The sequence below is a fragment of the Coregonus clupeaformis genome, chromosome 8 (assembly GCF_020615455.1).
Source record: "Coregonus clupeaformis isolate EN_2021a chromosome 8, ASM2061545v1, whole genome shotgun sequence".
NCBI classification, from domain to species: domain Eukaryota; kingdom Metazoa; phylum Chordata; class Actinopteri; order Salmoniformes; family Salmonidae; genus Coregonus; species Coregonus clupeaformis.
The window spans coordinates 13,995,475-14,067,563 of record NC_059199.1 but is presented as its reverse complement, the minus strand read 5'-3'; the positions used below and the strand labels follow the sequence as shown (position 1 = coordinate 14,067,563).

General features: G+C 43.2%; 2 pseudogenes; one reads left to right on the top strand and one right to left on the bottom strand.

Moving 5' to 3' along the window:
- Positions 1 to 16,158: 16,158 nt before the first annotated feature.
- Positions 16,159 to 50,113, bottom strand: LOC121571026 (annotated as a pseudogene).
- Positions 50,114 to 60,271: 10,158 nt separating this feature from the next.
- On the top strand, positions 60,272 to 60,827 carry LOC121571025 (annotated as a pseudogene).
- The last annotated feature ends 11,262 nt before the right edge of the window (positions 60,828 to 72,089 follow it).

The following is a 72,089-nucleotide window of genomic DNA, read 5'->3' as shown; positions in this document are numbered from 1 at the left end:
CGCCTTAAAAAAGCCTGACTACGGTTTGCAACTGCACATGGGGACAAAGATTGTACTTTTTTGAGAAATATCCTCTGGTCTGATGAAACAAAAATAGAACTGTTTGGCCATTATGACCATCGTTATGTTTGAAGGAAAAATGGGAAAGCTTGCAAGCCGAAGAACACCATCCCAACCGTGAAGCACGGGAGTGGCAGCATCATGCTGTGGGGGTGCTTTGCTGCAGGAGGGACTGGTGCACTTCACAAAATAGATGGCATCATGAGGAAGGAAAACTATGTGGATATATTGAAGCAACATCTCAAGACATCAGTCAGGAAGTTAAAGCTTGGTCGCAAATGGGTCATCCAAATGGACAATGACCCCAAGCATACTTCCAAAGTTGTGGCAAAATGGCTTAAGGACAACATAGTCAAGGTATTGGAGTGGCCATCACAAAGCCCTGACCTCAATCCTATAGAAAATGTGTGGGCAGAACTGAAAAAGCGTGTGCGAGCAAGGAGGCCTACAAACCTGACCCAGTTACACCAGCTCTGTCAGGAGGAATGGGCCAAAATTCACCCAACTTATTGTGGGAAGCTTGTGGAAGGCTACCCGGCACGTTTGACCCAAGTGAAACAATTTAAAGGCAATGCTACCAAATACTAATTGAGTGTATGTAAACTTCTGACCCACTGGTAATGTGATGAAAGAAATAAAAGCTGAAATAAATCATTCTCTCTACTATTATTCTGACATTTCACATTCTTAAAATAAAGTGGTGATCCTAACTGACCTAAGACAGGGATTTTTACTATGATTAAATGTCAGGAATTGTGAAAAACTGAGTTGAAATGTATTTGGCTAAGGTGTATGTAAACTTCCGACTTCAACTGTATATGTCCAAGAGAAGAGACATAACAACAAGACATCACATTGTCTCTGAACTGATCACAGATCAGATTCCATTTGTTGTACATTCCTTATTGTACAGGGTAAGGTAGGCTACAGCACAGAAAGCGAGAGGAAAATTCATTTGCATATACTGTAGAGATGGAAAAGAAAATAGACCCTATGTGGACACAAATGTTGGATACAAAACATTGTGTAGCGACACTGATTGAATAGTGATCTGGGCCTGTATTCATTAAGCGTCTCAGAGTTGGAGTGCTGATCTAGGATCAGTTTTGCCTTTTAGATCATGAATATGATTACATGGACAGGGAGGACCTGATCCTAGATCAGCACTCCTACTCTGAGATGCTTAATGAATACGAGCCCTGATCATCTTGATTGATGAACAAAATGTAACAGGTACAGTGGGGAGAACAAGTATTTGATACACTGCCGATTTTGCAGGTTTTCCTACTTACAAAGCATGTAGAGGTCTGTAATTTTTATCATAGGTACACTTCAACTGTGAGAGAAAACAAAAATCCAGAAAATCACATTGTATGATTTTTAAGTAATTAATTTAGCATTTTATTGCATGACATAAGTATTTGATACATCAGAAAAGCAGAACTTAATATTTGGTACAGAAACCTTTGTTTGCAATTACAGAGATCATACGTTTCCTGTAGGTCTTGACCAGGTTTGCACACACTGCAGCAGGGATTTTGGCCCACTCCTCCATACAGACCTTCTCCAGATCCTTCAGGTTTCGGGGCTGTCGCTGGGCAATACGGACTTTCAGCTCCCTCCAATGATTTTCTATTGGGTTCAGGTCTGAGACTGGCTAGGCCACTCCAGGACCTTGAGATTCTTCTTACGGAGCCACTCCTTAGTTGCCCTGGCTGTGTGTTTCGGGTCGTTGTCATGCTGGAAGACCCAGCCACGACCCATCTTCAATGCTCTTACTGAGGGAAGGAGGTTGTTGGCCAAGATCTCGCGATACATGGCCCCATCCATCCTCCCCTCAATACGGTGCAGTCGTCCTGTCCCCTTTGCAGAAAAGCATCCCCAAAGAATGATGTTTCCACCTCCATGCTTCACGGTTGGGATGGTGTTCTTGGGGTTGTACTCATCCTTCTTCTTCCTCCAAACACGGCGAGTGGAGTTTAGACCAAAAAGCTCTATTTTTGTCTCATCAGACCACATGACCTTCTCCCATTCCTCCTCTGGATCATCCAGATGGTCATTGGCAAACTTCAGACGGGCCTGGACATGCGCTGGCTTGAGCAGGGGGACCTTGCGTGCGCTGCAGGATTTTAATCCATGACGGCGTAGTGTGTTACTAATGGTTTTCTTTGAGACTGTGGTCCCAGCCCTCTTCAGGTCATTGACCAGGTCATGCCGTGTAGTTCTGGGCTGATCCCTCACCTTCCTCATGATCATTGATGCCCCACGAGGTGAGATCTTGCATGGAGCCCCAGACCGAGGGTGATTGACCGTCATCTTGAACTTCTTCCATTTTCTAATAATTGCACCAACAGTTGTTGCCTTCTCACCAAGCTGCTTGCCTATTGTCCTGTAGCCCATCCCAGCCTTGTGCAGGTGTACAATGTAATCGCTGATGTCCTTACAGAGCTCTCTGGTCTTGGCCATTGTGGAGAGGTTGGAGTCTGTTTGATTGAGTGTGTGGACAGGTGTCTTTTATACAGGTAACGAGTTCAAACAGGTGCAGTTAATACAGGTAATGAGTGGAGAACAGGAGGGCTTCTTAAAGAAAAACTAACAGGTCTGTGAGAGCCGGAATTCTTACTGGTTGGTAGGTGATCAAATACTTATGTCATGCAATAAAATGCAAATTAATTACTTAAAAATCATACAATGTGATTTTAGATTCCGTCTCTCACAGTTGAAGTGTACCTATGATAAAAATTACAGACCTCTACATGCTTTGTAAGTAGGAAAACCTGCAAAATCGGCAGTGTATCAAATACTTGTTCTCCCCACTGTATAAAATTTGGAATTGTTCGTGCATATATTATGACAACATTTTTCTGACGTTTTGGACTTAGGCAAGGGTTTTTTCGGCTGTTCGGGCACAAATTGTTTTCTCGAGGCAAGCTGAAGTCGGTAGCCGAAGTCTACGCCCCCTCATCGGCGATTGGTCAACAGTATGGCTTCTTCAATGAAGTGCCTGTTGTCGTTCAACGAGAGACGACTCGTCCTCATGCACATTTTTTCATTTTAGAAATACTGCACCAAACATCCTAGACAGATGCAAAATTACACGACTAAGATCTCCTCGGCAAAAATGTCAATTAATGACAGATTTCTTGATTTATCTATTAATTCTGACTATTTTTGAGAAAGTGTATACTGGCTGCGGTGTCTCAAAATGGACAAACAGTACTATTGCCATAATTTTTCAAGTGAAGGTCTTTTAAGGGAGTATGCGAGCACACTCGTTCGGTTTAGCTAGCCAAGCTCAGCTAGGCGCGGGCTAAACTGAAGCATGCTGACGCCTTTGAGCAACAACTCTACTGGTGAGCTGGTTTTTGTGTCCTTGAAACATTTTTACATCACCTGGCATTTTTAAAATTTTGGAGTTGAGTCATTTTGGCCGATAGACTTGGCCCAGAAAATGTCAGAGGAGCGGATGTGGACTTGTCTACTACCAAAGAGGATCCGCCCTGGTTCCGGCAATCGCACTAGGCCAAACATGTCAACCTTCCCCCCCAGAACCAAATCATGTATCTTGCCGGATGCCAGTGTTCACATAAGATTTGATTTTGGATTGCCGAGATTAAAGGATATCCAATGTTGCTCATCAAACAAGGGTGATTCTTCTGCCTTCATTCTCGACTCACTTCAACAAGAGCTTGTTTGTAGGGCTGTCTTTCGCCTGTTATCATGACGTGTTGCTGAGGACAACAAAGCAGCCAAAGCCTTTCATTCTCTCTCCGTTTCTCTCTTTGCTCTCCTCTTTGTTTGATCTGACGTGTGTTCGCCACGCATCAGCTGTAACCTTTAGAATGTTGGTTGAGTGGCTCAATGTTGTGCGTTTTCATTCGCACAAATTGTGAGAGAATCACTTCACTGACTAGAGTAATGGAAAGGTGAAATTGACACTGATTGTTCTTTCCTCCCTCATTTTAATAGCATGTTCACTGTAAAAGGCTTTTCAAACAGCATACAGATTTCAGCATGGTCACTTGGTTTGGAGTATATTTTTTTAAAGGTCATGAACAGTGAAAATCATGTTTTTCATGAAATTGGATGATATTTGAAGGAAATAAGATCAAAGTATGAGGACCAAAGTATGAAAAACTACTGTTGCTTCTACATTGATACAAATTTATCATAAAGTTACTCCCCCATGTCAAACACTTGGATTCATTATTAAGGGGACAAGGTGAAATCACCTTAACTCTCATTTTAATATACCAATGGGAACATGCTATTCTCTTACCTAATTTAAATAAGTACCACCTTGTAACCAACATCGGAGAAGACGTTTGAAGAGGGTGTGGTTTATATAGCTAGATAGCTACTGTAATGCTGCCGAAATTTGACTGTAGGGTGTTAGCAAATATAATTAAAAGTTTACCCTATTCATCTATTGCAAAGATACATATGTTTCCCCTTTCATCTGTGTCTGGAGTTAGCTAGTTACTGGCACAAAGGGGGGTCGTTCAAAACGCTGACGCAGTTGTCAAGTCAACACATCTGTCAGTGCTGCTGTGAACCGCATCACAAGAGACATGCCAAACAGGAGATGTATAAAACATATAAATAAAATGGACATCATTGATGCAATTTCAATGTTGTTTGAGTTGCTTTGTGTATCACCAGATTTGCTTAAGATCACCACTGCAACACTGCTCATTGCATCCAAGTTGTCTGACATACAGTGCCTTTGGAAAGTATTCAGATCCCTTGACTTTTTCTACATTTTGTTATGTTACAGCCTTATTCTAAAATTGATTAAATAAAACATTTCCTCAGCAATCTACACATAATACCCCATTATGACAACGCGAAAAGTTTTTTTTTTTTTTAAATGTTTGCAAATTTATAAAAAATAAAAACGGAAATACCTTATTTACATAAGAATTCAGACCCTTTGCTATGAGACTTGAAATTGAGCTCAGGTGCATCCTGTTTCCAGTGATCATCGTTGAGATGTTTCTACAACTTGATTGGAGTCCACCTGTGGTAAATTCAATTGATTAGACATGATTTGGAAAGGCACACACCTGTCTATATAAGGTCCCACAGTTGACAATGCATGTCAGAGCAAAAACCGAGCCATGGGTTCGAAGGAATTGTCCGTAGAGCGCCAAGACAGGATTGTGCCAAGGCACAGATCTGGGGAAGGGTACCAAAAAAATTCTGCTGCATTGAAGGTCCCCAAGAACACTCTTAAATGGAAGAAGTTTGGAACCACCAAGACTCTTCCTAGAGCAGGCTGCCGCCCAAACTGAGCAATCGGTGGAGAAGGGCCTTGGTCAGGGAGTTTACCAAGAACCTGATGGTCACTCTGACAGAGCTCTAGAGTTCCTCGGTAGAGATGGGAGAACCTTCCAGAAGGACAACCATCTCTGCAGCACTCCACCAATCAGGCCTTTATGGTAGAGTGGCCAGACGGAAGCCACTCCTCAGTAAAAGGCACATGACAGCCCACTTGGAGTTTGTCAAAAGGCACCTAAAGGACTCTCAGACAATGAGAAACAATATTCTCTGGTCTGATGAAACTAAAATGATTGAACTCTTTGGCCTGAATGCCAAGCGTCACCTCTAGAGGAAACCTGGCACCATCCCTACGGTGAAGCATGGTGGTGGCAGCATCATGCTGAGGGGATGATTTTCAGCAGCAGGGACTGGGAAATTAGTCAGGATCGAGGCAAAGATGAACGGAGCAAAGTACAGAGAGATCCTTGATGAAAACCTGCTCCAGAGTGCTCAGGACCTCAGACTGTGGCGAAGGTTCACCTTCCAACAGGACAACGACCCTTCCAGCCAAGACAACGCAGGAGTGGCTTCGGGACAAGTCTCTGAATGTCCTTGAATAGCTGTACAGGAACGCTCCCCATCCAACCTGACAGAGCTTGAGAGGATCTGCAGAGAAGAATGGGAGAAACTCGCCAAATACAGGTGTGCCAAGCTTGTAGCGTCATACCCAAGTAGACTCGATGCTGTAATAGCTGCCAAAGGTGTTTCAACAAAGTACTGAGTAAAGGGTCTGAATACTTATGTAAATGTCATATTTCTACAAACCTGTTTTTGCTTTGTCATTATGGGATATTGATGAGGGGAGGGGGGGAATATGTAATACATTTTAGAATAAGGCTGTAACGTAACAAAGTGGAAAAGTAAAGGGGTCTGAATACTTTCCAACGGCACTGTAGGCGTTTCAAAGAGCTGTCAGTCAAGGCGAGCTCATGAATGTATGTTCCCCGCCCACTCAGCCTGTCCTTTCAAACTTCCTGGTAGTTGGCCATGAGAGGAAAAGTACTTTTCAGAATGACTGTTCAGGACCTTTAATGTGTCACATTTAATGTGGCCAATAGGGAATGTGTGTATCATGCAAATTTCACATCAACATGCATACTGTGACTGTATTTAATTTGTCAAACTAAAAATATGATAAAATTGTCTTAATTGGGATTTTTCACGAAGGGTTATTAGTCATGTTTCCCCTATAATTTCTCCTACACATTCCTTTCATATTTTTCCTGACTAGTAATTGTATGTTACCTTTCCTATTTAGGTCATTATTTAGAATTCCAGTGTGGCCTTATAGAATGTGACACAAACCTAAACCTTGTTTGTATGGGTAGAGAAAATATAAACGCAACATGCAACAACTTCAAAGATTTTACTGAGTTACAGTTCATATAAGGATATCAGTCAATTGAAATACATTCATTAGGCCCTAATCTATGGATTTCACATGACTGGGAATACAGATATGCATCTGTTGGTCACAGATACCTTAAAAAAAGGGAGGGGCGTGGATAAGAAAACCAGTCAGTATCTGGTGTGACCACCATTTGCCTCATGCAGCGCGACACATGTTCTTTGCATAGAGTTGATCAGGCTGTTGATTGTGGCCTGTGGAATGTTGTCCCACTCCTCTTCAGTGGCTATGCGAAGTTGCTGGATATTGGCGGGAACTGGAACACGCTGTCGTACACGTCGATCCAGAGCATCACAAACATGCTCAATGGATGTCTGGTGAGTAGGCAGGCCCTGGAAGAACTGGGACATTTTCAGCTTCCAGGAATTGTGTATAGATCCTTGCAACATGGGGCCGTGCATTATCATGCTGAAACATGAGGTGATGGCGGCGGATGAATGGCACGACAACGGTCCTCAGGATCTCGTCACGGTATCTCTGTGCATTCAAATTGCCATCGATAAAATGCAATTGTGTTCGTTGTCCGTAGCTTATGCCTGCCCATACCATAACCCTCCACCACCATGGGGCCCTCTGTTCACAACGTTGACATCAGCAAACCGCTCACTCACATGACGCCATACACGTGGTCTGTGGGTGTGAGGCTGGTTGAACGTACTGTCAAATTCTCTAAAATGATTTTGGAGGTGGATTTTGGTAGAGAAAGGAACATTCAATTCTCTGGCAACAACTTAGTGGACATTCCTGCAGTCAGCATGCCAATTGCACGGTCCCTCAACACTTGAGACATCAGTGGCATTATGTTGTGACAAAACTGCAAATTTTAGAGTGGCCTTTTATTGTCCCCAGCACAAGGTGCACCTGTGTAGTGATCGTGCTGTTTAATCAGCTTCTTGATATGCCACACCTGTCAGGTGGATGGATTATTGTAGCAAAGGAGAAATGCTCACTAACAGGGATGTAAATCAATTTGTGCACAACATTTGAGAGAAATAAGCTTTTTGTACATATGAAAAAATATTGTATTTTTGTTCAGTGTAGTTTGTTTACCAATTCAGTGGGAAAAGGCTATACGTACACTCCTGCAAACCAATATTTAATTTCATTACTGGTTAAAATTAGGTTATGGTAAGGGTCAGTTTCAGATTTTGGTTAGTCGTTTTGCAGGTCAGCAGTGTCCTTGTCTCTCCCAATTCAGTGTCTTAAAGTAAAGAGGCCTGGATGAGGGGGGGTAAAAAGAGTGATGCAAGCAAAATTAACACAGGGGTGGAGAGTGGTTTGTTCTTCAGCTTTAGCTCTCTGTCCCAATCTACCATGATCTGTCCTCTACTGTAGATTAATTTAAAGATTGCGGAGCACCATGCATTTGCACGGCACAGGGGAGCTGCACAGTGTGAGAAAAATCACGATAGTCTGAGCAAGCTTTTTCAAAACAAATTGTGCACTACACCACTCGCTACCTTCCCTTCAGGGTCCATTGCTATACTGAATATTTGCTTTCTGTGATCTGTCTAATTCTAGGGGCATATCAGTTTTTCAGAGAAACGCATTGACTGGTAGTAATAATCCACTGTGACAATGTAGCAATCATGTGCGTTTTCAATATTGGTATATTTCAATAATTCCCATGGTTTTTCATGAGTGGATCACACCTGTGAACAAGCGTAGGTGATATCAGGATATCTATCTACTGAGGAAATAAATAATACAATATTTTCCTTCCAGCACAGATCTTTCTGCACAGATCCCTCTAGTTGGGGGCAAGATACATTTCCAACTGGCAGGCCAATTTTTATTTATTTTTTACTGAATTTAAAGTGGATTAATATGACATTTTGTGTCAAAGTGGAATTATGTTATTAGAAATGTTTACAAATTAATAGAAAATGAAAAGCTGAAATGTCTTGAGTCTAAGTATTCAACCCTTTTTTGTTATGGAAAGCATAAGTTCAGGAGTAAAAATGTGCTTAACAAGTCACATAATAAATAAGTTGTATGGACTTGCTCTGTGTGCAATAAGTGTTTTTAACATGATTTTTAAATGATTACCCCATCTCTGTACCCCACACATACAATTATCTGTAAAATCCCTCAGTCGAGCAGTGAATTTCCAGCACAGATTCAACCACAAAGACCAGGGAGGTTTTCCAATGGTTTGCAAAGAAGGGCACCTCTTGGTAAATGCTAAAAAAAAAAAGCAGACATTGAATATCCATTTGAGCATGGTGAAGTTATTAATTACACTTTGGGTGGTGTATCAATACACCCAGTCACTACAAAGATACATGCGTCCTTCCTAACTCAGTTGCCAGAGAGGAAGGAAACCTCTCAGGGATTTCACCATGAAGCCAGTGGTGATTTTAAAACAGAGTTTAATGGCTGTGATAGGAGAACTGAGGATGGATCAACAACATTGTAGTTAATGCACAATACTAACATACCTGTGAAAAGAAGGAAGCCTGTACAGAATAAAAATATTCCAAAACATGCATCCTGTTTGCAATAAGGCACTAAAGTAATACTGCAACAAATGTGACAAAGAAATACACTTTTTGTCCTGAATACAAAGCGTTATGTTTGGGGCAAATCCAACAACACATTGAGTACCACTCTTCAAATTTTCAAGCATGGTGGTGGCTGCATCATGTTATGGGTATGCTTGTCATCGGCAATGACTAGGTAGTTTTTTAGGATAAAAAGAAATGGAATAGAGCTAAGCATAAGCAAAATCCTAGAGGAAAACTTGGTTCAGTCTGCTTTCCAACAGACACTGGGAGACAAATTCACCTTTCAGCAGGACAATTATCTAAAACACAAGGCCAAATATATGCTGGAGTTGCTTACCAAGACGACATTGAATGTTCCTGAGTGGCCTAGTTACAGTTTTGACTTAAATCGGCTTGAAAATCTATGACTTGAAAATGTCTGTCTAGCAATGATCAACAATAAAAATACATAAAAGTTTGATTTTTTTTTCTCTCACTTTGACAGAGTATTTTGTGTAGATCATTGACAAAAAATGACAAATCCATTTCAAATCCCACTTTGTAACACAACAAAATTTGGAAAAAGTCAAGAGGTGTGAATACTTTCGATCAGGCCTCCTAACCCAGTGGTTTATGCATATATACCATATCACAGAAAAGGCTGGCAAGCGACTGTCAGAGATGGCATGATTGAATTGTTCCGTCGCACTGCCACTAGAGAGGCAATTACTTCAAATTAGCATACACATTCAAACCAGAACAGATGGATTTGTCACATTCTAGTCGCCATCTTCCTGTGAGATTGGCTGCTCTTGTGCTGCGTGATGGAGATAAGACACCTGTCTGGGCTCGGATCGGGAGGAAAGGCTGGTGGAAAATCCCCCCGCCCAACTCCCAAACTGATGAGGCCTCCATCCAGCGCCCCATGGGAGGTCCAGAGATGCAGTCGTTCCCATCCAAAGTGGTGATTTGTGTGCCGGTTGGCTAGTGGCGAACAAAGCCATTACATCGTACGTTTGTCTCAGAGTTTGTGGTTTTGGTAAGTTATGTTTGAAGACAGCTCTTGAACGGTGCCTGTCCTCTGTCACATTCAAAAGGGGGCACATCAGCAAAGGCTGAGAATGACTGTGTCAGCAGGTGAGGGTTGGGTGAACAGTGATGCCCAGGCAATCTCCTTCCTCTACATAATAATGCATCCATGGCTTCTTATCACTCAGGACTCAAGGTTAAGCTTCTAAAAAATAATACATTTGCTGAAATTATACAACTCCTTTATATTGAAATATGAGATTACTAAACTTCGATCATGACTGCTTAGGCATAAATGAATGTGATTTAAAATGGTGAAAATATCAGCTAGTATGTGGACGGGCCATGTTGTAATGCAAACCATGCAATTACAATTCAGACACAATCATAGAAAACAAATGTGTTTACATGACACACATTTCACCATTGGATTAAACTGTACACACCATTGTCTTCCGACTGATGGCGTCATTCTAACGCTACAAACGTCTGACTGACGTAAGACAATGCTGTACACATTAGAAAAAGGAGATATGGTGGATGGGTCTAAAAAGGAAATGTGTTAAATATACACTACCAGTCAAAAGTTTTAGAACACCAACTCATTCAAGGGTTTTTCTTTATTTTTACTATTATAATAGTGAAGACATCAAAACTATGAAATAACACATATGGAATCATGTAGTAACCAAAAAAGTGTTAAACAAATCAAAATATATTTATATTTGAGATTCTTCAAATAGCCACCCCCTGCGTTGATGACAGCTTTGCACACTCTTGGCATTCTCTCAACCAGCTTCACCAGGAATGCATTTCAATTAACAGGTGTGCCTTCTTAAAAATAATGTATTTCCTTCTTAATGCATTTGAGCCAATCAGTTGTGTTGTGACAAGGTATGGGGGTATACAGAAGATAGCCCTATTTGGTAAAAGACCAAGTCCATATTATGGCAAGAACAGCTCAAATAAGCAAAGAGAAACAACAGTCCATCATTACTTTAAGACATGAAGGTCAGTCAATACAGAACATTTCAAGAACTTTGCAGTCGCAAAAACCATCAAGCGCTATGATGAAACTGGCTCTCATGAGGACCGCCACAGGAATGGAAGACCCAGAGTTACCTCTGCTGCAGAGGATAAATTCATTAGTTACCAGCCTCAGAAATTGTAGCCCAAATAAATGCTTCACATAGTTCAAGTAACAGACACATCTCATCAACTACTGTTCAGAGGAGACTGTGTGAATCAGGCCTTCATGGTCGAATTGCTGCAAAGAAACCACTACTAAAGGACACCAATAAGAAGAAGAGACCTGCTTGGGCCAAGAAACGAGCAATGGATATTAGACCGGTGGAAATGTGTCCTTTGGTCTGGAGTCCAAATTTGAGATTTTTGGTTCCAAGTGCCGTGTCTTTGTGAGACGCGGTGTGGGTGAACGGATGATCTCCGCATGTCAATTTCCCACCGTAAAGCATGGAGGAGGAGGTGTTATGGTGTGGGGGTGCTTTGCTGGTGACACGGTCTGTGATTTATTTAGAATTCAAGGCACACTTAACCAGCATGGCTACCACAGCATTCTGCAGCGATACGCCATCCCATCTGGTTTGGGCTTAGTGGGACTATAATTTGTTTTTCAACAGGACAATGACCCAACACACCTCCAGGCTGTGTAAGGGCTATTTTACCAAGAAGGAGAGTGATGGATGGCTGCATCAGATGACCTGGCCTCCACAATCCCCCGACCTCAACCAAGTTGAGATAGTTTGGGATGAGTCGGACCGCAGAGTGAAGGTAAAGCAGCCAACAAGTGCCCAGCATATGTGGGAACTCCTTTAAGACTTTTGGAAAAGCATTCCAGGTGAAGATGGTTGAGAGAATGCCAAGAGTGTGCAAAGCTGTCATCAAGGCAAAGGGTGGCTATTTGAAGAATCTCAAATGTAAAATATATTTTGATTTGTTTAACACTTTTTTGGTTACTACATGATTCCATATGTGTTATTTCATAGTTTTGATGTCTTCACTATTATTCCACAATGTAGAAAATATAAAAAATAAAGAAAAACCCTTGAATGAGTAGGTGTTCTAAAACTTTTGACCGGTAGTGTATGTTATGCTTTCACTGTGATTCATTTGCCACTCAATAATAAAATGCTTTTTAGATTTTTATTTTGTAATTATGTATGACAGAATGGATCAATTGGAAATATTGAGAATGAAAAATGCTCTTAGCTACCCCAGGATCAATACCATATAATTTCCATATCAGCTCAAACTAATGGGTTTTCTATTGGCTTCTGTTAGGGGTGCTAATCTCCCTGGCACCATTTTAATGGTTACATTTACGTTTCTGTGCAAAAAGCAGTCTATTTAAAAACTGAACCGCTTGCCTCCCAACAGTCTGAAAATATAAAAAAACATGCTAATCTCCTGCCATGCATATTGCGCAAGCCGTAGCAACTCCCTCAGTAGTATAGGAAGCCATATTCCCCTCCTCTCGCTAATAAAGACAGCTTGGAGAACACTTCAACTGCCCCTCCCCTCTTAGTTGACTGGCTTTGAAACGTCAATTAGGGGGCAAATGCTAAGCTAAGGGCCACTTATGAAGTTCCCATGCCTTTCTCAGTCATGTCTCTTCGCACAAGACTCATTCCTTCTCGGGCACGCACGACTGAGATATATTATGCCATAGGTGGAGAAAAAATTGATTTGGTCCTCATCTACGACTAATGGAGCAACACGGAACTAAAACAAAAAGACCCCCTGGGTGCCGTGGCAAACCGTGATCTCGTACAGTCCGCTGCATAAACATCAACTGTGATGCTGCAAACGCTTCCGTTTTGGCCCAGCAACACAAGACACAAAGGCAGACATTTTTTTTTTTATGGACAAAGTAACTAAAATGGCAGAGGTGAGCCGGACACAGGCTGCCATTCAGGCAAAATGAATGTTCGGTGGAAACTAGACCACCTACGCAGACCCACTGAGAATATGCAATGAGGGAGAGAAAGAGAAATGGCACCAGAAAAATGTCCCGCAACGGCCAGAGTGCATAAAGCACCATATATTTGGAAATAAGCATTACATTTCAAAGACCATATCCACAACTATTGACATTTTTGTTAAAGCATAATCCACCATGGGGGGACTAAAACGCTAAAGTTCATATAACTGTCAGGAGGCTTTAACTCTGAATAATACTGAGATTTTATGGAAGTGAACGAGCTCAGACAGAGCCAGTCGAAGCTGCCTTGGACACACGCTGTGAAACGCCCCAACCCAAAGCAGCCATGAGGGAGCCTTCAGGGGTGAAAGGACCCAAGATGCTCTCCCAGTTGGGCTAGCCTTATTTAAGACCTGGGATGACCTCAGCCTGGGGGACTGCCCCATCTTCAAGGCTGTCTTCTCTGAGGAGTCCTCCTGACGCCCAATTCCTTGTGGCTTTACGCTCTGCCTCACACTGCGGCGTGCTTCATTTGGGCTGCTGACCCATAGGATGACAGGGGAGCTCTCAAAGAAACTTCTCCAGGGCTCATCCAACTTTCTTGGATAGAGAAGTAAAGAAATGTTCGGTTCATTTCTGTTCAAAGATTGATCATAAGAACTAGTTGTTCAACCCTGATGACGAATTAGGAAGTGTACTGAAGAATGTTTAGGGAATGTTTATGGGTCCTGTTTAAAATGATTATGCAGCCTCGTCAGTGGCTTGCCAAAAACGTGAAAAATGTTATGCATCCTATGATCCTACCACTCCAAGAGAAGAAAAAAAAAAATCACCCTCAAACATTTGTAATTAACCTGTCTCTGATTTACTTTCAAACTAACGACAATATCTGGAATTATCCTGAAATGGGTGGACTTTGAAAGTTCTTATTGGCTGATATATACTACAAATTATATATAAAAATAAACTCAGACATTGACTTCTAGGGCTGGCGCAATTACCGTATAACCGACAGTTATGGATGAAGACCGTCATGGGGGGAGACGAACAGCTGACAGACGGGACGGTCGGGCATTCGTATAGTTGAGTCCCTTTCTATGGTAACATCGAATCTTAACGTGATGAAACTTAGTTGCTCCTTGGTGAAAGGGAGAGGCTATACGGACACGCCTGGTGCCAAAATTGATGTCGTATGTCGCGCAGTTGAGAGTCCAGTGGAGACAAATGGATTCGGTTTAGTCAGTTGTCAGTCGTCCTGATGAGCCTAGTTTATGCTGGCTAGCTGGCAACAACAGCAGCATGGCGCTAATTAAAACATGTAAAATAAATGTATATTTATTTCGATGGGAGAGGGAGAAATAACTTGTATTGGTCACCATCTGGATGTCACCGTGACATGCCAATTAGCTAACGTAACGACAAGCCAGTGTGGATGACCAGTGCAACGGTGTTGTAATTCCCAATGGGCAGCAGTTGCTTCACCGGGCAGCTGTATCACATGTCGCTGGCGGTAGCTACGTGGCCAATTTGTTCCATCCCACTTGATTATATTTAGAGTATGAGAACATCCTACACGAGAAATAATGTATAATGTTGGTAGTAACCATCTGGATGTCACTGTGATACGGTCTACTGCTCAATGGGAAGAGTTTGCGCTGCAAGCCGGCAACACACAACAACATGGGGCATGGTTTCCTTCTCTCCTGCTTGCCAAACACTGCTGTCTTGCAATAGGGAGAGGGAAGTACCTAGGTAGTGTCGCCAATATCAGGCCAGTGTGACAGCTAAAGCACATTTATTGTATTGATTTACATCTAATGTACAACTATGGCCAAGTCTACAGTTTTGTAAAATAAAAAACTAACAAGAATTACTCAGATAAAAACTGAATGATTCTGAACACTCCCAAGTCCCAACTTCGGCAGACAAGTTTCAAATTCTCGCTGATGTTCCTAGCCACAAGCAAACTAGCTAGCTGGGGAGGGGTTTTGTCTAGAAGGGATACCGCTTTTATCAAAATATACTTTTCGTAGCAGGTTTAGGAGAACTTACGCAGCAGGTTAGGAGAATTAACGTATCAGGTTAGGATAATTAGGTTAAGGTTAGGAAAAGGGTGAGGTTTAGCTAAAATCCCCCCCAAAAATGTACTTTTGATGTCAATTTGACAAAAGCTGTATTTACCTAGACATTACCCTGGGGAGGGCTGAACTGAATACGTTCGTCCACTCAACTCTCGCTGTGCGACTTCCGTCATAAATTTTGGGCACCAGGCTTGTCCGTATAGCCTCTCCCTTGCGGAAACAAGCAAGGTGTTGTAGCGAACAAGTCTTTGGTTGCCTAGGCAACGCCTCCCACAATCCAGCAGCAGAAGAATACATTGAAATAGAATGAATAGAATGGCTTGGAACCTCTACCCCTGGCAATTTGACTGGTAAACTCATGGGTACACTCGCAATGGCTGTCTGGTGTTGTGATGCAATCTTTCCAGGGTAATGTAGAATGTTCATTTAAATTATGCTAAATGATGCAGCTCATGCAATGCAATGTATTTTTTGTAATGTCAGTTGAGTTGAATGATACAATCACAGCCCATATTGATGGGTACACTTTTACTTCCTGCTTTGCTCCTATGGGTACACTTGCAATGGCTGCCAGTCCACCCATCCTGCCATCATTGACTTGAATGGGGACACCCGTTCCATTAAGTCTATTTCTATGGCAGCGGAGGAGAGGAGAAAATGTATGGAGAAAAAAATTTATTGGTACAGTTATTACGGAAACCGCTGCCATTTGGATGGCTAATTACCGTTATCCAAAATTCCATGACCGTCACAGCCCTATTGACTTCCAATGCCAAGCTTGAAAAACAAAAATGCAGAGGCCTTCATTACGAATTCTTATAGTTTATTAATCTATACGGGTGACCAGAAAATGTATCAATCCGCACACCCCTATAATGCCTCACATTGGTCAAGTTAGTTTTGCATGGCCCGGGTGGGATGAGTTTGCTAATCTTTGACCATTCCATTGGTCCTTAAGTTAAATGTCTACCCACTCGGGGCACCAGGCCATGCAAAACGAACTCCACCATTGGTTCACACAATGGGAGCGCCCTTGTGTTCATTCACATTAAAATACATTAATATTTCAACCTTCTGAGCTCATCCCCCCCCAATACTAAAGTTTGGTAGCTGTCTAAACAAGCAAGACGGTGGGTGCTAAACCGTCAAAGCTGAGATGTATTTTTCCTTTAATTGAAGTCAAAGTTTGTTCAATGAATTAGCATGGACATTCTGTACCTAAGTACATTTCGGTAAGAGTTCACACGTTCTAAAGAGGAAATCAACATAAATGGTCATGCTTTAACATGGTCAATGACGGTAACCGCGTTGACCGCTCACTCCCGCCCGGATCAACCGCAATGCCAACCACCTGTTAATCACAATGACCAAAGGTGGTCAAAATAAGGAGCCAAACCAAAAGTACGAAATTATGAAAAGAATACATTATAAACAAATAAGAAAATTCAAGGCTCAGATGAAGAGTTCAGAGTTCATTAGTGGTGGTGGTGATGGTATTGTTCTGGCGTATACTATAGTGTCAGTTCTGAGAGTATTCCTTGGTTGAGAGTTTAGTGACGATGCGCTCCAACTGGAAGTTACCCATCTCTTAGTACTGCGGGGCGATTTTCACCAGCCTTGGAAAGGAGACAAGTAAACATATTAGTCATGATGTGTCTGCAATTTTGTGTGTGTGTGTGTGTGTGAGAGAGAGAGAGAAGGCTTTCTCACCCACGTTCGCACACAGAGACTGGCGCAGACACTTCATCCGACACATAAATGTGCATGGACACACAGACAGAAGAACAAAGACATAAAGAGACAAACACCCACGTAATCCAACAATGCGCACACTCAGTCACACACACATACACACTCAGTCACACACACACACGCTCAGTCACACACACACACACACTCAGTCACACACACACACACACACACACACTCAGTCACACACACACACACACACACTCAGTCACACACACCTACACACTCAGTCACACACACACACACACACACACACACATCCACACACACACACACACACACACACACACTCAGTCACACACACACATACACACTCAGTCACACACACACACACACACACACACACTCAGTCACACACACACACACACACACACACACACACCTCAGTCACACACACACACACACACTCAGTCACACACACACACACACACACACACTCAGTCACACACACACACACTGTCACACACACACACCCACACACATTCAGTCACACACACACACACACACTCAGTCACACACACACACACACACACTCAGTCACACACACATACACACTCAGTCACACACACACTCAGTCACACACACACACACACACTCAGTCACACACACACACACACACACACACACACTCAGTCACACACACACACTCAGTCACACACACACACTCAGTCTCACACACACTCAGTCTCACACACACTCAGTCTCACACACACACTCAGTCTCACACACACACACTCAGTCTCACACACACACACACACTCAGTCTCACACACACACACACACACTCAGTCTCACACACACTCAGTCTCACACACTCAGTCTCACACACACACAAGGAGCACGCTGACTGCTTGTTCACACACGTGTACACACATTCTCACAGGTCTAGAGGAATATCGGAGCAGGCGGGTTGACTGCAGGCAAGCACATAGAGACACACACATAGCAGAATCTAGGAGACTACTGACTATAGGCATGCACACACACACACTAGACAAGATGGATCTAGGGCTAGGTAGACAGTAAGCTGCTGACAGCTTACCAAATCTAATTTTATTGGTCGCGTACACATTTTATAGAAAGGTGCAGCGAAATGCTTATGTTTTTAGCTCCAACAGTGCAGTATACCTAACAATGCAAAACAATACACAAACACTTTTTTTTAAATATTCATGATTTATAAATACCACTCTGGTTTGATGTCGGTGCAGGTGTGGATGTAGTTCTTGGTGGTCAGCACAAACTCATTGTACATCACCCACTCCGGCTTGTGGTCCAGCACAGTGGAGGGGTGCAGCTGGGCCACCTGGTTGTCCTTCACCGTCAGGTAGTGGCCCATACGCTCCAAATGGGCTACCTGGTAGACACACAGACAGATAGGAATAAGTAGGCTAGATATTAGCTACACAGGGCACATAGGCACACTAACTACAGTACATTTTCAAGATCACTTCCACAGACATTTATTATCAAACACATACAGTACAGTACATCATAAAGTCCATATCCGCACAGAAATGCATTTTCAACACGTTTTTTTGACCGAGCGTTCCTGCTCTGTAGGTTTGTTTTCTAGCCTGAAGCAATGCAACAATTGAACAGTTATTAATATGTAGGATCCTTGCTGCCAAATGTCACTATTATGGTTAAACTACACTGACCTCATGGACTGTAGTACCTACCTTAATGTACAATGAACACAATCAATTCCACAGAAAAGGGTGGAAAGCGGCAGCTCTAGGCATAGGCGATTTAAACTTCAGCGGAATTCGTCAAGTTTTTAAGAGGGCATTGAGTTTTTTTTGTTTCCTTTCGTGGTACTTTAATATGCAGATGACGGCTGTTGCGATTAACCAGGGCAATCAGTCTCAATAAAGACCTCGCCGAACAAAGACGTGCATTCTAACGCCCCTAAACTGCAACATGAGCTACAAATTTGTCTTTGTGATAAAGGTTAATGTTGACAAATATTTAAATATTAATGTCGTAATTCAACTTGTCAGGTCGCATGTTTTCAGGTTCCCTCCGGAAATGGACTTTCAACAAAATGTCATTTATTTTCCCTGAGTGGGCAGCAAATTGACTTGATTTCTTATTATGTGTTTAACTGGTAATGCCTGTGTGTATACCTAGGGCAGGCTATCCATTACAATAAGTATCTTGACGTGTTGTGTTACAACGACTGATATGGATTTATTTTAAGGCCGATACCGAATTTCTTTGGGGAGGTCAAGGAGGCCGATGTCTGATATTTTATGCCGATATTCAATATCATTAGATTAGAACATTGTGATGACAACATTTTCCAGAGATTAATACATTTTGAAATAAAACGAATGTGACTGTTTTTACTAATCTAACTGCATATCAACATAATGGTATTCATTTTATTTGAATGGTAAATATCTATTGATAAACTGGGTAAATCAAGAAGTACAGTGCATTCGTAAAGTATTCAGACCCCTTGACTTTGTCCACATTTTGTTACATTACAGCTTATTTTACAATTGATGAAATAGTTTTTTCCCCCTCATCTATCTACACACAATACCCCATAATGACAAAGCAAAAACAGGTTTATAGAATTTTTTGAAATATTTCATTTACATAAGTATTCAGACCCTGTACTCAGTACTTTGTTGAAGCACCTTTGGCAGTGATTAGAGCATTGAGTCTTCTTGGGTATGGTGCTACAAGCTTGGCACACCTGTATTTGGAGAGTTTCTCCCATTCTTCTCTGCAGATCCGCTCAATCTCTGTCAGGTTGGATGGGGATCGTTGCTGCACAGCTATTTTCAGGTCTCTCCAGAGATGTTCGATCGTGTTGAAGTCCGGGCTCTGGCTGGGCCACTCAAAGCATTCAGAGACTTGTTTCCGAAGCCACTCCTGTGTTGTCTTGGCTGTGTGCTTAGGGTCGTTGTCCTGTTGGAAGGTGAACCTTCACCCCAGTCTGAGGTCCTGAGCGCTCTGGAACAGGTTTTCATCAAGGATCTCTCTGTACTTTGCTCCGTTCTCCCAGTCCCTGCCGCTGAAAAACATCCCCACAGCATGATGCTACCACCACAATGCTTCACCGTAGGGATGGTGCCAGGTTTCTTCCAGACATGACGCTTGGCATTCAGGCCAAAGAGTTCAATCTTGGTTTCATCAGACCAGGGAATCTAGTTTCTCATGGTCTGCTCCAGACTAAGACTGGAGCAGACCACTCTCAAGACACTCCTCTCTCACACGCAACAGTGTGTCAAGAAAGAGAAATACCAGTCATTTAACCCAGTTAACGTTTTGGCAGCCAATCAGCATACTTTGCGTTATGGTTTATATATAACAAATAAAGTTTTAGGGTAGCGAAGTGAGGTTACATTCAGTCACAGAAAGCTATTGTAACCTATTTAACTTACTTCATACTGGATGCAGATACATACAAATGGTATCCATGAGTTCATCTGACTCTGGGGAAATAGATAAAGGGCTTTATTGCTTCCCACAGTTGTGTCAAGTTGGCTGGATGTCCTTTGTGTGGTGGACCATTTTTGATACACACAGGAAACTGTTGAGCGTGAAAAACCCAGCAGCATTGCAGTTCTTGACAAACTCAAACCGGTGTGCCTGGCACCTACTACCATAACCCATTCAAAGGCACTTAAATATTTTGTCTTGCCCATTCACCCTCTGAATGGTACACATACACAATCCATGTCTCAATTGTTTTAAGGCTTAAAAATCATTCTTTAATCTGTCCTCTCCTCCATCATTGAAGTGGATTGAAATAGTGACATCAACAAGGGATCATAGCTTTCACCTGGATTCACTTGGTCATTCTGTCATGGAAAGAGCATGTTTTGTACACTCGGTGTATATTGAAGTCAGTGGTACAGCGGCTTGCGAAAGTTCACACCACCCTTGGCATTTTTCCTATTTTGTTGCCTTCCAACCTGGAATTAAAATTGATTTTTTTGGGGTTTGTATCATTCGATTTACACAACATGCCTACCACTTTGAAGATGCAAAATATTTTTTGGGGTGAAACAAACAAGAAATAAGACAACAAAAAGTGTGCATAACTATTCACCCCCCCAAAGTCAATACTTTGTAGAGCCACCTTTTGCAGCAATTACAGCTGCAAGTCTCTTGGGGTATGTCTATAAGCTAGCCACTGGGATTTTTTGCCCATTCTTCAAGGCAAAACTGCTCCAGGTTCTTCAAGTTGGATGGGTTCCGCTGGTGTACAGCAATCTTTAAGTCATACCACAGATTCTCAATTGGATTGAGGTCTGGGCTTTGACTAGGCCATTCCAAGACATTTAAATGTTTCCCCTTAAACCACTCGAGTGTTGCTTTAGCAGTATGCTTAGGGTCATTGTCCTGCTGGAAGGTGAACCTCTGTCCCAGTCTCAAATCTCTGGAAGACTGAAACAGGTTTCCCTCAAGAATTTCCCTGTATTTAGCGCCATCCATCATTCCTTCAATTCTGACCAGTTTCCCAGTCCCTGCCGATGAAAAACATCCCCACAGCATGATGCTGCCACCACCATGCTTCATTGTGGGGATGGTGTTCTCGGGGTGATGAGAGGTGTTGGGTTTGCGCCAGACATAGTATTTTTCTTGATGGCCAAAAAACTCAATTTTAGTCTCATCTGACCAGAGTACCTTCTTCCATATGTTTGGGGTGTCTCCCACATACCTTTTGGCGAACACCAAATGTGATTGCTTATTTTCTTCTTTAAGCAATGGCTTTTTTCTGGCCACTCTTCCGTAAAGCCCAGCTCTATGGAGTGTACGGCTTAAAGTGGTCCTATGGACAGATACTCCAATCTCCGCTGTGGAGCTTTGCAGCTCCTTCAGGGTTATCTTTGGTCTCTTTGTTGCCCCTCTGATTAATGCCTCCTTGCCTGGTCCGTGAGTTTTGGTGGGAGGCCCTCTCTTTGCAGGTTTGTTGTGGTGCCATATTCTTTCAATTTTTTAAATAATGGATTTAATGGTGCTCCGTGGGATGTTCAAAGTTTTGGATATTTTTTTATAACCCAACCCTGATCTGTACTTCCCCACAACTTTGTCCCTGACCTGTTTGGAGAGCTCCTTGGTGCCGCTTGCTTGGTGGTGCCCCTTGCTTAGTGGTGTTGCAGACTCTGGGGCCTTTTAGTACAGGTGTATATATACTGAGATCATGTGACACTTAGATTGCACACAGGTGGACTTTATTTAACTAATTATGTGACTTCTGAAGGTAATTGGTTGCACCAGATCTTATTTAGGGGCTTCATAGCAAAGGGGTGATTACATATGCACATGCATATTTTCCGTTATTAATTTTTTTGAATTATTTGAAACAAGTAATTTTTTTCATTTCACTTCACCAATTTGGACTATTTTGTGTATGTCCATTACATGAAATCCAAATAAAAATCAATTTAAATTACAGGTTGGAATGCAACAAAATAGGAGATTTTTTGTTGTTGAAAAAAAGATATTTTTTTGAAAAAACAAAAATATTTTTGCAAGGCATTGTACCTTGCTATTTTCCAATTTCAAAACATTGACTAGGTGTAGCTGACTAATCTACATACTCCACTCTGGTCTGTGATGTTTTGGGAACATGTACAAGGGACTTGCCAACTGCCTAAAGGTCAAAACCAAGTGCTGTGTTGTTGGGGGACAAGAGCATGACGACACATACTGAGACAGAACCCTCTGGGCCCTTTCTCTGTTTGGCCGGTGAGCACTGACCTGCATGAAGAATCTGGTGACCAGTGCTCTGTGAATGTTGATATAGTAGTCTATGCTGGTGAACTCTGTGCTCCAGCGGGGCAGGTTGAAGCGGTCCATGATCCGGGACAGCTGCTGGCGCACGTTGTCAGCGACCGGTAGTTCACAAAGTTGTCGTAGCACCACTGTGTCGACTCGTGGTCTGTGAGAGGCGAGAGATTTATGTTAGGTGACATTAAGGTTGGTTTATCAGAGACAGATTTAGTCTAGTCCTGGGTTTCAAAGCATGCTCAATGGACATTTAGTGAAGGACACGTACTCTGTTTGAAGGCGTGGTAGACGTTGAGGATGAGAGGAAGGGCATGGAAAGGGTCTGCAACCCCCCAAAAAGTATATTTACTCAAACTGGTTGGCAAAAGGGCATCTATGAAGCTAGCATGCATCTGACTCAAACTCTTTAAGCAGTGGTGCAGAAAGAGACCAAAGGCAAAGTGTCCTCCACCACTCGATCTGGGCCTGAGCACTTAAGAGAGGGAAAACCGTGGTCTTGCACCCAAGCGGAAAAGCACTCGTACATCAAAAGGCTGCATCAAACACCTCTCGCCCTACCACAACTTGCTCGGAGCTGCCTCACGTCAAAACATGCTCCATCGTGGACTTAACCGATGAAAGTTGAGTGTTTATCGAACCCCTGCACTTGGTTGCCTGGGCGATGCAAGGCCTAGTTTCCACTGCTGACTCGGTAGTGAACTCAGCGGAAAACCAGGTTCCCTGACACACCCGTTATAAATGTGTGGCATGTCCAAACAGCTAGCTAGTTAAATTTCCTTTCCCCCCGTTCAAAAGTATCGGATTAATCTCAATGAGGAGCATTCTGCTTTGGCAAGCCTAAAGTGCAATTACTGCCAGAGCACATTGGTGCTGCTCAGACTAGACTATAAACTCATTAATTTACTGTAGACACACATTTTTCCTGCCTGACAAATATTAACTGACTGACACTGCCAGCTCCTTTCACTAGCCCTCTTTTTTTCTACTTCACTGTGCCGAGTGGGGTCATGGGCAAACCTTCATGCCGTCTCCCATCTCCATGCAGGGAGCAAAGACTAGTCTACGTTTGTAGTAGGCAGATCTAAAGCACCATTTGAGATTATATTTGCTATCAGCCGCAGTCAAATCACATTCATCAACATCGTTATTGAGATTACACCTCATTTACACAGCTCTTGTTGGAGCTTATTGTAGTCTATCAGTGCTAGAGAGATGGCATTGCTACACTGACAAAGAGGCATGGTTTTACATTCTTTCCCGGACAAATATATGTTTTTCAATGAAACATCTGGTGTGAAATGGACCAGCTCTAGACACCATACAAACAAATCTAGTGTCAACAAATGTTGTGTCTGCAAACCCGAGCACATCAAAGTCTTGGGTTTCAGGAGAAGTTCATGACTTAAACATATCATCTAATTATCTCCAAAAACTGTCTGGTCAAATAGACTAAACAAGAAAGGGGTCAAGGGTGAAGGGGAGCATCGTCTAAGGGAACTAAGGGAAAAATAAGTAGCAGGTGCAGTTCACTGAATCTATATTTTGTGGGGGATGGAGGGCGAATTTGCCATAAACATACAACTTTTCACAAGAAAACGTATCACCTACAATAGTGAAGGAGGCTTGTGATTGGCATACCGCACTTTCTCCCTGACTATTACCTGACAGCATGGCTGTGATGGACATGATCTTGTTGGAGCAGTTGAATAAATAAGGAATTGGAGAGAAAACAAAGGAAGAATAAGGGATGGCAGAAAGAAGTAAGGGAGAAAGAAAAGAACAGAAGGAAAGCACCTCTCTGTGTGTGATGGCCGTTACCCTGGACGGCAACTTTGTAACCATGGCAGGGAGGCTCATTTTTCATCCTCCGCTCCCCCGATTCAAAACAACTAATGCAATTACAGGGGAACCCTTAACTTAATGCATCAACACAAGGCTCCCAATGTTTGGTTAAAAGATTTTTCCCCAAGATGCAATTATTGACCTTTGGCTCGGGAGAATTGAAGCCTAATGATCAGTTGCATGTTAACTGAAAATTAGCTTCGGCTTCAGCTGAGGGCTGTGTTGTTCACTTTCATCTCTCTCAAATAAGGAAGAAAAAAGCCTTTTTCAAAATGCAAGGGGGTATATTCTTATGATGAACAAATATCGATTTGGGGCATCAAACCTACTTTTTATACAAACGTGAGAGCTAGCCACATCACTTCCCACTGGGCACAGATGTCAATTCAACGTCTATTCCACGTTGGTTCAACGTAATTTAAACAATGTTGATTCAACCAGTGTGTGTCCAGTGTGTTACTACACCAATGGCTTGTGGCTGACCCACTCCTTGTGGACGAAATCTGATTTTGCAGTAACATAATGAACAAGTGTGGAAATGCAATCTATTCATGGCTCACCTAATCAGAAATAAATATTGACCGCCTCAATACACGAGAATCAGATATATTAACCAAGGGCCAAATCAATGGGACTAAAGGCTAAAGGTACATTAAACTCACATTGGCTTTGAAATGTACTACTCTGCAAATGTCACGAAGCAAATGAATCCCACCCAGGGCTGGTCCTTCCTGTAAATCGCTACTGATTTCGCTTAGATTTTCCATATGGGTTCACGCCTCTGTGCTTACTGAGTGTGGAGCGAGGCAGGTCGACAGAGAAATAGACAGGCCGTTCGTGTGCTCCCTGGTTACAGGGTGGAAATAGAGTTTCTTAGTTAAGATTCAGGCCCAACTCGAATATAGCCTAACACAGACTAAAGGCCAATGGCTTTCATGCCTGGGTTCTTTGAAAACCCTTGATAATCCTAGCCCACTCCTAGGTATCACCCTGCCTGTACCGTTTCATGACATGCAGCCACAGAGGAGAGCAGCAGCTCAATGACAATGTTCCCACTTTGCCTTAATAACAGTAGCACAAACCCAAGTCACGATTTAATTATTTTAATGTGCCCAAATGTATGATAAATTAAAACAAATGGCTGATGGGAAGCATCCCCCACACCATAATATCATAATATAAACACAACATGTAAAGTGTTGGTCCCATGTTTCATGAGCTGAAATAAAAAATCCCAGAAATGTTCCATACGCACAAAAACTTCAAGGAAGCGTTTAATCTCTCAAGCCCTTTGATGAGCAGACGTTTAATTTGTGTGTGTGTTCCCATGTCTCTTAATGAAGCGAACACCCGGACAATCAAACAGGGCTACAGGCTAAGGAGAAAGGCATGTTCCAATCATGCCCCTCTACCTGGAGATCCAAATCCATGGCTCTCTTTAACCACATCCAGAGATTCACTTGGCTGAACCCACAACTCCGGCATAGCCATCCTGGGAGTGGTTCTTCTGCACTGCATGTCAAATTGACCTGTGTGCCAGCGAGATACAAAGCCTTTTCTTGGAGGAGAAGCTTTCTAGTCCAATCAGCTCGTGTTCCCAGGGCGCTAAGCAGCTAGTTAGACAGATCCAGCGCCTCCACTGACAGCGTGTAGAACTTCCATATATTCCATAATATCAACGCAACATGTAAAGTGTTGGTCCCATGTTTCATGAGCTGAAATAAAAAATCCCAGACATTTTCCATACGTTCAAAAAGCGTATTTCTCTCAGATTTTGTGCACATATTTGTTGACATCCCTGTTAGTGAGCATTTCTCTTTTGCCAAGATAATCCATCCACCTGACAGGTGTGGCATATCAAGAAGCTGATTTACACAGCATGATCATTACACAGGTGCACCTTGTGCTGGGGACCATAAAAGGCCACTTTAAAATGTGCAGTTTTGACAAACAACACAATGCCAGAGATGTCTCAAGTTTTAAGGGAGCGTGCAATTGGTATGCTGACTGCAGGAATGTCCACCAGAGCTGTTGCCAGAGAATTGAATGTTCATTTCTCTACCATAAGCTGCCTCCAACGTCGTTTTAGAGAATTTGGCAGTACGTCCAACTGGCCTCACAACCGCAGACCACGTGTAACCACGCCAGGACTATTTCTGTCTGTAATAAAGCCCTTTTGTGGGGAAAAGTCATTCTGATTGGCTGGGCCTGGCTGCAGAGTGGGTGGGTGGGCCTTCCAAGGCCCACCCATGGCTGCACCCCTGCCCAGTCATGTGAATATCCATAGATTAGGGCCTAATTAATTTATTTCAATTGACTGATTTGCTTATATGAACTGTAACTCAGTAAAATCTTTTAAATTGTTGCATGTTGTTTATATTTTTGTTCAGTATAGATGAATAAGGTAATAATTCCTTCCCCTCATTTCCAGTTAGACTAAATGAACAGGGCTTGAGTGGGCCGGCGGGGGACTAAAGCTTACGTGCTGGGAGACGTATAGCAGTGGGAGAGTGGGTGGCGGAGGAAGGGGGAGTAGGTCAGTCACGTTTCACCCGCAGAATATAAAGAGAAGGCAATAGCCAAGGTGATACCGGGGCTACTGATGTAACCAAGGTGATACCTGGGCTATTGATGTAACCAATTTCATTCTCAAAATGGCGTTTGTCGCCACGGATGGGGAGAGATGGGTTTAATCTCGGAGGGGAGATGAAAACTGTATTAAGGTGGAGAGAGAGGGGGAGTGTGTGTGGGCTTGAGGCTAGGTAGAGAGAGACCGAGGGAAGTGGGGTTCTCCTTGGGGAGAGTAAGAACACACACGGTGCATTGGCTCTAGGGCTGCTGGGAAGGAAGCCAGTGGCCTGGCTTGGTGTCTCTCGAGTGTGACATTGGGACGAGCCAAAGAGCCTCTCTGTGTTTTGTCCAGGCTCTAGCCCAGTACGAATGAACAGGGAGCGCTTGGAGAAGCGATAGCCCAAACACACCGACTCACCGGCCACAAACTACTCCTCCCAGCCACTACACCATGTACCCACAGAGCAGATAGAAACAGACTAGTTTTGACAGTGGAGTTTAACCACCTATTCTGACAAAAGAGCAAAGAACCACAAGGTCCAATGTGACCATTCTGCTAAATTATTTTTGACTCTACAACTACTCAGAATGTGATTTTTCACATTTTCATTTTCTCTTCAAAAAAGTGACATAGCTGACCCAGATTGGGTGTCATACATCAAACATCTACAATTGAACAAAAGGTTTTGTGGACTTCAGAGCAACAGTTTCTACCGGTCCATGTCTGTTCATTAGACCTTAACAGATTCTGTGATCAAAGTGAGACATATTCACCATGATGCTATTTATCAAAGCCCACAATTTACAACTTGGGGCCCTATTCAATCAATCTCCGTAACAGGGTTTCCAGGATGAGTCAAGAACATTCATCTTTTTTTCTGTGAAAATAATGGTTTGGCTTTGTGATTTACAGCAACTTTTAACATCACACTGTATACACACACACTGAGCAGCAATAATGTTAATTTAGCCTCGACTGAAATTGACTGGATAGGGCCCCTAGTATCACAAAAACAAGATGTATCCCTTTTGTCTAAATGCAATATAAGACCTCTTACCTGGTGGGTCCATGAAGTCAAAATGTACCAAATCGTTGGTACCTAGCTTCTTGAGCTGCAGCACAACCGAACCCAGGTTGGACCTAAAAATCTCAGGATACGTCTTGTCCTGTCACAGAGGAAGAGGAGGGGAAACCGGAGGGGAGGTGTTCAAATCAAAACGAATTAGTCAGGGTGCCGATATCTCGTACGTCAAAGTGAACAGAAAATGGAAGTCTGGGGTCGTTTTGAAGGGCTATTTAACTTGTTTTCAAATCCCTCTGCCAGGGATCACCAGTTGCCGGGATGTGAAAGAATTACCTTGTTAAAGTGGAGGACTGGGTCTTTCACCTGTTCATTTGTCACAGGGGGGGGTCTGTGTCACTGGCGCAGGTTATTAAAAAAAGCTGTGGGTGATTGGTGTGGAATCCAGCTCTCAGAGTGAAAAGGGCTGAATAAAGAAAAGGTGACTTTAGTTCTGGGTGGAAATACTGGATAACTGGGAATGGAGACCTTTCTAAGTACATACACTACCGGTCAAAGGTTTTAGAACACCTACTCATTCAAGGGATTTTCTTTATTTTTACTATTTTATACATTGTAGAATAATAGTGAAGACATCAACACTATGAAATAACACATATGGAATCATGTAGTAACCAAAAAAGTGTTAAACAAATCAAAATATATTTATTTCTGAGATTCTTCATGCCCTAAGCTTTGAAGAATCAATCAGTTATTAGACATCAATTCATCTGGGAACAATGTGATTATTCTAGCTGTGCCACAACTAACCTGCATCTCAGTCTTGTAGGCCTTCTCTGTGTAGAGGCGGAAGCACTTCCCTTGGCGTGTCCTCCCGGCGCGGCCCGCCCTCTGCTGGGCCGAGGCTTTGCTGATGGCCTTCACCAGGAGAGACTCCACTCTGATATGAGGATTATACACCTGGCAGGAACAGCAAGGCGGACAGGTGCAGCATAGACTGAATTCAAATCTCTCTTTCATATACAAACACAGGTAGGGTAGCAGAAATCTGGGAAAGTTCAATAAATTCCCTGGTTTAACAGAAATCCTGGTTGGAGGATTCCGGATTTCCTGCCTATTCTCTCCTGATTCCAGGAACATCCAACCGGGATATCGGGGAAAACCAGGGAATTAATTGAACATTCACAGATTTTTGCAACTCTAAACACAGGTTCACTAACATCTAGAAAAGAGATGCGGCATAAGGGGCATCAAAGTTACGACCAGCGTTTGTGTGCAGGTTACAGGGGGACACACAGAGGACGAGACACTAACACATAAGCACACACACACAAGCACAAACACACGTGCACACACACACACACACACACACGTGCACACATATATGCACCCGGCGGATTGTGTGTATCATCTCTGATTGAGCCACATGTATGACTTGGCTCCGTGCTGGAGAAATGTCAGCGGAATTAATAACAGGCTTTTCCATCTCTGCTGCTGTCAGGTGCAGCGCTGCTCTGTTTATCTGGGGATTTTCAGGCAACAGAGGCAGATGATCGGAGGAGATTAGGCTGGGGGGGCAGCATATCCGAGATCAATAACAAACACCACGCCGTCGATGGTCAGGGACGTCTCGGTGATGTCACTAGACACTACACTTCCGCAGCGAGCAAGCTGCAACATCTGAATTAATTAAGTCCTGCAGATACTGCTGTAGCCTATCGCAGACTCACTTTCTAATAGGATCCAACAGGAGAGTACCGTAACAGTTGCTGCAATCAAGTCGAATGAGGCGTCTGCAAACTGCGGCACGCTGCCTCGCTGCTGAGTGTCCCTTCCACAGGTATTAGCGCTGGCCTTTTTGGAGGGGGTGCCGCTGTCGGCTGGCAGCACGCTACCCGTCTCCACGAGATGTCATCCTCTCTCTTACAAAAAGCCCCTCCCACAGGTCTTCCAAATTACAACAAATAATTGATGTTATAGTTCCTTTTCCAGCAGGTGGCCTGAATTTAAAGTGCAGTCCTTTCAGAATCACTGTGTGCGTTCATCCTCCGAGATGATAGTTTGACAAGACTGGAGGAATTTGTTATAGAAAAAATGAAAGGAAATTCAATTCTGCTTCGCTTATGAGTAACAGTGCCTGTCGACTTCAACAAACAAAGCAAAACACGCAGATGATTCATGCGCCCCAAGGTGCAGGCGTCGTGTGGCAGCGCGCGAGCGCCCACCAAATTAAAATCCCTGACAATCAGAGGAGTGCTCCAAACCCACCTAGAAATAGGAGCTAAGTTGCATTAAAATTAATAAGCTTGGAGGAAATGAGTCACGGCAAATGAGGCTCTAAACTAGAGCAGGTGATAAGAGCAGAGGGTTTGTTTTCAACTGCCTCAAAGACAAGGAGGGGGTATTCGTTTCCCTACATCTTTTTCTATGGTTCCCCATTTCCAAGTATAATTTTGGAAACATTACAGCTGGGTTTCTTAAAAAATATTCTCCGGTACTTTTGTATGCCTTTTAGCCAGTAGTTCTGAAAGTAGCGCTCACGAGCCAAAAGTGGCCCATGTACTGCGTCACATAATGTGCAGGTGCGTGCATCTTTCTCTCTCTTTACTCCCCCCCCCGCTAGCTGTCACTCAAATGCAAGGGGCTAAAGCTCATTGGCTAGAACTCTAATTGCTAAGGGGCTAGCCCACATCGGGGGAAATGTAGGGAAAATGGCGCGGCACAGCTTTTAAAAAAACAGCCACTTTCAAACTAGAGATTTCGTGGATAATTTAGGTAATTCTGCTCATAGATTATGCATGTATGAGCTACACATTGACACATCCGGCCCAAAATGTGGGATGTTTTTTGTTGCCAAAGTACCGGAGCATGTCTTTAAGAGAAATTCACCAGAGGCAGCACATAGTAATACAGAACTTAGAAGAAGCTGAGGCGAGACGAGGAAGAAACAAAGCCTCAGCTATCAGAACGCTGCGTCAGTTGATCAAAGTACCATGGCCGGCTGCAATATACATTTTCTCTCAAATGTAATAGACAAATACTGCGTAAGGGATGGGAGAGAAAAAAACTGAAATTAAAAGCTGTTTGGGTTGTGGGAGCGAAGCGAGCCGGGAAGCTACTGTGGAGTCGCGCGTCTCCCAGTCCCATATCTTTTTCTATTACAATTATCCCCTGTAGCAAGGCTGTCTATGAGAAATGACAGCTGAATCAGAGCACCGAAATAAAATGAGTCATATCACCCTATGGGTCTCTGTCAGAGTTTACACAAACGGGGGAGGAGGAGGAGGGGGAAAGGAGGAAGGCAGATCTGCAGCTGCTCTCACGCGAGCCTTGATCGCCACTGGGGGGGTTCTCGTTATGTAACGGTGGAGCCTGATTGGCCCCAGAACCCATCGGACTATGTTGTGCATCATGGCACTGTCGGACAGTCTGAAACCTGCTGTAGTGGGAACTTCCACTCCCACTCCAATGTCTCAGCATAATGTATGGGGGTGTTAATAAAACTGCCTCATTGCATATTCCATTCACTGTCCCTTCCTTACATATAGAAATGCAAGACCAGTTCAACTGCAAGCACAAGAAAAATGCAAATAATGAAAGGTAGCTACTTGTATTACATCTGCAAAAGCATTGAACAAACACACTTCCTTGCAATGAAGGATAGGCGTGAGAAACATTTGCCAAAGGAAAAAAAAAAAGAGTATCCCATTTCTCTAACAAAAGTGATCACAAAAGTGAGCATTTGGGAAAAATCTGCATTTCGGTAATGCTTTCACATCTCTTGATCAAACACTTGCCGGTGCAAAAACACTTCTCTGTGAGTCGTCATCCATCCATACATGTCCAGAACCGATTCTGAGCACCGGCGTAGCTTTGTTTCTTTTGGCTGTTTAAAGCTGTGAGCCTCAAAGGCTTTTTAAAATCCTACCTTTTAAGCGTGGATTTCTCTCCAGCCAAAAAATACCTGACTGTTTAGTTATTAATGCCTTGGGAGTTTTATTTCTGCTCAGCCCTTGGCCTTGTGTAATTCTGCCGTCAGATGTAAAACCATTCTGTTTTGTATTCATGCTGAGGAGTGAGGCAGCAGTCAAAGACGGCCCATTTCAAACCTGTCAGAAGGCAGCCTGCCCAAGCCAACGGTCGCTTTGATTATAGGGCCGGGACGACACCAGTATCGCCATATTTTTTCCATGGCAAAAATGAAAACACGAAGCAGACCAAACTCTTTGGTCCTTTGAAAACCTGCTGTATGTAAATTATTGTGTGCTATAGCTTGGAAAATAAATAAATGTGACTCTGTTTTCCTAAAGAAGTTAAATCAACTTTGTGTTTTGCATCCTTGCCACAATACTAACGAGTACCACGGTACTCAGTGGCGATTTTAGCATGTAAATCTTGGTGGGGCAAAATAAAATACAAATTGGGGGATGCATGCCAGCAAAGCCACAACACAACACAAAACAATACATTAATTGCACTATAACGGTGACAAACGGTGCCCACAAACTGTTAGGTCCTACATAAAGCTGTCCCAACAGCAGAGTCCCAACAGCAGTCCAAACACCTTACCACTGCTACACCTGGCTATCAGCGGAGCCTTGTCTGGCAGCGAAACAGTTCATTCAGCTTCATTTACTGCCTTAAAAAAAAAACATAGCTGATATGGCTGACTTGCTTGAACAAATGTGGTTTCTACTGATAATTGAGATGTACAAACTTTTGCATAAGGGAAAGACAAGCTGATAAGAGGCAATACATAATTTCGATTAAGACATTAATGAGCGAGCTAGGACGAACGTAGTCAATATAACTATTTGTTCAGCACTTTTGAAACGTACAGCGACAGAATTCAGAACATGGGCTGTTCTTACAGTGTTCTCCCTGTACACCAAGTCAGAACCGTTGGATAAATAAAGGGGGCATATAAGCAGACAATGAAAGCTCTTAAAATATTCAATGATTACATTTCTCTAAAACAGGTTATAGGCTACAGGTGCACCACCAAGTCAGAACAGTAGGCGAAATTAAGAGGGGAAAATATACAAAATTATTAGGGTGAGGCACATGGGCTACTAACAGCTTACTACACAACATACACTTAGTATTACTTTCTGAGCTACAGTATACATATCTCCCTGGCATATTACATCAGAACTCTGAAAAAAACAAGGTTGAATCATGAAGACGTCAGTGACCTTCTGGTCGTAGCTCTAGAAAGAGGCCCGAGTTCCCGACTTACAATTCCGAGTTTGATGACCGTTCAAAACATATTTTCCTGAGTTCCCAGTTGTCTTGAACTCACTGAAGTCAGATTTCCCAGTTCTGAGTTAACAGTTGTTTTGAGTGTGGCAGAAATCATGCTGGATTGACAGCATGGCCAACGTTGAATGTTTATCATTTTAAGCTTGGAAAAGAGACCCTTAAACCGAGAATTGGGACCACACACCCACTCCACTGAATAGCAGGCTAGTGATTGATTTGCAATGCTTACAGTTAGCTACTGATTCCTTCCAAACCACTCATTGTTGAATTAGCGATTTCCAACTTGTTGTGTAATGTTTATGTCCAATGGACGATGAGCACCGATAAGTTTTATCTATAATTTATCTTCATTATTTCTCTTCATATGACAAGGATTAAAAAGGATTTGCCAGTAGATTGTTGACTTGATTCATGATGACTGCTAGCTAAGATTTTGAAAGTATGATGTTGACATGATCAGTCCAATCAAAGCTACTATAGATACAGTGGGGGGAAAAAGTATTTAGTCAACCACCAATTGTGCAAGTTCTCCCACTTAAAAAGATGAGAGAGGCCTGTAATTTTCATCATAGGTACATGTCAACTATGACAGACAAAATGAGAAAAAAAATCCAGAAAATCACATTGTAGGATTTTTAATGAATTTATTTGCAAATTATGGTGGAAAATAAGTATTTGGTCAATAACAAAAGTTTCTCAATACTTTGTTATATACCCTTTGTTGGCAATGACACAGGTCAAACGTTTTCTGTAAGTCTTCACAAGGTTTTCACACACTGTTGCTGGTATTTTGGCCCATTCCTCCATGCAGATCTCCTCTAGAGCAGTGATGTTTTGGGGCTGTCGCTGGGCAACAAGGACTTTCAACTCCCTCCAAAGATGTTCTATGGGGTTGAGATCTGGAGACTGGCTAGGCCACTCCAGGACCTTGAAATGCTTCTTACAAAGCCACTCCTTCGTTGCCCGGGCGGTGTGTTTGGGATCATTGTCATGCTGAAAGACCCAGCCACGTTTCATCTTCAATGCCCTTGCTGATGGAAGGAGGTTTTCACTCAAAATCTCACGAAACATGGCCCCATTCATTCTTTCCTTTACACGGATCAGTCGTCCTAGTCCCTTTGCAGAAAAACAGCCCCAAAGCATGATGTTTCCACCCCCATGCTTCACGGTAGGTATGGTGTTCTTTGGATGCAACTCAGCATTCTTTGTCCTCCAAACACGACGAGTTGAGTTTTTACCAAAAAGTTATATTTTGGTTTCATCTGACCATATGACATTCTCCCAATCCTCTTCTGGATCATCCAAATGCACTCTAGCAAACTTCAGACGGGCCTGGACATGTACTGGCTTAAGCAGGGGGACACGTCTGGCACTGCAGGATTTGAGTCCCTGGCGGCGTAGTGTGTTACTGATGGTAGGCTTTGTTACTTTGGTCCCAGCTCTCTGCAGGTCATTCACTAGGTCCCCCCGTGTGGTTCTGGGATTTTTGCTCACCGTTCTTGTGATCATTTTGACCCCACGGGGTGAGATCTTGCGTGGAGCCCCAGATCGAGGGAGATTATCAGTGGTCTTGTATGTCTTCCATTTCCTAATAATTGCTCCCACAGTTGATTTCTTCAAACCAAGCTGCTTACCTATTGCAGATTCAGTCTTCCCAGCCTGGTTCAGGTCTACAATTTTGTTTCTGGTGTCCTTTGACAGCTCTTTGGTCTTGGCCATAGTGGAGTTTGGAGTGTGACTGTTTGAGGTTGTGGACAGGTGTCTTTTATACTGACAACAAGTTCAAACAGGTGCCATTAATACAGGTAACGAGTGGAGGACAGAGGAGCCTCTTAAAGAATAAGTTACAGGTCTGTGAGAGGCAGAAATCTTGCTTGTTTGTAGGTGACCAAATACTTATTTTCCACCATAATTTGCAAATAAATTCATTAAAAATCCTACAATATGATTTTCTGGATTTTTTTTTCTCAATTTGTCTGTCATAGTTGACGTGTACCTATGATGAAAATTACAGGCCTCTCTCATCTTTTTAAGTGGGAGAACTTGCACAATTGGTGGCTGACTAAATACTTTTTTCCCCCACTGTATAACGTGATTTGACGTCATTTTATATGTGGCCAATGACCTTGAGCCTTCTTGGATGGGCACTTCTTCTTGGATGGATGGGCTTCTAATGTAACTCTATGGCAGCACCCAAGGGCTTGAATTTTCGAGCTCTACCCTTAGACTTGGCAGTGACATAGTGTCCCCATGAGTGACAGAACACTAAGCCAATCACGGCGCAACTAGAGAACATTACCAACCCCTACGCTCCGTATTTTCCGCTGGCTGCCCCACCACCACAGAAAGCACTAAGCTAGGCTGAAACACCTGCATTTTGGAGCTGCCTCACTCAAGAAAGCAAAGAATGGAGGCTTTATTAACTCAATGATAAAAAAATAATAATAATTACATTGTTTGCAAAACTGATATGTAACACGTATTAATAGCAAAATAACATGCAAAACAGGCAACCCCAAAAAAAATAACGGTAACGTCCCTAATTTATTTGTTTACACCTCCCCCTCAGGAGGGATGTACATCTCGATCTGATTGAACACTAGAGGTGCATTGCAGGTGTCATCCCACAACATGTTTGAGTGGATCTCTTTGAACTAAGAGAATAAATCACCTATTAATACAAATGTAAACGCTGAAGACCAGAGCAACACTGGAATTAAACCAAAGCCAATTGCTTGGCAAAGTGTTCAAGACATTAAGAACGCTCAGCCACACTGTGTCCCGTAGGCCCCCCCGTGTAGCTCAGTTGGTAGAGCATGGCGCTTGCAACGCCAGGGTTGTGGGTTTAATTCCCACGGGGGGCCAGTATGAAAATGTATGCACTCACTAACTGTAAGTCGCTCCGGATAAAAGCGTCTGCTAAATGACTTAAATGTAAATGTGTGTAGAAATTGTATCTTCTTCGAGTCAATGACCCACACGACAAGCAATCTGGAACAAAGATGGCTAGCCTAGCACATACAGGCAGCTTGGGCCATCGCTCAGAAAATGTCTGCCAACATTTTCCCCAAGAGGAACGGTTGGCAAGGAGCAGCTCATGTCCTGTTCAAATGAAGCTGTGAAAGGTTCAAGGGGGTGAATCCTAGTAATGGGGGCAATATTATTTTTGGACCCAATATTATATCGATACTTTGACTCCAAGTAAAACATTTGTTTTTGCTAGGTAGCATTAGCTAGCGCTAGTCAGATGTACCTGTGCAAAAACTCAGGTATTTTTCATCCTATAGCTTGTTTTCCATCTTCTTGTTTTCAGCACTTTTATTTCCATGACTGATCAAAGCAAATTTTCTCATGCTCTCTCGTTTCTCTGCAGCAGACATAGTGATCAATGTTTGGAACATCAAATCGCAATAAAATCACAGTATCGAATCGTAATACATATAGAATCGCAATACATATCGTATCGGCACCTAAGTATCGTGATATTCTATCGTGAGGTCCCTGGCTTTATCTTTGCCAGGTCGCAGTTGTAAATGAGAACTTGTTCTCAACTGGCTTACCTGGTTAAATAAAGGTTTAAAAAAAGAAAAAAATGAAAATCCCATCCAATGACCTGTATGTCACGATTCAGTCAGTGCCCTAGCAGCTGCCACAGTAGCTAACCTGCCTCCTCACACTTCATAACCATATAGGAGGGCCTTTCATTGACTGCATTGATTCAGAATGTGTCTGGAGGCTGGGACCCATTACACAGATGAGCGCAGGCCCAGCTCCTTCCTGTCTGTCTGTCTGTTGGCTGTAAAGAGCATTCCAGACTTTTCATCAGCAATGTCATAAGAGCATCATCTCTGCACATTATTTCTGGGTTATTAACCGGCAGGGGGGCGAGCACTGTGGCTAACAGGGGCCATCTTTCACTCCAACACTCTGGGAGGAGCTGCCTGTTGACAAATAAAGACTTACCCTGATTGGTAGAAATGGAGGGCTCCTCTAATAATTTGGGCCCGGCCACATCAGCGGTACACTACTATGTTCAAGACCCTTGGCCAATTGAGCTTAGTGAGAGACCAGAATTTATGGTATTCATGAACCTGGCCATTGAGTGAAGGCAAGTCATATGGGGTTCAAGGATCATTGTGACCAACATGGTCATTCTAGCCTCACCTCCCTGTTTGTAATGTAGGGTTGAGACACCTCCAGCTCACCTCCATGTGACAATTGGGTTAAATGCGGAAGACACATTTCAGTTGAATGCATTCCGTTGTACAACTGACTAGGTATCCCCCTTTCCTTTTTCAGGCCAGGCAGATGGACAAGATAAAAAGGCTACATGAGAGGATGCATGCTATTCAGACACAGTCTGTAATCACCAGGGAGGAGAGAGCCAGCATGTTGGGAAGAGGTCCAGTATTAGGACTCCAAATTTACAGCCCAACCACCCAAAACACCCTCTCTCAATCTATTAAGACGTGGAGGTGGCGTCTCCTGGGACCAGTCGGTATCCAAACCACTTCCTGTGATACCCGTGCCCCTCTTTCATGTCAACATCCTTTAAACAGCGAGAGCAAACACGGGGATGATGTTTGAACTTTGGAAAAGATCCCCGGCCCGGCTTAGGCTAATCAAACTGTTGAGAATGTTGAGCTTCCTTTAAACACACAACACACACACACACAGCATTGGAGGAGAGAGATGAAATGCTGCCACACTGGGAGGGGGAGGGGGAGCGAGGTGTAGCGAGGGAGGCCGGAGCGAGCGTTTCACCCGCCTCGTCTCGTACAACAGGAAAAGAGGGGCCTGTCAAAACGCTGTGGATCAAACCACAGTGGTAGAAAGGTGATGACAGCATCCTGGCTAGGCTAGGCGTTAAACATTGTGAATGACTCAGTGGGAAAAAATAAGAAAAAAACGTTCTCGAGCGGTGACTTCATTATTCCAAATAAGTCATCAATAATCTTTCTGGGCTCCATAGAGGCAGCACACGATGAGTCATTCATCAAATCCCCGTCAGATGTTGGGGCAAATGTTTGCAAATTTACTGGCGGTGTGACGGGGTTTTGATATTCCGTCAGAATCCTTGCCAACGCCGTGGCCGTCCAGGTGGTTCCCCTGCTGTGATTATAGCGCGCCTGTTTGAACGCCGAGCTATAAACAAAACGCTGGACGTGTTTGCGGTCCGTATTAATAACAGAAACACGAAGACGAAGGGCCGTCCATTGCTCTGTGGGACCAGTTCAGGACAAGGGAACAAGAGGAGAGCAATGTTCACACATTCTATAGACAGGTTGGTTGTTTAGCAACAAAACCGACAGGTGCACAACTATGGAGCAAAACAGACGGGGTTGGCTTAGATCAGGTGTTCTTCGTCCGGGGCTACAACAAAAATGTGTTCTGTTGCGGATACTAGAGCACCGGAGTTGGGAAACACTGGCTTAGATTGTTGACAACATGTAAACTATATTTAGTCTCTAATGTTTATTGAAAACATAAATAAATGTGCACAATGAACACTTGTCTCTGAAATACATCGTTACAGTTGTTGGTTTGGTAGATAGCGAATTTTTGCCATATTAGCATAGACGTGACAGTCAAATCTCCTCAAAACAGACATGGTATGAAGAAGAAGATAAAGCTAGCTGAAACGAGCCACCTACGATTCCCCACGTCAGCTTCTTGTCATTGTTGCTATCTATCTAGCCATCCAGAATCACAACAACACACGGCCTTCTGCCCCATTAAAGGGTGCGCATCGTTTTCATGACGTTGTCAGCTAACCCATATATTGTAGATGAGCAACGTATTTTTTTTTTTCCTGCTCCGGTAATGCATGCTGCCTTACCCTGGCACTGAGAAGACCAGATGTTTTCAGAGAGAGCGAGAGAAGCTGTGCAAAACCAACAGAGGTGAAGAGGTAAAAAGACAGCGGCTCCGATGCTTTCCTTAGGCGCGGAGGGCATGAGTAATATCCACCCAAGTTATAATTTAGAGCAGGGAATCGTATGCTGACAAAAGCAACATATGGTGTGTGAGTCAGTCCTGCACCAAAGCTGAAAGGGGAAAAAAAACTTTTTCTACCCCCCCCTCCCAACCCTCTCCATATCCACCCACATACTTCCCTTGTCAAGTCTCTCTGCATCTCTCCATTTCTCGCTTTCTTTAGCCCTCTTGCTTTCTAACTCTCACTCGCTCTCCTCTCTCTCTCTCTCTCTCTCTCTCTCTGAAAGGGAGCTATTGAGTTGCTGGGATTGCTTCTGAGGAGTGATTCGAGCAGTGGCGGCATTTACCTTCCTCCCGATGGCTCCGTTGGGCTTGCGGGGCGGGGGCGTCAACGTCGAGTACAGCAGGATGATTTTGATGTCCCTCATATCGGGTCCCAGGTCGTCGATTTCCCTCTTGATGCGCTTGCAGGCCTCATCTATTTCCTGAAAGATGAAGCAGAATCATTCAAAGGGCAGGCAGGTGATGGAAGGCTGTCGAGCAGCAGCGTTTGGGCACACAAACAGTCACCTGGGGGCTTGGTCTGAATAACATCAGGAGAGAAAGGGGAGAAGAATGTCTGAAGAGTAGAGGAGGGGAGGGGTAGAAAGGAGAAAGGGGCAAGGGAGATGGTGGTTCCCGCCACAGTACATTTGTTCTGCCTGTCACTCCATCTGACTGAGGAAATTAAACCTGGACTACCGCATGCTTGGGTGAGCTCCCCATGGCTCCGTTGTCAAATGCAGCACTCAGGAAAACACGGATACCACACACACACACACTCAGCCAAACACACACACACAGGGTTATACACACACACACACGGTTCATTATTCCATACCGCAATATTGTAGGAGAAATGTGGACGCTGCACTGATGCATAAACCAGCGGCAAATCATGGCAGATCAGTTTAGTGGAGCTGAACATTATAGAGCCAGTGGGCTCGCAGACAGAGGAGAGGAGGACCTGAGCAGCCAGGGAAATAAGAAAACATGACAGTAGACAAGGCTAGGTCTCCGACTGAACTAGCCAGCCTGAACATAATAACCCAACACGGCACGGACCGCCATAATGTGACGTTAGCAAATGCAACATATCAACTCGGTAAACGGCTCATGTATATTTAAGACAATTACATTGCTATCGACCATGTCCACGGGCCGCTAAGTGACTAGTCTACATGCTAGCCTGATAAGTGTCTATAATTCCTGGAATGCAATGTCCACGCTTGACTTTTTTCCATCTCCAGACATTGGACAATGTTAGCTATGAAAGACCAGAAAAGGCACTGAAGCGATAACCACTGCCTGATTGAGTCCATGTTTATGTCCTACTTAAACAAGTATCCTACGCCAACAGGTAAAAGACCACAGCCTATGCTGTTGCACCACCTTCAGGCCCAAGTGAGCAATGCAGGTCTTTCTATAGGTTGGCTGGGGGTGTCACGTGACACAAATAAATTAGCACTCAAACTCATTCCATGGAAGGCCTAGTGTCTGAGTTTTTGGTTTTTCCTTTCAATTAAGACCTAGACAACCAGGTGAGGGGAGGTCTTTACTAATTAGTGACCTTAATTCAATCAATCAAGGGAGGAGCGAAACAAGGGAGGAGCGAAAACCCGCAGACACTCAGCCCTCCGTGGAATGAGTTACAGCTTCAAATCATGTTTTATTTGAGTACGAAGGAGAAGGGGGCTGGGGCAGAAAGGGGTATTGGCTTGGTGTATTCTGAAATGAAGGGAACCATTTTTGATACAGTCATGCCAAGGCCACAATGTGACACTGACTGCTACCTATAGCTACCCAGCAGACGGACTGCCCTCCTTTGTCCTTGCGTTTACTCTTTATGGGGCATTTACTTTACTCAGGCAAGGCAAGGCTTTGCCCTGGTTGAATACAACACAAAAACATAGGCAACCTCTGTGTGTTTGCAGACAGTAATGCATTCCTAGCCCAATTTTTCCCTGCTGTGTTCACTCACTGCACAAGTCAAATACATCCCACCGATGGCTACGTACCTCCTAATCAACACTTTGACAAGTTAGAGTGGAAAATAGTAAATATGAATGGATTGATAAAATTAGCCTGGGTATTAATAGACCATCAACCCTCTGGATACAGCAGCTGTCATGAAAAGTGGACGCCGTTGCTGGTGCGCCCGTGTCTGAAGGGAAATGGAGCACGTGCAGTGGGGCGGACGGCCAATGGTGGGAACCTGTCCACCAGCTGGCCCCCGCGACCCCAGAAGCGATGCGGTTGGGCGCCAGGCACCTAACCAGATGCAATTAGGCACTCGCCACAGTCCACTTAATTAGCTGAGTCATGGGCATATCTTTACATTTTGAAGTGAACCGCTGAAGGGCAGCTTAAATGGTAAGGCTTATCAGGGCGAGGCAGCTGTGATAAGCTTTGCCTCTCTTTTATGGGGAGTTTGTGTCTGTTTGTTTTTAATGGTTTGTGGCAGGGAAATATCCCCCAAATACTTGGGGGAAGGAGGGAGGGAGGGAGGGAATCCCGCCCCCTTTGGTTTTCATTTGCCATGAATTAAAACGGCTTCATCTCAAAGCCATATAAAAATGGTCTGCGCTTTGCAGCAGATCTGCGTCCCCGATCATTAGTCGACATCAAAGTTGCGGGGACACTAGAGAGGTTAAGATACGCTCCTTTGAATACCCATCTTCTCCAGACCAACCTCACATTAACTTCTTTAACCTAATTAGGAGTGTTAATGAAGTCGCCGTGGGAGTGTTCTCTGACTGTACTGTTTTGCCTCGGCAGCTTGACATTCAGAATTATCGAGCTGGGAGGTGTGACAGAAGGGGGATACTCATCAAAAGACGTCCACCTCCAAAGAATGTTTAACACAAGCTTCTCGTCTCCTCTGCACATTCAAATAGGGGAGGCAAATGCCGTTCCCTGGCCGTCAGAGTGACTGGAAGGAGACCACTTCAAATACAATGCTCCTCTGGGACAGCCAGGCATCGATCAGGCATCGGCAAATGAAAACAGATGTAGGTGCGCGGTAGCGCTGTCCCACCTGGCCGATGAATGACGAATGACCACCGTTAATGAATAGGCCGTCACATTATCTGATTGGCTGGGTGCTTGGCGGATATGATTTCATTTTGAAGATGGCTGGATGGTGACTCGGCTCTAACGCGAGGGAGAAGCACAAGCACAATCTGGACCAAAATCCATACATTCAAAATGAAGAGCTCCAGGCACATTAACAGTCAAGCTCGGTCTTGAACTCAGTCTGGGGTTGCGTTCATACAAACCACACTCGTACATAGGAAGAGAATAGTGAGAATAATAGTGTGGCGCTGCAGCAGTGCTGAGCCCTGAGACAGGCTGCCTCTCCCACTCATGATCTGAGAGGCAGACAGACGTTTCTGGGGGAAGGCAGGAAGAAGTGTGCCCGACCAGCTGTGATTAACCTAATGTTAATGTCCGTGCCCCGCGTAAATCTAATTAGCATAACACAAAAATCCCCATCTAAAATCAGTCAGTTTAAGCTAGATATCTGTTTTTTGTCTCAATCCACCACATCCGTCGATGTCGCACTTCCACATCTACGGTGAAAGGTGACAGAGCTAGAGCGGTGTTTGTCAGATCATGAAACATCCAGAAAACCGGTCTTCTCACAAACAGGTATTCTCGTCTGTAGCGTCTGAACGGTTTGGCCTACAAACTATTGCTTGGGCCAAGAAACACGAGCAATGGACATTAGACCGGTGGAAAGATGTCCTTTGGTCTGGAGTCCAAATTTGAGATTTTTGGTTCCAACCGCCGTGTCTTTGTGAGACGTGGTGTGGGTGAACGAATGATCTCTGCATGTGTATTTCCCACTGTAAAGCATGGAGGAGGTGGTGTTATGGTGTGGGGGTGCTTTGCTGGTGACACTGTCTGTGATTTATTTAGAATTCAAGGCACACTTAACCAGCATGGCTACCACAGCATTCTGCAGCGATACGCCATCCCATCTGGTTTGGGTTTAGTGGGACTATCATTTGTTTTTCAACAGGACAATGACCCAACACACCTCCAGGCTGTGTAAGGGCTATTTTACCAAGAAGGCGAGTGATGGAGTGCTGCATCAGATGACCTGGCCTCCACAATTCCCCGACCTCAACCAAATTGAGATGGTTTGGGATAAGTCGGACCGCAGAGTGAAGGAAAAGCAGCCAACAAGTGCTCAGCATATGTGGGAACTCCTTCAAGACTGTTGGAAAAGCATTCCAGCATTGTACCAGTTGAAAATATTTATCGAAGTACAGTCGTGGTCAAAAGTTGAGAATGACAAATATGAATTTTCACAAAGTCTGCTGCCTCAGTTTTTATGATGGCAATTTGCATATACTCCAGAATGTTATGAAGAGTGATCAGATGAATTGCAAAGTCCCTCTTTGCGATAAAAATGAACTTAATCCCAAAAAATTCCACTGCGTTTCAGCCCTGCCACAAAAGGACCAGTTGACATCATGTCAGTGATTCTCTCGTTAACACAGGTGAGTGTTGACGAGGACAAGGCTGGAGATCACTCTGTCATGCTGATTGAGTTTCGAATAACAGACTGGAAGCTTTAAAAGGAGGGTGGTGCTTGAAATCATTGTTCTTCCTCTGTTAACCATGGTTACCTGCAAGGAAACCCATACAGTCATCATTGCTTTGCATAAAAAGGGTTTCACAGGCAAGGATATTGCTGCTAGGAAGATTGCCCCTAAATCAACCATTTATCGGATCATCAAGAACTTCAAGGAGAGAGGTTCAATTGTTGTGAAGAAGGCCTCAGGGCGCCCAAGAAAGTCCAGCAAGCGCCAGGACCGTCTCCTAAAGTTGATTCAGCTGCGGGATCGGGGCACCACCAGTGCAGAGCTTGCTCAGGAATGCAGCAGGCAGGTGTGAGTGCATCTGCACGCACAGTGAGGCGAAGACGTTTGGAGGATGGCCTGGTGTCAGGAAGGGCAGCGAGGAAGCCACTTCTCTCCAGGAAAAACATCAGGGACAGACTGATATTCTGCAAAAGGTATAGGGATTGGACTGCTGAGGACTGGGGTAAAGTCATTTTCTCTGATGAATCCCCTTTCCGATTGTTTGGGGCATCCGGAAAAAAGCTTGTCCGGAGAAGACAAGGTGAGCGCTACCATCAGTCCTGTGTCATGCCAACAGTAAAGCATCCTGAGACCATTCATGTGTGGGGTTGCTTCTCAGCCAAGGGAGTGGGCTCACTCACAATTTTGCCTAAGAACACAGCCATGAATAAAGAATGGTACCAACACATCCTCCGAGAGCAACTTCTCACAACCATCCAAGAACAGTTTGGTGATGAACAATGCCTTTTCCAGCATGATGGAGGACCTTGCAATAAGGCAAAAGTGATAACTAAGTGGCTCGGGGAACAAAACATCTACATTTTGGGTCCATGGCCAGGAAACTCCCCAGACCTTAATCCCATTGAGAACTTGTGGTCAATCCTCAAGAGGCGGGTGGACAAACAAAAACCCACAAATTCTGACAAACTCCAAGCATTGATTATGCAAGAATGGGCTGCCATCAGTCAGGATGTGGCCCAGAAGTTAATTGACAGCATGCCAGGGCGGATTGCAGAGGTCTTGAAAAAGAAGGGTCAACACTGCAAATATTAACTCTTTGCATAAACTTAATGTTATTGTCAATAAAAGCCTTTGACACTTATAGAATGCTTGTAATTATACTTCAGTATACCATAGTAACATCTGACAAAAATATAAAAAAACACTGAAGCAGCAAACTTTGTGAAGACAAATACTTGTGTCATTCTCAAAACTTTTGACCACGACTGTATATATGGAGACTGTTTAATGTAAAAAATATCAGGTTAAATACATATAAATATTCTGGATCTTTCGCTTATCTCTCAGATATAGGAGAGAATCTGTTATTCAATGCGTTTGTATGGGCTAATAGCAGTGAGGCCAAAAATAATCTTTCATCAATATTTTTTACATATTTTCTGATACTTCAAGGGGTCTTAAAATTCAAATAGCTAAATTATCCTTGGTATGACCTTCTTAAAACAATTCCATATAGCTTAGTAGAACCCCTCCCCTCCCCTCGCTTAGACAGGGTTTAGACTCTGATGGGTTAAATTAATCATTTTGGCCATGAACCTCGCCCTCCATTACACATCAGTGCACAACATTTGCAGGAGCGAAAAAAATAATAAATGACTTAATTTCAGGGATTCATGAGGAGGGCAGAATCTGGGTCACTTCCTGTCTTTTTCTCTTCAACCTGGTAGGTTCCAAACAGGCGAGGTTGCATGCATGAAATATCTATCAATCTAAGCATTGATCATCTTGGTTGTGTGTGTGTGTGTGTGTGTGTGTGTGTGTGTTTCTCTTTGGAAAGCTGGAATGGTGACAATGAGTACAATGTGTGTGAGTACAACACAATGGGACAATCGGTGAGTTGGTGTGTGTATCTGTGTGTGTGTAGTGTATATGTCTGTGTGTGTCTGTGTGTCTGTCTGTATATGCACATCATTAGCTCTGCACACAATGTTTATGTGCATTTGTATAGTACTACTACCAAACAGTATTCCGTACACCACAGTGTTCCATACACTTTACCTCATTTTAGCGCCACATTTTTTAAATACTTCCAGGTCAACTGTAATATTAATATTTAATTGTAAAGCACAATTTCTCCCCTTTCCAGCAAAATCAACGGCGAGACCGCCACGCTGCCCGTCTCTGCATGATTGAAGAAGGCAATTGAGCTCCGCTGGATCTTTTAAAAATGACGGAGGGGGAAGCGAAGGCTACTGAGCGATAGTGAAAGCGATCGATGTCGTGTGGGTAAACGGCTTTCATCACCTCTAAAATGTCAATAAAACACTATAAAGAGTTGATATAATGTCTCATTACATACCGATTTGAAGGTTTGTGTGTAATTTGAATAGGGGTTTTAGGGTGGCGCTAACGTTATCTTCACAAGTAAACTGCGGCTGTCATGGCTTTTGAGAGTCATGATGGCTCGCAGTAATGACGCGAAAAATTAACTATTGATTGAATTAACTATTGATGAACTCATGAGTAATTAACTTTACACTCACCATTGATAATGTCTTGATAAATAAATAAATATCGTTAAATATATGAGTTACACAAAGTAGGGAACTTTATTTTCAGAGTCGATGGATGTGATTCTGTTCAAAGAGAGAGATGAAGGAATAGAATGTTACTTTATATAATGTTAATGAACAAAGCATGAGAATGATTAGGGTTAATATTATAACTTCCAATAGCACGAGAGAAATACTTCTATAAACTACTTAACGTTACAACATTACTGAATAAAGCAACAATATTAATATAAAAAAGAAATATAACTAACAACAGTTGTAACACCAACTCCATCATACACACTGAGTGTACATGAACACCTGCTCTTTCCATGAAATATGCAATACTGTTATGTTGGATTACATGGAAATGATATCCACATTTGAGCCCATTTCCTTGGCACAATCTTAATAAATTATGTTGCATGAACACAAAATAAAAAATTAAAAGAGTAATTGTATTATGACAGGAAATGTCTGGAAATGGAAAAGCCCAACAAGAGCCCAAGAAACGGCACCGCTACACCCCTGAACAGCTACAGGCTGCTAACGAGGAGGTGAAGGCAGGGAGGAGCCTGAGGGAGGTGGCTCGTGCCTCCTGTCAGTACCTGTTTACAGGGAAGCCAATGGTCCAAAAACATTCCACATAGTTCACAACTATTGCAGTTTGGTGACATGCAGTCTTTTAGGGAGTCCCGTTCATTGTCTTCACCTTCAGTATTAAGAGCAGAACGAGTGGTATTCAGGAATGTCGCGTCTCAATTTGGGTTAGAGCATTTCATCATTTGCAAACGACATTAATAGATAGCACACGTGAGAATTTAGGACATGCGTTATTTACACGTGTTATTGCGCACATGAGATTTCGCAATTATTAAAACACACAGCTCTCGTGACTCGGTTGGCACAGCAAATGTATTTCAAAACGTTAACACAGCAAACGCGAGAGCAAAAAACGTAAGCTCTTTGTCAGCAGTTGACGGGTTTGCTTGTGTAAATGCAGATCAGAGGTTGGCGCGGTGGTATTCTTTTTAAGAATCTGCACATCAAAGTCTTATGCAATTCATTATTGATTCGGTGTTTGTGTTATAGATGACCACATTGCTATTAGCACCCTACTCATGAAAATGTGTTTAATATTAGCCATAATAATATTAATACTAATGCTAATTTAAACGAAAATCATGAATAATGAAGGTTTCTTACAGGTGTATATGGTTCAGCATGTTTTTAATCTGCGAGAGAACCGCTACCCCTGGTGGAAAGACGCTGTACGGCACACAATGAGTTGCATAATGCGTGCCATACGTTACGTCATGACACGTCACGATGTAACGTACAGCGTCCGAGGGGCCCGTTTTTTCATATTTTTCAAATACTATTGGGTCCATTACCATGTCAATCAACGCTTGAATAGAAGCGTAGCTTACACCCCGGATTTTGATGCCAACACAGTCAATACATTGCCATTAGTTTTCATTGCAGCCTCGTTTGATTGCTCCGGTTACGCAAAATGTGTACGGAACACCGTTAGGTAGCAGTAGAAACACACTGTGTATGAGTATATTACTTTGCATCATGATTCCTGCTAAATACAAACTAATTGTAAAAAGTGTCAAATCGGCCTACCTCGTGTCTGGTGAGGAAGAGGTCTGGATGACCGTCCGGATGGCTGCCTCCAGGTAGTCCCTCTCAGGCTGGTCAGCAGCAGACAGCTGTCAAAGTAGACTTGGAACTTGCCGGCGTCCAGTGTGGCGCTCATGACGATGACCTGACCAGACGAGACGAGGGAACAAGGAGAGAAGATAGTGAGACGTGGACTGGGAAGAGAAAATGGTCACCCCTAAACACAGATCGGAGTACAAGATTGTAGTTCGCTCCTAATGGTTCAGGTAAGGATTAGCTTTATCTTAGATCAGTGCCTAAGGGCCAATCAGAAACAGCAGCTCAGAGCAGGAGGGAAGAGCTGTCAGATAGGCATGGGAGAGTGACATTAGTATAGTGCAGGTAGATAAGAGGTATTAGAAGTTGGAATGGTCTGGTGTAGTCTCACCACAGGGTTGTTAAGAGTGACAGTCGACGCAGGTGACTGATGAAATTATTCAGTATAGGCCTAGTAGATGGAACAGATCATAGATAGTGTTAGCCAGAAAGAGGGAGTAGATTGGACACTGGCCAAGTGAGAGGAGCCAAGATGGTGGATATATCACAGGAGGACAGAACCCCTGACCCATGAGGATCATGACGCTCAACGCCTGAATAAGTCTCTGGGCACACCATGTTCTCCCCAAGGCCCATTAGATCAGAAGCACATTAGGATCCTGATGGGAGGCGGCGCGCCTCTCTGCTCTTCCATTTTCCCTCAAATACTTCGGCCCACCGTCTCACCACCATTTCGCTTTATGCACCGCGAGACATAATTGCTCTTAATCAAGGCAAATTAAACTTCAAATTTGGGAGAGGGGGGCAGAGGGACGTGAGCGAGGTCGAGCCGGGAGGATGGTTGCCAGTAACCTAGACCTTATTTAACAGTCCCTTATCTCATGTATAATCTTCAATACCATCCCCGACAACAACTAGCCATTATCCATCTGCTTTATGAGAATTGTGTCCGGCACATTCAGCCTATAAAAAACTGCATGCCTCTGGTCTCCTCCCGCTCTCAACCCCCTCCCATCCTTGGCTGATTGCCTCAAAATGGGCTGACCCAGGGAGCTGCTGCAGAGGGGACTCGCTGTGCATTTCTGAGCTGAATGGCTGCCTTTTGTCTTTTCCTCAATAGACATGCAGCTGTCAGCCCGCAGAGAGACTGTCAGCAAAAGGTGAAAAGATGAGAGGGCGAGGAGGAAGAAACGGTAAGGGAAACAAACATTGTCTGCCACCGAGGATTTTTCAGGGGAGGGGAAGTAATAATTGTGTGTGCAGAGAAGCAGGCTCTCGTGTAGGATAGAGCAGGAGTACCTAGTGGAAGGTAGTAATTGAGTCTAGGAGAGTGGACAAAGGAAAGACGCACGGGTGTGTTAACATGTAGCAAAGGCAGGAGAGAAGCCAGTAGGATCAGACAGTACAGCCAGAGGAAGTAAATAACTCTATGAGACGCTGTGGAATGTAGACTGGCGAGTGGGAGCTGTTGGCTAGGCCAGGGTTCCATTCAGCAGGCACATGCGTGAAAGCCCAGATCGCTTTCAGTGGGGCACAAAGTTACGATCGCTTTCAGTGGGGCACAAAGTTAGAAAAATCACGTAGGACTTACATGTTCCTCTGACAAGTAGAAATCCGGTCAGCTCTATTCGGGACATTTGTACTCGCAACGTTCAGTACATTGCCCCCAGGGGTATGGAGGTTTGACCTCGAGGTCGGACTTCTGCCGGACCACCTCTTTGAGGACGCCCATGAGGATGTCTGTGGCCAGTGTTCTCTCATGGGCCTCGTCCAGGATGATGACGCCGTAGCACACCAGCAGGGGGTTGTTCATGGCCTCCCGCAGCAACATACCATCTGTCATGTACCTGCAACAAGGGAGAAAACACAACGGATAAGTCTTTAAAGTGGACATTTTAATCAAACAACTTAACTACTGTGTACTGCTATATTAACCAGGTCTCTCTTGTAAAGGATATTTAGAATCTAACTTTTTTGCTAACAGAGAGACAAGACTGGGAGGTGCTACCTGAACTTCTCCAATAATTAAGCAAGTTGAGGTGACTAAACTGCTTTGAGTAACCCTGGATTGTAAACTGTCATGGTCAAAACATATTGATACAACAGTAGCTAAGATGGGGAGAAGTATGTCCATAATAAAGCGCTGCTCTACCTTCTTAACAGCACTATCAACAAGGCAGGTCCTACAGGCCCTAGTTTTGTCACAACTGGACTACTGTTCAGTCGTGTGGTCAGGTGCCACAAAAAATGACTTAGGAAAATTGCAATTGGCTCAGAAGAGGGCAGCACGGCTGGCCCTTGGATGTACACAGAGAGCTAATATTAATAATATGCATGTCGATCTCTCCTGGCTCAAAGTGGAGGAGATATTGACTTCATCACTACTTGTGTTTATGAGAGGTGTTGACATGTTGGGTGCACCGAGCTGTCTGTTTGAGCTACTGGCGCACAGCTCGGTCACCCATGCATACCCCACAAGACATGCCACCCGAGGTCTCTTCACAGTCCCAAAGTCCAGAACAGACAATGTGAGGCGCACAGTACTACATAGAGTTCCATTACATAGAGCCATGACTACATGGAACTCTATTCCACATCAGGTAACTGATGCAAGTAGTAAAGTTAGATTTAAAAAACAGATAAAAAACACCTTATGGAACAGCGGGGACTGTGAAGCAACACAAACATAGGCACAGACACATGCATACACACACATGATAACATACGCACTATACACACACATACACATGGATTTTTGCACTGTAGATATGTGGTAGTGGTGGAGTACGGGCCTGAGGGCACACAGTGTATTGTAATGTTTAAAAAAATGTATTAACCTTAATTTTGCTGGACCTCAGGAAGAATAGCTGCTGCCTTGGCAGGAACTAATGGGGATCCATAATAAATACAAATTATTATTATTATTATTACAAATAAGAACGCTCATCTTGGTTTTCCATTGCAAAATGTATTGCTACGATGCGCCCCCACTGAACAACCCCAGTTTTTGGCTTCAGTAGACTAGCCCTTATTTGAGGAAGGTCTTGGCCGAGCTGCAGTCCTTGAATCGAATGCAGTAACCCACCTCCTTGCCCAGCATGACGTCCATCTCGTCTGCTACCCTCAGGGCGACGCTCATGGCTGCCACCCTCCTGGGCTGGGTACAGGTCACTGCCTTCTTAGGACAGCCCATGACCTTCACCGTCTGAGGGGAGAAAAGGAGATGGCGAGAGGAAGAGGTCATTCAAGCACACTCACTTTTACTATCGCTTCACCTTCTCCACCTTCCACAAATAAGGAGCCAAACCAATAACATTCAAAAGCGCTTTACAAAATGACACTGACGATAGCTTTGAGTAAGAAACACAGACATTTTGATTGCACAGATGTTTTGAAGAGCAAAGCATTAATAAACTACCATTTACTGTCTGTAAACCCCATGGCACCATCCCCGATCGCCCCATAATATTTGTGAAAACTCTTTAGAATTGTAATCTGTGGGGGTCACCGAATAGGCTGATACCCCATTTCTTGGAGCCAAGATCCATAGGTAAGGCTGTACATTGCAATATAAGTATGCTCTCAATGCAATTCTGAAGTCTGACACATCCACAGTGCGTTTTCAACAAATGTACTCATTATTGTCTTTTGTTGAATTTATATAACATTCAACCCTTGTTTAGCATTATCTAGTCCAATTGTAGCATGAATCCAAAAATTTTATCAGTTTGCATCACTTTCAATGGGGGACATTTATTTAAGGCGACACGCTGATTCCAATATTGTTGCTGAGGCAAATGTTGTTCACAACACACTGGTCTGAAGATGGACTTTCATTACATTGCAGTTTGACATGTAACAGTCACATTTCCTTCACTCAGTCATTACCAGTGGAAGCATTGTAACTAGAACAATAAAAACCACACAGATCGGCTTCATAGCTACACGTCCAGCATACAGGTGCTTTGATCCTCCACTACACAATAAGCAAGAAAATAGCTAACTACTGCTACGTTACTTGCATTGGCAAATATCTTCAATCTCTAATGGTTTCATTACGTTACTACAGTAAAGATCAATGACAAGTGATTGACTGAAATATTTTTTGATGAATTGCAAAGCAAGCTTACATAATTGCACATTAAATTGGCAGTAAATGCTAGCTAGCTAGATTCTTTAAATCCACTGGCTTTCACAAGATGACAGCCTGGTTTGCTGGTTCGCTCAGGAGTCCCTAAAACATTAAACAAGACGAATTACAATTCATACAAATGTCAAACGCCCATATAGCAAGCTAAATGTATAGCTAGTTGGCTAATGTTAGCTAATCAACTAGCTTGTTAAAGATGCACTATGTAGAAATCGCTCTGCCATTTCCCAGTCCCTGCCACTGAAAAACATCCCCACAGCATTTTGCTGCCACCACCATGCTTCACCGTAGGGATGGTGCCAGGTTTCCTCCAGACGTGACGCTTGGCATTCAGGCCAAAGAGTTCAATCTTGGTTTCATCAGACCAGAGAATCTTGTTTCTCATGGTCTGCGAGTCCTATAGGTGCCTTTAGGAAAAGTGTTGGTGGTTCCAAACTTATTCCATTTAAGAATGATGGAGGCCACTGTGTTCTTGGGGACCTTCAATAATGCAGACATTTTTTGGTACCCTTCCCCAGATCTGTGCCTCGACACAATCCTGTCTCTGAGCTCTACGGACAATTCCTTCGACCTGATTTTTGCTCTGACATGCACTGTCAACTGTGGGACCTTATATAGACAGGTGTGTGCCTTTCCAAATCATGTCCAATCAGTTGAATTTACCACAGGTGGACTCCAATCAAGTTGTAGAAACATCTCAAGGATGATCAATGGAAACAGAGATCATCCTTGTGAATAATTTATTTTGGCTGCAATTTCTGAGGCTGGTAACTCTAATGAACTTATCCTTTACAGGTCTTCCATTCCTGTCCTTGATGGTTTTTGCGACTGCACTTGAAGAAACTTTAGTTCTTGAAATGTTCAGTATTGACTGACCTTCATGTCTAAAAAGTAATGATGGACTGTCATTTCTCTTTGCTTATTTGAGCTGTTCTTACCATAATATGGACTTGGTCTTTGACCAAATAGGGCTATCTTCTGTATACCCCCCCTACCTTGTCACAACACAACTGATTGGCTCAAACGCATTAAGAAGGAAAGAAATTCCACAAATTAACTTTTAAGAAGGTACACCTGTTAATTGAAATGCATTCCAGGTGACTACCTCATGAAGCTGGTTGAGAGAATGCCAAGAGTGTGCAAAGCTGTCATCAAGGCAAAGGGTGGCTATTTGAAGAATCTCAAATATAAAATATATTTTGATTTTCTGAACACATTTATTTGGTTACTACATGATTCCATATGTGTTATATCATAGTTTTGATGTCTTCACTATTATTCTACAATGTAGAAAATAAGAAAAACCCTTGAATGAGTAGGTGTTCTAAAACATTTGACCGGTAGTGTATGTAAATAAGGTATTTTTAATACATTTGCAAACATTTCTAAAAACCTGTTTTCTCTTTTGTCATTATGGGGTATTGTTTGTAGATTGATGAGGGAAAAAATTTATTGAATCCATTTTAGAATAAGGCTGTAACGTAACAAAATTTAGAAAAAGGGAAGGGGTCTGAATACTTTCCGAATGCACTGTATAACTCACATTTCTATGTGAATTTGGTTGGGTCGCCCAAAAAGTTACATATTGCAGCTTTAAATAGCGACTTTCGTAAATTAACTTTATGACCCAAAAATATGCATCATCGTTTTTCTCTAGCTACATTAACCAACATATTCCTCTTAACTGTACTTTTTTTTTGAATGACTCGTCATGAAGTTCTAATTATTTAAATTTGCTACCATCCTAATATTTTTGGCAGCCATCTTTCTGAAGCAATTTGGGTTGCCAAGCTTTATGGAAGTTTTGATAACCACTCGATAGGTAGTCTGCATGTCAATTTGCTTCGTTTGGAGGGCCAACTAGAGGGCTGAAAAGGCACTACCCCTCGTTGAATTGGAACACCACTTCGATGCATGATCGTGCAAAACGGAGGGAGAGGGCTAAGGGGGGGGGTATTGTGATTGAGCCTTAGTAAGTAACTAAGTAAGAGATTGAGTGAGTGCGTGTGTGTACCCCCCATGCCCGCATCTACCCCTTGCCCTGCTTACCTGTGTGGTCTTGCCGGAGCCCGTTTCTCTGACAAGCACGAAGCTCTGGTGGCGTGCCAGGACGTCTTAGAAACGCTCCTTGTACTCCCACACGGGCAGCTGCAGCTTCTTCTTCAGGATCTCATAGTAGCACGCTGTGTGGGGCAAGTTGGTGAACGGGTTGATCTGCTGCTGTATGGCTGTCTGCTTGAGGGAGAGAAGGCCCGCACTGCAACCGCAGACAGCTGGGTTCAGGGCCATGCCAAAGGGCTTGAAGTCCCTGTCCCGGTCTCGGTCCCTGTCGCTGTCTCACCTTTGGTGGAGGATACATGTTAGTAGTGTGTCAGACAAGACAAAGCTTTTTTTTTATCAGCCAGGCACCATTCCCTTCTCTTTTCCCATCTCCTACGTCTTACATGTTGGCAGGGCTAGGGGCTAGAGTAAGGGGTAGGGGACAAAATGAAATTATGCCAACACCAACAGAGAAATAGAACAACTCAGATCCAAAGAGTGTAAAAGTGCACCGCGGTTCGGCTATGGCGTGTCCTTTTCCTCAGATAACATGAAAAGGTTATTGCGCATTTCCCTTTCACGCTGCAGAAGAATGTAATCAAGTGTAGCATTCAAAGGTCACATTAATGAAGAAATTAATGGTCTAAAATATCATGAGTCAAATGGGGAACACTTTCCTTTCCCAAATGGGCGATATCTTTATTTCCTTTTTATTAGGCTACAATGCATGTCTACACCCCAGAACCCAAGTATTGAATTTCCTTCTTTGACAAGACCAATGTTGAAGACTCCATTTGATGAATTGGCCAAAGACTAAAAATTGTTGTGGCAATGGGAAATTCCAGAGTAACAGAATGATGCTGACACATTTTTTCCTTTAAAATGTATGCCAAACAAATACCAATGATTGCAAACCATACACATTTGTACAAAAACACATTTACTTGAAGAACAGTGCAGATGCAGTTTGGTAACAGTGCTGTTTGTGCCCATTCTGTTACCAAAGTTTGCATCTGCACTGTTCTTCAAGTAAATGTGTTTTTGTAAAATGTACCCAATGTAGCCTATGTCATGTCTCTTGAGCAATGCACTATTTCCTATAGCTACAGAATTGTAAAGGGAAATATGATGCTCCATTATCCCTTACAGCTTAGCTAGTGTAAAGCCTCAGAAGGGATTTTTTAACTAACTTGTTGTTGTCTGTACTTAACTTTCTTCGTTCTCGATTTGGAAGAAAAGTGTATCTTATAAATGTCCGTCTCCAGTTGCAGGTGGTTCTCCAAAAAACAGAGAATATTCAGAAAGATATTAAATCCACGTTTTGTATCGAGTGAGAAATGCCTCTTGCATGTATGTAGATCTTTTGGTCGCACTGTGTGACACGCTGTCATCTGCTTCTACAAGTATTTGGGGCCGCATCACATAGAAACGATTAGTTCCTGCAAAGATGTCGGGCAATGCAAGATGTCTGGCGACTAAAATGACAAGGGAACTCCAAACTCGATAAAAAAAAGTGTATTTAATATATTTCTGAATATTCTCTGGTTTTTGGTGAACCACCTGCAACTGGACAATTATAAGATACACTTCTTCCGAATCGACAACAAAGAAAGTATCTCCAAAAACAGGTTAGTCGAAAAATGCATTCTCAGGCTTTACACTAAGGTAGCTAAACTGAAATGGATAATGGAGCACAACCTATCCCGTTACTGCAGCTAGCTATATTTCCTAGGAACATTAGCAGAATATCCAGTTGTCTTGGGTACACCAGTTGACTTCAGAACTCATGTCCTTATGGGCCTAGAATGTTGGCATGACAGTCAGTACCCAATTCCAGGGAAGGATTTCATGAATGTCTGTTCTGTTCTGTTCTGCCAACAAAGTTGGCAATGTGTTTCAGCACCACGTTGACGTCCACTGACTGAATCATTGATTGGGTGACATGCAAATGAGACATCTTAGGGAATTGGTTATTTTCCTTTTCAGTTGCAGAACGTTAATGATAACGTTGTTACTTAGATAGCTAGCTATCCAGTTAGTTAGCTAACTAGCTAGTAGCTACTGAACAGAGACAGCTTTGGATAGTTTCAATGAACTAATAATGATCTAGCTAGCTAGCATGCTAACGTTAGTTGCAGCCAAAACATCTCCTGCACTGCAGTGCCAATGAAACACAAAAACAAAGGATCCTCTCTCCATATTATTCCCTATACATACCCATCAGAAGACGTTCTCGTTTAACTCGATGAATAATAATCTCCCAAATCCAACTGATGTCGTTTAGACATAATTTTTTTACACGTACATACCTATCCAAAATAAGGAACAAAAGTAGGTAGATTATTATTTATGCCATACAATTTCTGCACACTGCTGCTAAGCACCACAAATATGGCGACCGGAAGCACTTACCTCAATTATTATTTTCTCTGCTAAAATAACAGAAAAGCAGCAATTTAACGTGAGTTTAGTCGAGCCAGATATATTCAATCTTTGCGCCACGTGAAACTGTAAAGGACAGCTGTGGCCGTGGAGTGGATGGTTGGCTGTCTGGAGATGTTCTGGTTGACCAAATGCAGCCTCCCCCTAATAAAAAAAGATGGTCCATGTGCAATACCAAGTTGACCTATTGTGATAACATAGAACATATAAATCCAGTTGTAGAATCCATCCCAAAGCCAAAAATGTGAGAGCTCACATTTGTTTACAAATAACATTTATATGATAAATGTGTATTTGAAGAGGGCTGTCCATTTATTTTGTTATGGCATAATAACCACATTATGCACATTTGTGTCAGTGATTATTTCAAGCCATGTCAATCTTTCAAGAACATATGAAAAACCCTATCCACATGAGACATTTTCAGTGGTTACATCTCTTCCAAGATATTTCTTGAATGTTTCAACCTATAATATTATGTAGTGATGAATCAGCTGGCACTGGAAACAATCATTGTCATCGACAGAGGTAATTACACAGCCTGGGCATTGCTAACAAGCATCATAATGGCAAATGGCTCATTGCATGTAACCAGGGATTGATGGTGATGGGGAAGGAGAAGTCAACGTTACAACAAAGCCTCACTAATGCTCTATATCCAAGGCAAATTTAAAATACCAGGCTTTTGTCTCCCTTTCTTTCACAGGCAATTAAATAACAGTCCAATTGTGTGTGAAATAGGCCTGCCAAGCAGAGGTGCTGAAATACAGAGACAAGACCAATACCATACCGACACAGGAGAGGAATAGCCCTTTTATTTCACTGTGAAAATGGACAATAGCTTGCTACCTGAATGGAAAATCCTCTCAATAATATCAAGATGTGAGGATTGCAAGGCTGCACTCTAAACATCAAGTAACTATAACAAGTGACAATAAAACTGGTATTGTTCAAAATAGTTATTTCAACAGATTTGCAAGATCTACATTGTATTTTTTCATAGTTTTGCACCACAGCTGTTCAATAGATAGTAAGTAGACAAGGTATTGAATGTATGTTTATATGGTTCTAAATATTGATTATTAGTATTGTTATTATTATTATTTTTATTGTGTCTGGAAAAATGACAGAAGATAGCATTTTACACTGAAGTTCATCGAGCCAGTTACAGGAATCTATTTTCAAACTATTCCTAATTATTCTTTATCCAATGCTGGTCTCATGTTTGAGTATATTGCAGTAGAGATTCTCCTCCAAAATACTCCCACTCTATTTGGTTGCTTAAATACCCTTCATTCAAGCAACTCCAGTGGTTATCTCTTCAGGTAATTCACTTTTTTAGCACTGTATTCTTGCATGTGTGGTAGGAATGTTACTTGTTGTATCCTTTGTTGAATATCATGTTACTTCATTTCAAATAACCAAGCTACTTCTCAATGTTGTGAAACTATTCCATGGAAAATATTTAACACCACATAAAACAATCTACCGTGCATTCGGAAAGTATTCAGACCCCTTTAATTTTCCACATTTTGTTACATTACAGCCGTATTCTAAAATTGATAAAATTGTTTGTTTTTCCTCGTCAATCTACACACAATACCCCATAATGACAAAGCAAATACAGCTTTTTTTAAATTGTTGCACATTTATTAAAAATTAAAAACAAATATTTACTTATTTATTTATATTTCATATTTACATAAGTATTCAGACCCTTTACTCAGTACTTTGTTGAAGCACCTTTGGCAGCGATTACAGCCTTGATTCTTCTTGGGTATGACGCTATACGCTTGGCACACCTGTATTTGTGGTGTTTCTCCCATTCTTCTCTGCAGATCCTCTCAAGCTCTGTCAGGTTGGATGGGGAGTGTCGCTGCACAGATATTTTCAGGTCTCCCCAGAGATGTTCGATCGGGGTCAAGTCCGTGCTCTGGCTGGGCCACTCAAGGACATTCAGAGACTTGTCCCGAAGCCACTCCTGCGTTGTCTTGGCTGTGTGCTTAGGGTTGTTGTCCTGTTGGAAGTTGAACCTTCGCACCAGTCTGAGGTCCGGGGCGCTCTGGAGCAGGTTTTCATCAAGGATCTCTGTACTTTGCTCCATTAATCTTTCCCTCAATCCTGACTAGTCTCCCAGTCCCTGCCGCTGAAAAACATCCCCACAGCATGATGCTGCCACCACCATGCTTCCCCATAGGGATGGTGCAAGGTTTCCTCCAGACGTGACGCTTGGCATTCAGGCCAAAGAGTTCAATCTTGGTTTCATCAGACCAGATAATCTTGTTTCTCATGGTCTGAGAGTCCTTTAGGTGCCTTTTGGCAAACTCCAAGCGGGCTGTCATGTGCCTTTTACTGAGGAGTGGCTTCCGTCTGGCCACTCTACCATAAAGGCCTGATTGGTGGAGTGCTGTAGAGATGGTTGTCCTTCTGGAAGGTTCTCCCATCTCCACAGAGGAACTCTGGAGCTCTGTCAGAGTGACCATCAGGTTCTTGGTCACCTCCTTGACCAAAGCCCTTCTCCCCCAATTGCTCAGTTTGGCCGGGCGGCCAGCTTTAGGAAAAGTGTAGGTGGTTCCAAACTTCTTCCATTTAAGAATGATACAGGCCACTGTGTTCTTGGGGACCTTCAATACTGCAGAAATGTTTTGGTACACTTCCCCAGATCTGAGCCTCGACACAATCCTGTCTCAGAGCTCAATGGACAATTCCTTCAAAACTCATGGCTTGGTTTTTGCTCTGACATGCACTGTCAACTGTGCGACCTTATATAGACAGGTGTGTGCCTTTCCAAATCATGTCCAATCAATTGAATTTACCATAGGTGGACTCCAATCAAGTTGTAGAAACATCTCAAGGATGATCAATTGAAAACAGGATGCACCTGAGCTCAATTTTGAGTACTTATGTAAATATGTTTTTTTAAATTATTTTTATTATTATACATTTGCAAAAATGTCAAAATCTGTTTTCGCTTTGTCATTATGGGGTATTATGTGTAGATTGATGAGGGAAAAAATAATTTAATCAATTTTAGAATAAGGCTGTAATGCAAAAAAAATTGGAAAAAGGGAATGGGTCTGAATACTTTCTGAATGCACTAGGCCCTTTGTGTTATTAGACAATTATGATCAATTATATTTTTGATCCAAGAATCTGCAAGAAGGTTGTGGTTGTAGACACTTTTCCATTTGTGTTGCTATTGTGATGATGCACAGATGTAACCAGTGCACCTACCCTTTCCAATAATATTACATATATTTACACATACCATTCTGTTACAGGATAGACAAAAATGGAACACAATACACCCTTTGATAGATGTTGTGTTAGTGGTGGGACAGTGTGCTTTGCAAGGAGGCAGACTCAAAAATGGAGGACAAAATGTCTCAGGTCAATGACTTAATTGGCACCCTCTACTCTACCTGTGAGGTTAAACCTAGCCCTATGTTACCCCAGGGTCAACCCAAGGTCTGTGGGCAGGTCCTCTTCAAGCAGGCCTACCCAAACGGCCTTCTGCAGATAATGGTCTACCTAAAGGGATTTCCCACCAAGAATTTGGTTCCCCGTCAATGTGGAAAGTGCCATCCACATCCACCGCTGAGTGAGAGTTGTGATTCCGCTGGCCCCACTTCAACCCCCAGGGGGCGAACCATCCCAACCACCTGGGAGACCTGGACAACTTTGGACCCGAGTGCAGACAGATCTGCATGCTGCCCAAAGCCCCTGCCACACTGTTCGGGGCTGAGTCGGTAGTGGGGCGCTCCATCGTCCTCCATGAAAAGGAGTGTGATATGGGGAGGATGAGGAGAGCCCACGGAGTGGGAATGCCAGCCGGAGGATCGCCTGCTGTGTCATCGGAGTGAGCAGCCCTACTCTTTGGGATAAGACAGTCGAGCCAGACTGGGAAAAGCCCATTGAAGAGTAACTGGAATCGGTCCCTAACAGAGAGTCAACTAAAGACAATGAGAAGTGTTGTATCATGATAAGGCATGAACGTTTGAATTATGTTGTAGGGAAACACTGAACTCTGAATGGCGCCGGAGAAGATGGCTGCCGTTTTACAGCCCTCTAACTAATTGTACTATTATGTGTGTTTTTTTCGCGTTATTTGGAATTTATTCTGTACATAATGTTTCTGGCACCGTCTCTTATGACCAAAAAGAGCTTCTGGATATCAGGACAACGATTACTCACCTCGTATTGGACGAAGATTCTTTCTTCAACGAGTCGGACGCGAAGATATTCTACAGACACCCGACAAGGCCCAAATCCCCGTCATTCGCATGAGAAAGAGACAGAGATATCGTGGACGTAGGTCGGGGTGCCTTGTAAGGATCCGACGGCGAGCGAGTAAACTGCCTCTTCAAACATGTAAAGAGTCAATACAGGACTAAGATTGAATCGTACTACACCAGCTCCGACACTCGTTGGATGTGGCAGGGCTTGAAAACTATTACAGACTACAAAGGGAAGCACAGCCGTGAGCTGCCCATTGACACAAGCCTACCAGACGAGCTAAATCACTTCGATGCTCGCTTCGAGGCAAGCAACACTGAAGCATGCATGAGAGCATCAGCTGTTCCGGATGACTATGTGATCATGTTCTCCGTAGCCGATGTGAGTAAGACTTTTAAGCAGGTCAACATTCACAAGGCCGCAGGGCCAGACGGATTACCAGGACGTGTACTCCGAACATGCGCTGACCAACTGGCAAGTGTCTTCACTGACATTTTCAACATGTCCCTGACTGAGTCTGTAATACCAACATGTTTCAAGCAGACCACCATAGTCCCACCAGTGTCAAGCAGACCACCAGTGTCCAAGAACACTAAGAAAACCTGCCTAAATGACTACCGACCCGTAGCACTGACGTCTGTAGCCATGAAGTGCTTTGAAAGGCTGGTCATGGCTCACATCAACAGCATTATCCCAGAAACCCTAGACCCCCTCCAATTTGCATAGCGCCCCAACAGATCCACAGATGATGCAATCTCTATTGCACTCCACACTGCCCTTTCCCACCTGGACAAGAGGAACACCTACGTATTTAGTAGTAAAACGAAATGCATGCTCTTCAATCGAACGCTGCTGGCACCCGCCCACCCGACTAGAATCACTACTCTCGACGGGTCTGACCTAGAGTATGTGGACAACTACAAATACCTAGGTGTCTGGTTAGACTGTAAACTCTCCTTCCAGACTCACATTAAGCATCTCCAATCCAAAGTTAAATCTAGAATCGGCTTCCTATTTCGCAACAAAGCCTCCTTCACTCATGCTGCCAAACATGCCCTCGTAAAACTGACTATCCTACCGATCCTTGACTTCGGCGATGTCATTTACAAAATAGGCTCCAACACTCTATCACATTGCCATCCGTTTTGTCGCCAAAGCCCCATATACTACCCACCACTGTGACCTGTACGCTCTTGTTGGCTGGTCCTCACTACATATTCGTCGCCAAACCCACTGGCTCCAGGCCATCTATAAATCACTGCTAGGCAAATCCCCGCCTTATCTTAGCTCATTGGTCACCATAGCAACACCCACCCGTAGTATGCGCTCCAGCAGGTATATCTCACTGGTCATCCCCAAAGCCAACACCTCCTTTGGCCGCCATTCCTTCCAGTTCTCTGCTGCCAATGACTGGAACGAATTGCAAAAATCTCTGAAGCTGGAGACTCTTATCTCCCTCACTAACTTTAAGCATCAGTTGTCAGAGCACCTTACCGATCACTGTACCTGTACACAGCCCATCTGAAATTAGCCCCCCCAACTACCTCATCCCCATATTGTTATTTATTTTGCTCATTTGCACCCCAGTATCTCTATTTGCACATCATCTCTTGCACATCTATCATTCCAGTGTTAATACTAATTGTAATTATTTTGCACTATGGCCTATTTATTGCCTTACCTCGATAACTTGCTACATTTGCACACACTGTATATATATATTTTCTGTTGTATTTTTGACTTTATGTTTTGTTTTACCCCATATGTAACTCTGTGTTGTTGTTTTTATCGCACTGCTTTGCTTTATCTTGGCCAGGTCGCAGTTGTAAATGAGAACTTGTTCCCAACTGGCTTACCTGGTTAAATAAAGGCAAAATAAAAAAAATGTGTGAGAATGCTATTAATTGACTACAGCTCAGCGTTCAACACCATAGTGCCCTCAAAGCTCATCACTAAGCTAAGGATCCTGGGACTAAACACCTCCCTCTGCAACTGGATCCTGGACTTCCTGACGGGCCGCCCCTAGGTGGTAAGAGTAGGTAACAACACATCTGCCACGCTGATCCTCAACACGGGGGCCCCTCAGGGGTGCGTACTCAGTCCCCTCCTGTACTCCCTGTTCACCCATGACTGCATGGCTAGGCACGACTCCAACACCGTCATTAAGTTTGCAGACGACACAACAGTGGTAGGCCTGATCACCGACAACGATGAGACAGTCTGTAGGGAGGAGTTCAGAGGCTTGTCCGTGTGGTCCCAGGACAACAACCTCTCCCTCAACGTGATCAAGACAAATGAGATGATTGTGGAGTACAGGAAAAAAAAGAGGACTGAGCACGCCCCCATTCTCATCGACAGGGCTGTAGTGGAACAGGTTGAGAGCTTCAAGTTCCTTGGTGTCCACATCACCAACAAACTATCATGGTCCAAACACACCACGACAGTCGTGAAGAGGGCACGACAAAGCCTATTCCCCCTCAGGAGACTGAAAAGATTTGGCTAAGGGTCCTCAAATCCTCACAAAGTTCTACAGCTGCACCATCGAGAGCATCCTGACTGGTTGCATCACCGCCTGGTATGGCAACTGCTCAGCCTCCGACCGCAAGGCACTACAGAGGGTAGTGCATACGGTCCAGTACATCACTGGGGCCAAGCTTCCTGCCATCCAGGACCTCTATATCAGGCAGTGTCAGAGGAAGGAGCTAAAAAATTGTCAAAGACTCCAGCCACCTTAGCCATAGACTGTTCTCTCTGCTACCGCACAGCAAGCGGTACCAGAGCGCGAAGTCTAGGTCCAAAAGGCTTCTTAACAGCTTCTAACCCCAAGACATAAGACTCCTGAACAGCTAATCATGGCTACCCGGACTATTTGCATTTTTTACTTAACCCTTTTTTTTCTTAAAACTGCATTGTTGGTTAAGGGCTTGTAAATAAGCATTTTACTGTAAGGTCTACACCTGTTGTATTCGGCGCATGTAGCAAATAACATTTGATTTGAACTCATTCTTACCTTACACACAGTGGCGGCTCCTGAAAAAATTCTCAGGAGGGGCAATTTTTCTGATGATTTAGGTGACCTACACACATTTAAAAAAAAGATATGTCCAGCAACAACATGAAGACAGGGGCAGCATATAAGTCAATACCAGAAGCATTTATTGACTGATCTCAAAAGTGTTGGCTTACCAGGGTTGGTGGAGCCCTCAGTTTCATCTTTGCCTCGCAAAGCTAACTCAAACACTCCGCAAAACTTCACACACTGGATTAGCCGGCTGAGGATGTGGCGGTTCTTGCTAATGTCGTAGTAAATATATTTGTTATAGTGAATATGGAATATGATATGTTGAGTAAAATGTTGTGCTAAGATCTATTTAGGTCAGGAGCTGGTTATAAGTTCTGTTCCTATCCAATAACAATGGACAAAAGGGTCCTATCTTGTCAGCCTTGTCAGCAGGTGGCCAAGGACAACACCCACGCCATAGGCCTCTCAGTTCTTCCAACTCACGAGTTCTTGCTCTGAGGACACACACACACACAAACACACACACACACACACACACATCATCACTGTTAAACACACACACACACACACACATCATCACTGTTAAACACACACACACACACACACACAAAAATCCCCTCTCTTAGGCTGAACATTTGAAGACAGAGAACCCGACTCAGAGCCAATGCAACAGTGACAGTAGCCTGGAGGTGACCTCGCCCAACTCATCAGGACCAATCAGAAGATCAGAACTACTAGATTGAACCTACTTCATTTATTGCATAAAATGTCTGCACACAATGTTTCGGGGCTCTCTTCAGATAATAATAATAATAATAATAATATGCCATTTAGCAGACGCTTTTATCCAAAGCGACTTACAGTCATGCGTGCATACATTTTTGTGTATGGGTGGTCCCGGGATCGAACCCACTACCTTGGCGTTACAAGCACCATGCTCTACCAGCTGAGCTACAGAAAGTGGATACTCATGGATGCGCATTGCAATTGTAAAATGTCAACACAATTGGAGACACCACGTCATTTTTGGAGACATGTTATTGACAGTAAACTATTGTAGATGCGACTGCTAACTAAATAAAACATTTTAGCTGGCTAGCTAATCATCTTAGCTAAATGTGGGGCAAACAATTCAGTTATTTACCGTTAATTTGAGTGATTGGGGTGAAAGAAATCGAGTTACATAGTGATACTTTACGATATACTGTATTGACAATATCGCAATATTTTAGCGCTAGTTGGCTGTACCTGCACCAAAACACCATTATTGTTCCTTCATAGCTTGTTCTCAATCTTTTCACATTGGGAGCCAATTAGTTTTCAGCACTTTTATTTCCATGACTGATCAAAACTCGTTCTCATGGCTTTCTGATCCCTCTGCAACAGACATATGGTGCGCAATAAAATCACAGTATCGAATCGCAATACGTATAGAATCATGAGACTCGCAATGCTGATGCATATATCTTATCGTGAGGTTCCTGGCAATTCCCAGGCCAAGTTCATTTGCCACAACAAATCTCTTCGCTAGCAAACGCGATGTCTTCTCCAAAACGACAATGTGTCTCCAGCAATGTTTACTTTTTTGACGTTCTATGGCATCTCCACTTTCCAAGCATATATGACCACATGTAATATTTTGGTAAGTGATGCAAATAGTGAACTATGTAGGGCCAGGATGTAAAATATATGTAGCTGCAGCAATTTCTCTTATCTGATATGGTAAGTAATGGGGCTTAATTTATAGCTCCCCTAAGAGTTTGACGAACGGGTCCGTGAACGCGATTCCAGATATATTTACCTCTGAATAAACTGCCTTTATTACACCATATCCACATCCAGTAAACTTGTGATTATCAACACTAACCTCATCGTTGTGGCGGCGGACAGCTAGCCTGTATCCCTCGTCATCCAGTTGAGTGAGTGGCAATGTCTTTTTCGTTCGTACCAATTTTTGGAAAATCCTCGGGTGTAGGACTTTCCGCCTTTAGTAGAAACCTGTTGAATTATTAAATTTGGTCTGGGAGGTCCTAATTGTTTCGTTGCCAATTTATCTTAATTTGTTCGCCGACAAAAAGGAACTTCTTTCAAAGACACAATCGAGTTGGACTGAAGCCTAGCCATTTTGATAGTAGTAGTGAATTGATTGAGGCTGCTACCTGGTCTTTTCTTAGTTACGTTCATTCGTGGTTACGTTATGTATGACGAAGCGCGTAAGTGCAAGCCCACAGACACCCATAGAGAATGTATTGAAAGCTTTGAAATGTGAAAAAAATAGATTTTACATGACAGGCTATGAGAGACTTCTGGGCGATTTTCAACCTGACTGAAATCGCCCAAAAACGGGCGGGGCCATTTGAAGCACGACTTTAGCCTGATTTGACATTTAGTGGCTGTCAGATCAGACGTGAACACTGATAACTGCTGTTGCCGTGATATAATTTTTTTTTTATAATTGATTAGAAAAAAAATCCCTTCCTTTTCCCGTTTGGCAGTGCGTCGCCCATATCGCCCTATTGAACAAGCCGTCCCTGCTTACACAATTGATGTGATTTCGTGACAAAAGTTGGAGCTTTTAAGGAAATTAATGTCTTTTGATATTTTGACATGGATTCTACAAACACTGAGATCTGTGAAAATGTAAAAGCTGCAAATAAATTCATGAAATAAACATTTATTTAATGTAAAGATAGTAATTTGTTAATGTCTAGTCCTGATATGTTTGTTTAGTATCTGAACATTCATTCATACACTCTAAGAAACAACAAAATATCAGCATAATATACAATTAAATAACAAGAACATTATCACAATATCACAGTACCGCTGAAGGAGAAAGACATCTTTGGGAAACAACAAATCTCCAAATCACAGTTTAAACTGCATGCCTTGTGAGCTACTCACTTTACAATAAATTGATGTATTGTACCTAGGGCAAGTTAAAGTACTTCTTTAGCCAATCATAAGTTATAAACATTTAATAAGGCCAATCACTGTGGAAAATAAGTCACCCTGTGCCCGTACACGAATTACATCATTATTTTATAAAGTGGCAGCAATATTTAGTTCCATGGTTTAATCACAAAGTCTGGAATGACGTGGTCGCTCAATGTGTCGCCCCTAACCTGCTTTTAAAGGCTTAATGCGTGACTAAACTCATGCAGGTGTGTCATTTCAATCGACAGAAATAGCTCAACCATTACTCACGGTTGAAAAATTATATTTTCCTGTAACATTTAGCTCAAGCTTTAGTCATCCAGGTCTTTTTTTCCCTATGGGATAAGAAAGCGAGTGACTAACCAGGTTGTTGGATGGCTCATTTTGCCTGAGTGAGACAGTGGTGCATTGATCAAGAAGGAGTGTGTGGGAGTTCTAGATGACAAAGCTGGCAGTTTCTAAAGATGGTTGTCACACACTGGAGTAATGGGGGCCCTGCAGGTAGGGATGCCCTGAGGTGATGCACTGGAGCAGCCAACTCCAACTTGAAACGCTCTTGACGACAATGTGCATGATGGGGCTTCGCTCAGCAAGGAGAGGCACGCAAACAAGCACAATTCACCATTTCAATAGTTACGCCAAAGATTGAGTATGAGTGTTGGAGGATGCTCAATCTAACAACACGTCAATTGACTGTCATGTAAAAGCAAAAAAATATATATATATATACTGAAGATGACCTATTTACTATCCAGACCTGGGTCGAATGCATATTTTGTACTTGAGGGGTGCTTGATTTAGCTTGTCAGGCACAATGGAACCAACAGAATAGTCCTAAAACTGCACAATGCCTGGCGAGCTAAATCAAGAGCACTTCAAGTATTTGAAAGAAAACAAAATACGTATTTGATCCAGGTCTGTTACCATCCAGGAGAGGACAACTTTACCCAAGGTACAAGCCGGTCCAGGGCAGTGGTGTCTATCCCCTTACTGCATATATCAGTGGCTCCTGTCTCTTCTTATTTCTCTGGCCCACCCTGTTATCTTAATAGAGATCACACTGTACACCTCGACAGTGTGCTGACCCCCAGCGTGGCCTCTCTGCTTATCGGCCCACCACAACTCTCCATCCCTCCCTCCACAACATCCTCTGACGCCGGCCTCACAGTGGGGCCTCGGGAGCCATTTTGGTGCAGTGGTAGCTTGTTTCCTCAAAGGAAAAGCGGAAACTGTGAGATACACTCTTAGAAAAAAAGGTGATATCTAGAACCTAAAAGGGTTCTTCAGCTGTCCCCATCGGAGAACCCTTTGAAGAATCATTTTGAGTTCCATGTAGAACCCTTTACACAGAGGGTTCTACATGGAACCCAAAAGAGTTCTACCTGTAACCAAAAAGGCTTCTCCTATGGGGACAACCGAATAACTCTTTTGGAACCCTTTTTTCTAAGAGTGTAGGTCACAACGGAAAAGGACCATCAACAAAGTAGAATAGTGACGCGGATGGACGTTTCTGAACTCGACTCGACGTGAGTAGCTACTCAACTTGGGTGATTTTAAACAAAGTATTTGCATAACTTCCCACGGATTCTCCACCTCAATTCCCTGTGCATAAACAAATCAAATGGAATATAAATAAGGCCATAAAAAGCAACAACCCGAGTGGTTCCGCGTGTTGTTTCCCCGGGACTTTGCCCTTGTGGGGAAGCACAACACATGTAATTGGACATAGTAAATAACAGTGAAGAGATGTAACTCTACAGTATATCTAGGACCTTCGTGGAGAGGAGAGGTTGTTTGATGTTTGCTGTTGGGTTCGGGTGATTGATACTAACGCTAATGCTAACGGGCGGCAGCTTTATTTGCTTCTTTAATCAAAGACAGTATCATCGAAAACATTGCACTGACATATGGGGATCTGAACGTATAGACACAATGCAATAATCACAACATCATTCAATAAGCAGACGCTCGCACAAGGGTGGGAACGAGTTGAATGGCTCATCCATGCGTGGGTATCAAACAAACAGGAAACATGATGTCCGACAAGACATTTCACACTGTTTTTCCCCCTTCCATCAGAGATAATGACAGACCTGTCATCCACTGAGCAGAAAGTTACTCTTTCAAATCACAACACCAGGCAACGACCCCATTGGCCATCAGTGGCCAGGGCACCTGGCTGGTAAAGTAATTAACCCCGCTGAGTGGTTGGCGTGGAAACCGCTGACTCCAAGTGTCCCCCCTATCTCTGCTCTCCCCCTAGTTCCCTGGTGATGATAGAGTGTCAAATCCCACCACATCCAGCTGCCTCCTGCCTCCTCCAATCACACCTATTAGAGCCGGCAGGCTCCGTGGTGACCCGGCTGGGCGACTGTGTCTGTTTTTCCAGGGTAGTGTGTGTGTGTGTGGGTGTGTGTCTAGGGTAGGAGAGGAGGGGGAGGCTGAAGCGTTTGGAGCAAAGCATCTCACCACTACTCCCTACTCTTCCTGGGGTCCAAACATATTAAAGCACTTACATTACATATAAAACTAAATATTAAACAGTCCATCATATGACATTATTACACCACTACCTATCTACAATACAAAATGTTTAATACCACCATACAACAATATCACAATGTGTACGTATGCATGTGTCTATACCCTTGTGTGTGTCTCTTCACAGTCCCTGTTGTTCCATAAGGTGTATTTGTACTTGTTTTTTAAATCTGATTCTACTGCTTGCATCAGTTACCTGATGTGGAATAGAGTTCCATGTAGTAATGGCGCTATGTAGTACTGTGTGCCTCCCATAGTCTGTTCTGGACTTGGGGACTGTGAAGAGACCTCTGGTGGCATGTCTTGTGGGGTATGCATGGGTTTCTGAGCTGTGTGATAGTAGTTTAAACAGACAGCTCGGTACATTCAGCTTGTCAACACTTCTTACAAAAACAAGCAGTGATTAAGTCAATCTCTTTTCCACTCTGAGCCAGGAGACACTGACATGTATGTCATTAATGTTAGCTCTCTGTGTTCTTTTAAGGGCCAGCCGTGTTGTTCTGAGCCAACTGCAATTTCCCCAATTCCCTCTTTGTGGCACCTGACCACACTACTGAACAGTAGTCTAGGTGCGACAAAACTAGGGCCTGTAGGACATGCCTTGTTGTTAAGAAGGCAGAGCAGTGCTTAATTATGGACATACTTCTCCCCATTTTAGCTACTGTTGTATCAATATGCTTTGACCATGACAGTTTACAATCCAGGGTTACTCCAAGCAGTTTAGTCTCCTTAACTTGCTCAATTTCCACATTATACATTACGAGATGTAGTTGAGGTTTAGGGTTTAGTGAATGATTTGACCCAAATACAATGCTTTTAGTTTTGGAAATATTCAGGACTAACTTATTCCTTGCCATCCATTCCGAAACTAACTGCAACTCTTTGTTAAGTGTTGCAGTTATTTCAGTTGCTGTAGTAGCTGACGTGTATAGTGTTGAGTCATCCGCATACATAGACACACTGGCTTTACTCAAAGCCAGTGGCATGTCGTTAGTAAAGATGGAAAAAAAGCAAGGGGCCTAGACAGCTGCCCTGGGGAATTCCTGATTCTACCTGGATTATGTTTGAGAGGCTTCCATTAAAGAACACCTTCTATGTTCTGTAAGACAAGTCATCTTTATCCACATTATAGCAGGGGGTGTAAAGCCATAACACATACGTTTTTCCAGCAGCAGACTATGATCGATAATGTCAAAAGCCGTACTGAAGTCTAACAAAACAGCCCCCACAATCTTTTTATCATCAATTTCTCTTAGCCAATCATCAGTCATTTGGGTAAGTGCTGTGCTTGTTGAATGTCTTTCTCTATAAGCATGCTGAAAGTTTGTTGTCAATTTGTTTACAGTAAAATAGCATTGTATCTGGTCAAACACAATTTTTTCCAATAGTTTACTAAGGGTTGGTAACAGGCTAATTGGTTGGCTATTTGAGCCAGTAAAGGGGGCTTTACTATTCTTAGGTAGCGGTGTCACGCCCTGGCTCTGGGGACTCTTTAATGTTGAGCCAGGGTGTTAGTTTCTATGTTTAATTTTCTATGTTTCGTTCTAGATCGTTGTATTTCTATGTTGGCCAGGGTGGTTCCCAATCAGAGGCAGCTGATTCTCGTTGTCTCTGATTGGGACCATACTTAGGCAGCCTGTTGGCACTTTTGTATTGTGGGATCTTGATCCGTAAGGTTTGTGTTTAACCCTAGGACTTCACGTATCGTTTATTGTTTTGTTCGTGTGTGTACTCATTAAAAGAATGTACGCTTATCACGCTGCGCCTTGGTCTGCTTCTTATGACGATCGTGACAAGCAGAATGACTTTTGCTTCCCTCCAAGCCTGGGGCCACACACATTCTAGTAGGCTTAAATTGAAAATATGGCAAATAGGAGTGGCTATATTGTCCGTTATTATCTTCAGCAATTTTCCATCCAAGTTGTCAGACCCCGGTGGTTTGTCAATGTTAATAGACAACAATAATTTTTTCACCTCTTCCAAACTCACTTTACGGAATTCAAAATTACAATGCTTGTCTTTCATAATTTGGTCAGATATACTTGGATGTGTAGTGTCAGCAATTGTTGCTGGCATGTCATGCCTAAGTTTGCTAATCTTGCCAATGAAAAAATTATTAAATTAGTTCGCAATATCAGTTGGTTTTGTGATGAATGAGCTATCTGATGCAATGAAGGATGGTGTCGAGTTTGACTTTTTTCCCAACATTTCATTTAAGATGCTCCAAAGCTTTTTACTATCATTCTTTATGTCATTTATCCTTGTTTCATAGTGTTGTTTCTTCTTCTTTTTATTCAGTTTAGTCACATGATTTCTCAATGTGCAATACGTTTGCCAATCGGTTGTGCAGCCAGACTTATTTGTCATTCCTTTTGCCTCATCCCTCTCAACAATACAATTTTTCAATTCCTCATCAATCCACAGGGATTTAACCGTTTTTACAGTCATTTT